Raw genomic sequence first — 72,089 nt, 5'->3', positions numbered from 1 at the left:
CCTGGAAGCTTAAAGATCTGTAGGCGTCCTGGAAGCTTAAAGTCCTGGAAGCTTAAAGGATCTGTAGGCGTCCTGGAAGCTTAAAGGCGTCCTGGAAGCTTAAAGCTTAAAATACAGGCGCTCTGTAAATGCTAAACTTTAAGCTTCCAGGACGCCTACAGATCCCGACAAACCTTGAGATAAGAGAACACGTGCTGAACCTAGGCATTTCTTAACGTGTGTTTTGGCTCAATGACTAGTAGCCATATGCAAGCTGCCAGTCCTTGTGGAGAACTTCCTTTAAGAGTGCTGCAGGGCCTCAATTCTGGTTCAGACTGCAGCGCAGGGGGAGGAGGGGCTCCCATCTTTCCAGATCCATGTTCCTGTCCCAAAATATCATACAGCATTATTTGCCCCATCTGCCAGTTCTTGTAACAAGATGTCACATCTAGCTTGGTCCTAAGTCAGAACTGAAGTGATATATGAGACACATTATCCAGCCCACTAACTTATTATTGAGCATGTGGCACATTTCTTCATCAAAAGAGGTACTAGCTACAATTAAAGGGACACCCATGTGTACAATCAACTCTTTCAGCTTTTATTTGAAAAAAAAATACCCCCACCTTAAAAACTGCCATCTTACATTTCAGAATACAAATCTGAAAAAGCTATAAAAACTTAAGTCTTCAGCCTAGTAGACAGCCCCTTATTGCTGTAGTTTTAACTCAAGTCCACTTCAAATTCTGTATTTTGGTCATTTGGTTTTAAGTATTCAAAATGGCTTGAATGCTATTTACACTAATAAATGGTTCATAACACAGGCATGATTATACAACAGCAACAGCCGTGATCTTTTCACTCAGTCTATATTAATTTATACTCCTTGAGAAATAAACATTTACAAGTACAGTTCAGTTGGAAACTATAACAGCAGCATTAAAGTGCTATCACAAAACTCCACAAAAAGTTAGATGGCATACGTAAAACAAACTAATTATGTATGCGCACAGAAGGGTCCAGCCCAGTATATTCCTTTACAGCATTGTTCCATACATACAGTACTAAGTGGCTGCATGCTTTTGCCAAACGGAACACAAAAGGCTTTCTCTTTATTGTTAAAGCAAATTAAGAGTGATACACACAAACATCCTTTTGGAGAGTCCCAATAGCAACTGAAGCACCTGAGTTAGGTCTTACAAACATGTTTTTGTAAGAAAGATTCAATGAATATATCCACAACTTTGTATGAATCTAAACACTTTCTTACAAACTGTGTTATTAGAAATATACCCAGATGGACATATAACCATACAATAGCAAAAGCCTTAAGCCCCATTAATATTTTTGATTAAAAATAGAAGGCAATTAAGATGTACTCAGTTACAATAAGAAAAGCTTTCACAGTATAATACTGAGACTGTCACAAAGTTAAGAAAATACTGATATCAAAGGTACAAACAATCACGATGTTCTTAGACAAAAATTACTATACAAGAGAATTTTGTAAAACCAAAAGAAAATGCCACTAACACTCAGGATATATTACATCCCCAGTGTGTGTGTGTGTGTGTGTGTTCAGCTGGTTGCCTCAACTTCAAAGTTGCCACTATCATGTCTTCTTTGTTGTGTTGTCTGTAGAAATCCTTAATAGCAGGTAGTTCTTCTTCGGTATCTGGTCTTCAGCTTCCACATGATCCCTGCTTGGGAGATTCTTTATCACTGCACAACTTCAAAATAGTGCAATATTGCCATAATATGCTGAGGCATGAACACATAGCCAGTGTAAAGTGCCATTCCAAGAATAGACACTAACATGGAATCTGAATGAGAGTAAAGGAAAACTATATAACACTACTACACTAAAATTCATCATGCAAGAAGGTTCTAATGTCACTTCTGAACAGAATGATAAAAACACTTCTATTTAGCCAACCTAATCAACCGGTGTGTGCAGGAGGATGATTACTACTGCCTTTCCTTGGCCTGCCTCCATTCACTTGCATTTGGGAGGGGGGGGTTCTTTAGAAAAATTAAAATTAGTGTACATATAGATAATATAATTGGCAGCAATTATCTTCTTCAGAGGCTCTACTATGTTCACTCATCTTTAAAAGCAAGGTAGGGTGCTACCAGAAATAGAATGTTGTTTACTGACACACCTCATTTATGGAACTCTCTTCCTATCTCCTTTTAGCTGGTACCTACTTGGGAGCACCAAATGAAATGTTTTTATTTGTTCAGGTCTTCACTTGCACGCAAACTACTTTTATATTGCATTTTTGCTGGATATTGGATATTGTTTTGTTATTCATTATATTTTATACTGTGTTTTTAATATAGTCATTTGTTTCCCAGTTAGTAGACAGAATAGAAATATTATGGGGAAATAGCTGGATTTACATTCAAACCCATTAATGTTTTTCTCTACCAAAAAAACAACAGATCTTAAGCTTGCTTTCCACTATCAATAGATAGAACAGTTATGGGAAGAAACACTCTTTTTAATATTCTTTACACACAAGGCTTGAACACAGCAACATGGACTAATTCTTGACCTGAATTTGAGCTAGTAACAAGTTACAGCTAGAGAATCAGACCTAATGTAGACGCAATAGCCGCCTAAACCAGGCTGTGCTTGTTTAGATTCTAATAATTGGGGGACCCACAAGGGCTTGAAGGGGATATCTTACTTTACCCAGTATCCCCTCCCCCACTATTTCCTCTTTCCCTTCCCTAATTGCCCCTTTTCCTGTTTCTCTCTTCTTCCCACCCAACAACCAACTTACCTTTATCTGTTCTGTCTTCAGCTTTCCCTCTCCTCACCCCCCCCCCCGCCCCCGCCAGCCTCTCCCCTGGAAAAGTCTTGCTGCGTAACACAGCAGCCACCAGGCCTGTCCCCAGTGAGTCCTCTTCCATCAAGGGCATGAGAGAGTAGCAACTTCCAAAATGCCCTCTCAGTGGCCATTCTTTTCTTAAAACTAAAGACATTGTTCCTATTATTTTGGCAAATTTCAATACCTTGTGTGTGCGGGGGTTAGATTTGCAAACTTTGGATCTCGTATCTGTAGAGAAATCTCTCCTATCTTTCCCTAGTCCATTGTGTAGTTCTATTAATCCACACACTACAACCTGGTTCAGAATTATGTATGACTGAGAAAATGGCAAATACACTTGAGTGGAAAGAAGACTCTCTACTTTCTCTTCCAACATAGTTATTTCAGAAGGGGGGAAAATAAGCCATATCTTCCGACTCCTCCTGCTCTTTTGAATAATCTGGGAGGATCAGAGGTGGGAAGTTTGGGGTTTGATTCTTGAAAAAACAAGGGCCTCTGGAAGCCAAATTTGGCTGGAAAAGCCCGCCAGCTGCTGATCACTAATGCCAAAGAGTGAAGGCTTGAAAATATTATTTTAACTAACCTCATTATTTGCCTGTTATCTAGTTATCATCAAAAATGCTCCCTCTTGACTTCCACAAATACACCACATAGCCATGTGAGTGGTATCTGGGACAATCACCCTTTCTCATAACCACATGGAGTAACCAAAAATTATGTTACATTATATTTATTTTTGCAAGTTAGTATTAAGGCAGTATAGCATGGTGAGTTGGTATCGTTAGTAATTATACCAGATTCATCACCTCTAGTAGGTTATGACATGCACAAGTATGAAATGCTGCTGAACAACAAAGAAATGAAAGACACAGACAGGAGGCAAGAACCTGATAAACTGCAATATGATAATTCACTACTGACACACCATAATGTGGAACAGGCTGCCCCAGTTTCTTGGTCTCACTCATCAGGGCAAAAGGAAACTAAAATTTTTACTCCTAAGAACTGTTCTGCAAAATGGAATCCATATCATGTTTAGCAGGCAACCTTGCCCTATGCGTAATGGTTTTACATGCTACAAACCTTATATACTAAAAGCCAAGTGGCCCTGATCTGAGGATACATAAATCTGGAGACTGGAGCTATGAACAGATAGAACAGATCTTCCTACACACCTGAAAAGTGCCACAGGTTCGCAGAAAAATATGAAATCTAAAAAAAAAAAAAATACATTGGGAGATTTTTAAAAACCCAAGACGATAAAAAGTGTCTGTAGCTTTAACCAAATGCCCTTAGCGACCGTTGGTAGGCAACCTAACAGTACAGGCGATATTCCAGGCTTGATTTCTGTCAGTAAAAGACAGGGGAGGACCCTTTCCATTGCCGTTTTGGCCTTTGAGGGAGGACTCATTGAGGCCAGCCCCAGAAGCAACCACTGGACAACTTGACACCACATGACTTGCATGACTCACCCAAGCCTGGCTCTTGCTGCTGTTCAACAGCAGCCCCACTTCGCAAAAAACAGTGTAGTGCAGTGTAGTGGTTAGAGTTTCAGAGTATGACCTAGGAGACTGAGGTTCAAATTGCCACTCTGCAGTGGAAGCTCACTGGGTGACTTTGATTCAATCATACACTTTCAGCCTAAACTACTTCTCAGGGTTATTGTGAGAATAAGATAAAGGCAAGGAAAATGATATAAGCTGCTTTGGGTCCCCACTGTGGAGAAAGGCAGTATATAAATCAAGTAGATTAAGAAATATAGGTAGAGCAGACAAATGGTAAGTTGTTTCGTGGGTTTGAAGAAGAGAAGGATAGAGTGAACGGAGAGCATATGAAGCCTGCCTGGAGGGAAATAGGAAATAATGTAGGGAATGCATTACAGGGGAAGCGAAGTACCCCCAGCAAGTCCTTGCAGGTTTCCCATCATACAACTGAGCGCAGCTCAGTCAACATCACAGGCTGCTACAAAGGGGAAGTAAAGACTGGGGGGGGCAGACAAAGGTGAGTGGGCAGGAGAGAAGGAAGCCGGAAAAGAGAGGTTGTGGGGGGCAGGGAAGGGGAGGATATGTGGGAAAAGGGGAAATGAGAAGCCCTTGCAGGTCCTCACTTGTACTATTCTAGTATAAACATATCTGCAAGGGCTCAGTTGACTGCTCAGGTCTTTGATAATTTGTCCCTTTGATTACTTGTCTCTACAAGTAACTACAATTTGAGAGGGATTAATTGACCGGCAAACAGCTAGAGGACATGATATTTCACTCACACCAAAGTCAACTGATGATTGCAGGCAGAATTTCTAGATTATGCCTCAGTAATAGCAACAGCAAAGGATTCTTTCTTCTCCACCATCACTGCATGTGCAATCCACCACCTGACAGATGAATGGGATAAATCGGCCCAAGCTGTTTTACGCTAACAGAGAATGAATTTTCATATTCCTGCTGTGATGGGAAATAAGTTACCATAAACCAAGAATTAAATTATGAAATCATTTTACTACAAAACAGCTACAGGCTATGATCACTTAGGGATCATTTGAAGAATTGTCAATAAGAACAACAAACTCTTCTGCTAAGTTCAGTAATGATACCAGAATCAGAAAAGTAATGTAGTTGAAACAAAGACCATTGCTCAATTCCAATATGTGGTTGCTTTCAGTTTATCTGTAATATTTTGATTTGTCTTCTGGTAGGTGGTGAACATAACAGTAGGGAACTGGCAACATGCAAGGAGTTACACATGAAAGGACTAACTGAAAAGACATCCTAGATATTAAGCACAGGCTCCAAAATAATCCAAGTTTAATCATCTAAGGAAACATGTGCTCTTGGCAGGTCTGATAAAACACATGGGATTACTGTAACACAGCAACATAATACTCTTTTTGCTTCATAGAGTTCCCATCTATCAGACTGCACAGCTACATTTGCTTCAGATGTTAACTCTGGAGAGTGCATCACGGTCAACTACTTATGCTGCTGCAATTGGCCTTCATATACAGACTTCTAGACTAACCCAGAAAGTGTTTTCGCATAAGTATCAGCTAAGTAAGCACAAAGGGAATTCTCAATTCTGACAGCAAGTTCCTGAAGGCAAGAGACAATGACTATTCTGTAACGAAAAGCTGATATGGAAAAATAGATTTCAAAGTGAGAATCAAGTGAGAAAGTGCTAAATTAGAATTCATCAGCTAGTTTCTCACTATTCCCCCACCAGGTTTGAATATGAACTTTGGTTTCACTCACTACAGATACTAGTATCTCAGCATGACTCATATGTTAATTAGTTCAGCTGTACCTTTATATTGTCCTTCTACTGTCCTGAATCTGCTTATTACGGCTCAGACTGTGCTTCCCATAATTAAATTGTATGTAAATCTTATTCTCTGCCAGCTATCAACCATTAGGAATACTTGTCACCCACTGGTTCTCTTTTTATAGTGGCTTCTCCTTGCAACATCTCCCCTCCCTCCTCCTCTTCTGTTGCTTGTAGTTAAATATAAAAATAGCTGCTAAGATGAGCATGTATTTGATGAAATGAGCTTCAACAAAAGCTTATGCTGCAATAAATTTTGTTCATGCTTAAGGTGCCACTAGACATCTGTTAATTATTTGCGGTAACATTTCTCAGATTTGTTTTGAAAGGAAGCCTCCACAAGAAAGCATAGCAGCCACTATATCGAACTGACTCACCACAACCTCAAAGATTCATTCTAATTGTTGCATAGTAGCAGCAATACCCTAAACAACTGCTTAACCTTTCCATCTTTCTGACTCAGACTATCTCCAAAACTGACCTTATCTAAAGAACTACAGAAATATATCATATATCCAATGCCAACAATGCCCACAGAATATATGATCAACATATCCAGTCGCTACAGACAGATGGGGAAGGATTTCTCTACAACCTGGAGGAAGCCCTACATTTGCGGAAAAATCTGTAGTCTAAAAAAAAGGGAGGGGATTAAAATTTAAATAGAAACAACGCCTATAGCTTCAAGAGAAGAATGACCACAACATTGCTGAGCCTTCCAAGCCTTGGTTTCTGTAAAGCAAAACGCGGGGGGGGGGGAGACACGGAGGGACGACTGTCCTCTAACGGAGAATCACTGCGACAGGCCTGGCAGCACCCAGAGACTCTCTGGATACGGGCACCGTAAAAGCTAGTAAGAGCTTTCTCAGAACGAGCGGGAGAAAATTGTAATGAATAGCTAAATAAGATTTATTTAAGCTTCACTATGACCTTCCCGCTCCCAAGGCAGGCAGCCAGGCCTGCTCCACACCGGCCGCCAACCCCAATTTTCCCTCCCAAGCCTCCATTCTGTACCTACAGCCGCCGACCGCCCTGACTCATCCTCCAACGCAAACTGCGCACTTCTCGAGGAGCCCGGCGGTCGCCTTCTTCGGCGTCCCCCCGCTCTTTCCTCCCGTCCTTTGCCCAGAAGCACCGCTATTCCTCGCCAGCTGCGCCCTGCGCTACCCTGCCGCGCCCTGTTTCACCAGAGCTTTTTCGCGGGCAACCTCCTCCCCTTCCGACCCCTCAGTGAAGCGAAAGGATACTGAAGACTGTCCTCTCCCACGGCTCCAACATGTAGAGCGCGGTCACCAGCAGATACTGGTAGTAAAACCACGACATTCGCTTCCAGGCCGAGTTCAACGCCATTACTCCCCAACGCGATCCCGTGCGTCACAGCGCACCAGCCCGACAGGCAGTTCACGCAGCCAAGCCCCGGCAGAAAAGGGATGGGGAGGAGGCGGGAGGGAGCGCCGCCACTCAGTTTCCTCGCCGATTGGCTGGGCTGTTTCCTGGCCCGCCCCCTTGCCAGAGTGGGGCTTTCACCTCCGGCAGCCGCCGCGAAGTCTTTTCCTTTCGGTGCTGAGGTGGTTTCTGCGGCCGCACCCCAGGGGTGGAGACGCTGAAGATACCCTGGGCTCTTCCAGCTCTTATGGTGGTTTCTTTTGGGACATGCAGGAAGAACCCAGAATGTTGAGTCTGCGGAAAGAAGATTCAAGTTCAGCCTTGCTCTGTTGTAAAAATAAAAAGGCACCTTCGAAGCCATTTTATTCCAGCTGAAAGGGGCCATGGCCGCCCTGCTTTGTGCGCAGAAGGTCCCAGGCTCAATCATCCTTAGCCTCTCCAGTTAAAAGTAAATCAAGATGGGTAGCAGTGTTAGTCTGTCTGTAGCAGTAGAAAAGAGCAAGAATCCAGTAGCACCTAAAAGACTAACAAAATTTGTGGTAGGGTATGAGTTTTCGTGAGCTACATCTAGCTTCTTCGTGAACTGTGGCTCACGAAAGCTCATACCTCTCGCAAATTTCATTAATCTTACAAGTGCTACTGGTCTCTTGCTCTTTTCTACAGTTAAAAGTAGTACATGATGGGAAAGACCTCCATCTCAGACCCTGAGCAAAGTCAAATCTAGATGATTTTAAACGGATCCTCATGAATTCATATGATTTTTATATTGAAACAAAACAAAAAGACTGACATATTATAGGTTACGTTCTAGTTTACAGACAGCACCAAAACAATCACACATCTACTTCATAGTGCCACCGTGATGCAAAAACATCATATGAAAACACGGATCCTCACAGATACTCTGGATTTTTACATGGGATCACCCAAAGGTCTCCATGCAATCATGTATCATGACCATAGCCACAGAGTGAACCACAAAAATCACAGACTCACTGACTCATGGTGCTGCCACAGTGCAAAAACGTAGTTCAAAAACACAGATCCTCGGATCCTTTGGATTTTTATATGGAGTCACCCAAAATTCATCATACAATTCCACATCATGTCCATAGCCACAGACAGAACCACAAAAACCATACACCTGCCACTTTGTAGTAACGCCATGACACAAAAACCTGATTCTAGGGCACAGATCCTCATAGATTTTTACAGGGTGTTACCCAAAACTCACCGTACAATCCCATATGTCCACAGTCAGAGACTGCTCCACAAAAATCACTCCTCCACTCCTTTGTAGGGATGCCATGGCACAAAAATGTGGTTCCAAAGCACAGATCCTAATGATACCTAGGAATTTTCACATGAGATCTCTCAAAATGCACAATTCAATTACAGATTGTGTCCATAGCCACAGATTAAACCACAAATATCAGACATCCTCTTCTTTATGCTGCTGCCACAGAAGAAAAACATTGATCCAATGCATGAATCCTCATGGATACTCAGGAATGTCATATGCATCTACCCAAAACTCATTATACAATCATGTATCACACCCATAGTCACAGATTGAACCACAGATATCAGGAATGGTGCATGTCGGGGTGTCCCCACAGAACAAATAGATGGATCCAAAGCATGGGTCCTCAAGGATCCTCAGGATTAAGAATGTGCAGCAAAAAAATGTAGTATTTGGATCCAATTATATAGAATTCCATAAATATTCAATATTCTTGATATTCATATCTTAGTCACTATTCAGATCCAGTTTTTTCTGGGAATCCCAAATATAATTGGCTGTTATTCCCTATGAGGCAAACTATTTGAGAGGTTGAAGGAGGCCATTTTTAAGTGAGCCCCACTATAAGAGTAGAGATCCTAATCCTTATTGTCCATTAAAGAGTCCTCAAGTTCCAAGAAGTTTGGACCCAGGGATCCAATTCTATGGACCCCGACAAGCTGCCCCCAGCCACTCTCTGTTGTCTCCTGTAGGGGCGGGGGGAGGGTATTCCAAGGCTTTTCATGGCTAAGATACCATAACCAAACACACTGGGGCAACCCCTGGCCAAAATCCAGTCACAATGCAAGCTAAACCAGAAAAACCCAACAGAACCAACGTCAAACCAGAGATTCTTGCCAGAATCAAACTGAAGCAAGGTACACTTTTGCAAGCCCAATAGAACCAGGAAGAACTCAGGGCCAATGCAGGAACACCAAAGAACAGAATCAAATACCAACATCAACTGTCCAACAGAACTACCAATGTGGCAAAAACACTGGCAAAGGCAAACAAACACACAAAGTAGTATAAGATCCCTCTCACAGGGAAGGCCTCAGAAACTGAGAGGGAGAGGGATAATTTTGGGTAAACCAAGTTCTTTATTCTCTGCAGTCTACACAGCATACACTGTCAATCATTGGCTCAGAGGAGCCTTGAGACAGAGCTGCAGAAGCTGCCCATAACCACCTTCCTGTTCCCTCCAATTCCTGGAAAGAAGAAAATTAACAGTACAAAAGAACAACACAACAACATTCACTAGCTGCTTCTTAGATGTTTCTATGGGTTTGCTTCTGTTTAATTTAACAGAATTAAATTAAACCCCATCCCATCTCTGAATCTTCCTGTTCCAGTGGTAAGAAGACAACATGCTGGGTGCTGCTTTTCTTTCTTTTTTTTTTTAGAAAAGTTTTTTATTGGGTTAGAATATTATTATTTTTACATTACATTCAATTTTCCCCAAATTTTTCATTTCTAACCCCCTCCCTTTCCCCCCCTTTTGTTGACTTCCAACAGCTTTCCCCCCCTCTGTCCCTTTTCCCTTACTTCTATTAAATTCCTCTGTCTAAAACAGATATACATTCTCCATTATATTAAGCAGTACATCTTTAACTCCTTTACTTATTATACACCCAAACTGTACGTCTTTGAATAAACAATTTATCCCATTTTCCAGTTTTGAATATTTCTATATATCATAAACCTATATATCATAAACCATAAAAATTTCCCACATTTAAATCAAACAAATCAAACAATTTGATTTGTTCTCTATATATTACTCATTTCATCTTTTTATGGTAATTCTATATAGCTCATCACATGGTCAATCAATTTAACTCTTCTGTACATTCAGTTTGGTGCATATAAATCTTATCAAAGAAAGAAAATATTGTTAGTTACTCAATCCTCATGTTTAAATCTTATCATTAATTATTCTCTATCAGTGTTCTATCAGTTAACCTATACATATCTATATATATATCAATCTATTAATCTAACTGCTTATAAATTCACATTTCTCTTCTTCCCCCGGTAAAGTCGCCCCTCTCTTTTATACTTTTATTATACTTCAGTAGTTCTCAAACTGCCACAGTTTTCCTCCCACCTCCCATTTCTTCTCCAGATATTGTTTCAGCTTCTCCCAGTCCGTGTTAAACTGCCCTGAGTCCAGATCTCTCAGTTTTCTTGTCATCTTATCCATTTCAGCCATATACAGCAATTTGTAGATCCAATCTTCAATAGTTGGCACTTCTTGTACTTTCCATTTTTGCGCATACAAAAGTCTAGCTGCTGCTGTCATATAAAATATCAACGTCCTGTGATGGGCTGGAATTCCCTCCATTCCCAAGTTTAGTAGCAGGAGTTCTGGGTTCTTATTTATTTGAAACTGTAAAATTTCACTCATTTCTCTTATTATTTCCCCCCAGTACTGCCTAGCTACCTCACACGACCACCACATGTGGTAGAGGGAGCCCTCATGTTTCTTACATTTCCAGCATTTATTAGAAGTATTCGAGTTCCCTAGCGCAATCTTCTTTGGTGTCATGTACCAACGATAAATCATTTTGTAAATGTTCTCTTTAATATTAGTACATGTCGTTATCTTCATTGTAGTTTTCCACAAGTATTCCCATGCCTCCATTGTTATTTCTTTATTGAAATTTATAGCCCATTTCACCATCTGTGTTTTAACTATCTCATCCTCAGTATACCATTTCAACAGTACTTGATATACCTTAGATATTCTTTTCTTGTCTTCTTTAAGAAGGGTCTGCTCTAGTTCCGAGTTCTCTGTTCGTATGCCCCCTTTCGCAGAGTCCGAATTGTATAAGTCTCTAATCTGTCTATACTGGAACCAATCATAATTAGGTGATAGTTCCTCTTGCGTCTTTATTCTAAGTTTAGATACTTCAATTTTAGTTATTTCTTTGTACGTTAAACATTGTTGTTCATTATCAACAGCTCTCGGGTCTATCACCTCATATGGAACCACCCACAAGGGGGTTCCTTCTTGTAGGTAAATTCTATACTTCTTCCAGATTGTATATAAACTTCTCCTTACAAAATGATGCAGGAACATCGAGTTGACCTTCACTTTGTCATGCCATAGGTATGCGTGCCATCCAAAAAAATTTTTATATCCCTCTAGGGCTAATAGTTTCTTATTCTTTAATGTCATCCACTCTTTTAGCCAAACTAGGCAGATTGCATCATGATAAAGTCTCAGGTTGGGCAGTTGCTGCTTTTCTTAATTTTCTGTACAGAATTGTGCCAAGGTCCAAGAAGTTTGTTCACTGGGCTAGTAGTTGTTTTGGCGAGCAGAAGATTCCAAGTTGGAGTGTGCATTTTATAGTGTGCCAAATGGAAAAAGTGTCCCTCCTGCTGGTTTTCTACCTAAGTTTAACTTTGGGAAGAGCACTTTTCCCCACCACAGAATGACAGAGGGTGCAAGCACAAGGTGTGTGCTCCCTTCACGCACTCTGAAAGTTCAGAGGCAGGAAACTGAAGAGTGGCAAGTTCATCTTCAACAAGACCAACGGCTCAACTCTCCAAGGGAGCAGGTAAGGGCAGGAAAGGAGCCTTTGAGCTGTGAAAGAAATGTCTGGCCAGACTGTCAACAAAGTAGCATGGTATGCACAGAAATGTGGGGTGTAGGGGCTTGCGTTCAGCATGTGTGAGGGAGAGAGAGAGAGAAACTTACACTCAGAGTCTCGGTTAAGCTTTAGAAAAGAAATGAGATTTCTTTGATGTAAGAACTACATACATTCCTGGCCATTAAAGATTCCCCAGGTTTCAGGAAGACTGGATACCAGAGGCCAATTCTATGGGACCCTGAACAAGGTGCCCCCAGTCAATTTCCATTGTTTTCTATGGGAAAAACATTTCCAATGCTTTACAGGCAATGGGAAGCCTTTAGCAAAGGCAGCCCCTTGGCCAAAAACTAGTCCCAAATGCTAGTCCTACTCTCAGTGCAAACTGAACCAACAAAGCTGAACAGAACCAAAGGCATCTAATGTCAGCCCAGAGAATCCCAATGTCAAACTAAGGAATCACAATGGAGAATCCCTTGTTACTGAAGCAAGGGGAAGGAGGCTTGCCAGAGCCACAGAGTTTAAAAGGCAGCTTGCAGCAGCTTAAAAGGCTCTTTTGGAGCTCAGATGAGGGAGAGTAGAATGGGATGGGAATCCACTCTGCCTGATGCCTCCTCCCCACCCCGCCAGCCTTATACCACTCTCCTACCACAGTGTGGACCTTGCCTCTACTTTGCACGCTGTCCTCACACTTTCTGCTGCTCTGCTTCTGCTGTGGCTGCCTGCTATTGCAGCTGTCTGTGGCCAAATAAATCCAGCCCCACACAATTCAGCCCCTAGATCCAGTCTGGGATTCTCCAGTTTGATCCATCATGGCCAGATTATGCTGGATCAGTGTACATCTGACTATTTAGCCCTATCACAAATACTGAATCACACACCTCTAATTGCCATGTCAGACGAGACAGGGACAGTGAAGTCCTTAGAGGACCTAAGGACCTCTACCATCTGGGAGATGGTCAGCCAGTCCTCTTGGCTGAACTGGGTCTTCCCCATCCCAGTGTTGCTCTCCAAGAACCACACAATGAGGATGGCCTGCTACTCCACCAAACGCTTGAGGTAGAGTTCAAGTGCTAACATCACTGATCAGGTAATACTCCAGCATGCCTGCCAGGACCTGCTTCTGGAGCAGTTGGTGAGGAGCTTCCACATTGCACAAGCAGTGACCCGTGATGCACAGGCATCTCATGATGAGACACTGGGACTCACAAGTTGAAGCTACCATTCTGGGTTCATCAGAAGTACCCAGACCCAGTGCATTCTTCACCACAAGGTGAAGTTTGTGGGACGCACAGTAAATGCTCTTGAGGTCCACTTGGTCAGTCACTGCCAGGATGTTTTTGCCACCAGTGGTCACCATGAATCCTGTGGCAACATCCCTGCCTACCCACTGCATTAATTGCCTCTCAATAGTGGCAGAAATGTTTTCTGCCATGTGCAACTTTGCATGGAGCAAAGTCTTCCAGTATCCAGCTCAGCAGCCCTTCATCTCACCCTGCCCAATGCTGTTTGTTCCACCCCCATCTAGAAAGTCAGCAGTAGAGGTATGCACCAAAAAAATCCCGAGAATCAAAACCCAGAATTCAGGGATACCAGAAAAAATCTAGGATTCCTCATGTTACCAGAATTGGGTCTCCTTGTGAGTGAAAAAAGGGGGGGGGGATTAGCAGCAAGGAGAAGGCTATACAAGGGGGTAACAAAGCAAGATCCTCCACTAATTTTTACAGGGTCTCTTCCTCAAGGAAACTGACGAGACAGTTTCTTCAAAAACAAAGCATAATTTTTATTTAAAGGGGGAAACTCACATGTACAAGAAGTAATTCACAAGCATACAAGGTTCCTAGGAAAGCAGTAGTGAATTTGGAATAGATTTGTGGGAGAAAATTACGTATTCAGAGAGCAAAGTAGTCCACGGGGTTCTCTACCAGAAGAGGCTCAGAGAAGGAGACTCTGAGGGCACAGTACTCAGATCCAGAGAAGCATGCACAATTCAAGGGGGGCAAAGCCTGGGTTCTTATAGGACAAATCAAGCCCTGAGGCAGGGAGGTGGCTTGGCTATTAGGACAAAGACCTTAAAGGTCACCTCCTGAGACTGACAAAGGTATGAATACCTTTGATTGGTGCTACCAGGGTATGGCAAAGGAATTAGATTGGTTGCTCCTGGTTCTTTACAAAGAAACGGCAGTTAATTAAATGTTCCTGGAGATGGCTAATGAGTTTAAAGTTTTGATTAAATGTTCCCAGGAATAGTTTTTAAACTTATCAAAGCTGATTGACAGCCCTCAATTGCAGGACAGGATTTAATCAATGGTAAGAGGGGAGATTGGAATGTACAGGGTGGTGACTTGCAAGCATCTTTATTGTCAAGATAGCACATTCCATAACATAGAGAGACAGGAGCCAGTCATGCCCAATCACTCAGCTCTGCATACACATTCCATGCATGACTCCATCTGCCCACTACTTAAAATTGTTGCCAATTATCCCACAGTATTTAATCTGCCCTTTGTTGCTACTCTTGCAGATTCATGGCCTTTGTCTATATTCAGGTGGAGGTCATCAACTAAAGCCATCAGAGCCAACTTTGTCCCATAACCCGGCCTAAAGGCAGACTGAAAAAGTCCAGAGCACAGGAGTTATCTAAGAAAACCTGAAGTTGATTAGCTACAGCTCTTTCAGTCACTTTGCCCAGAAAGGGCAGGTGATAATTGGCTACATCATTTTTGTCTATGGATTTTTTTTAAATGGAGAGTTCATTTAATTTATTTAAAGTATTTCCTCATCCTTGTAGTAATTAAAATAATTGTTGTGGTGGCTTGCATTAATTAAGATAATAAAACCAATAATAACTTTAAATCAAATTAGAATACAGAAGCAAAAATACTAAAAGCCCTTTAAAACAGTAAGGATCAGTCAGCAATCCAAAGACTGGTACCTGAAATCAACTGGGTACAGCCAACCATCCATAGACTTTGCTCAGTGGGACTTTCCTGCTTCCCCTCATGCTGCAGCCAGCTGAACCACCTGTAATTTTATTCCCAGGGGGTCAACACTCTCAGGGACAGCATAGGGTAGAATATGAGGGTCTGCAGGGGAAGGGGAAATCTGCAGAAATTGCAACCCCTCCTCCCTTCTGAAAATGGAAATGCCATTCTGTCAGAGAAACTGTGTGCTAGTTTGGTGTAGTGGTTAAGAGTGTGGGACTCTACTCTGAAGAACCAGGTTTGATACTCCACTTGTTCACTTGAAGCCAGCTGGGTGACCTTGGGTCAGTCACAGCTTCTAGCTCTCTCAGCCCCACCCACCTCACAGGGTGTTTTGTTGTGGGGATAATACTGACATACTTTGTAAACCTCTCTGAGTGGGCATTAAGTTGTCCTGAAGGGCAGTATTTAAATCAAATGTTGTTGTTGTTGTTAACTGCACCATTGGCTGCACCCCAGCATGTCCCTGGAACGTATATGCGATGCCAGACAAATAAAGTTTCCACTATTTCTGAAGAACTGGAGCGATTTCTATTGATAAACCTCTCCTGAGACATTGTTGCACAGCTTGAGGGCGACATGCAGCTATTCTGACTGCCCTTACCAGTGGAACACAGAAAAGGATCTTGATAGATAATTCAAAGAGCAGCTGGATGTATGTGTGTGGGAGCTCATATGCAGACAGATGTTCTCTGAGGTATGCAGGTCCCTGGACATGAAGGGCTTTAGAGCTAACTAGCTCTTTTTTTTTTTGCTTGAATTTTTTAATAAACTTGTTAATTGTAAATTATTATAACATAACTTTCATAACAGTGAACATTCATAACAGTAACAAGAGTAAACACTCAAATAACATATTTTCAAGTTTTGATCAGAGATAAAGGTAAATAGTAATATATATAGATAACAACATTTCACTAAAACAATTTTAGATTTCTATTTTAGAGATATTTCTTGAATTTGTTAAGTGTTAGACTGTGCAAAGTCTTCTGAATTGTCAATTTGTCCAGTACTGGATGCCATTTCTCCTACAAATTAGATTGGTCTTGTTTATTTTTCTGAACGTGGTAAATCGTCAGATATCTTATCAAGAATTAAATAGTTCCATATTCTGTTGAACCATTGTGTTAAAGTATGGGGCCTGGGATTTTTCCAGTTGGTTGTTAGTAGGCTTTTGGCAGCTGTTAGCAAGATTGCAATCTGTGCTCTTTTTATAACTGGTATATCAATATCATGCCAATAATTTAATAATATTAGTTCTGACTGGGCTGGTATATTACAGCCAGTAAAATTTTTAATTTGTTGTATTATTTTGCTCCAGAAACCTTTTATCATTTTGCAGGACCACCAGTAGTGGAGGAAAGTTTTCAATTCCCCACATAGTCTCCAACATAGAGGTGCAATAAATGGGTATACGTTATGGAGTTGATTTGGCGTCATGTAACACCTCATAAGTAATTTGTATGATATTAGTTGTATGTTGGTGGATTTTGAAGTGAAGATATTGGATTGCCATATCTTGTCCCATTGTGATTCATTCAGTGTTATAGAGCAATCTCTGTGTCATAGTTTTTGATAGTTTAGAAGAGTATTGCTATCTATTTGTATTAATATCTTACATAATTTGGATAGTAGTCCTTTATATGAAATAGAGTTTGAAGTGGAAGGATTTTTAAAAGGTGAAGGTGGTCTTTAACAGGTTTTTGTGGATCTCTGGCCTTTTGAGTAAGTAATTAATCTGAAAGTATTCATACCAGTATAGTCTGATGTTTGTTTTCCAAGTAATGTTTTCCTAAGATATAACCATTTTTGGAAATGTTGATGAATCAAATGAGACCAGCTCGTCTCCAATATTTAAAGGTGTTTGTATGATAACCTGAATTAAACCAGCTCTGACCCACAAAGCTGGTCAGAGGTGAGTAACCTTGTGCTAAGACTTTTTTTTCTGTCCCAGATTATAATTGTATTATTGAGGAGGGGGCTCAAATTGATTATAGTAGGGCATTCTGCTGGAGAGTTCCAAATAGTTTCTCTAAATGATTTGGGATAGAGATATTTTTCTTCTAATTCTTTCCAATCAGGTATATATTTATAATTATATTGTCTTATTAATTTAGATAGAAATGCTGCTTCACTGTATAGTTTTAAATCAGGGAGTGTTAAACCATACAGATTGGTTGGTCTGCGCAGCGTGTTAAAATTTACTCATGGCTTCTTATAACACCAGATAAACTCGTTTAAAGTTTTTTGTCATTTTCTAATCCGTGAGTCTGGAATAGAAACTGGGACTAGAGATGGGCACGATCTCAAAAAAATTAACGATCCAGCTGATCGTGGATCGGCACCGGTGACAATCCCGAATTAACAATCCACACCGATCATCTCCCATTCCCAATCCGTGGATCGTGGATGCCAAAGCGGGGCACGCTTTGTGGAAAGGTGGGTTGTGGAAAGGTGGGTTGTGGCGGCGGCCGACTCTCTCAGTCTCTCTCTCTCTCTCCAAAGGCTATGTGGAAAGGTGGGTTGTGGCGGCGGCCGACTCTCTCAGTCTCTCTCTCTCTCTCTCTCCAAAGGCTAGCAAGTAGCAAGCAAGAGCTCTGTCCCACTCCACTGCTTGCAGAAAGTGAAACCCAGCCTGGGAGCCCATGGCATGGGTCCCATTCAGCAACACAGGAGGTCTGTGTTTGGCCGTCAGAGCTGCCTATCAGGGTTTGCAGGGATGAGATTGGAGTGCCCATGGCTACAGAACACCCCCTTCCCCCTCCCTCCCCTGGGTGTCTTCTCCCAACTTGTGACTGCTTTGCTGCTCCGTGGTTGGAAGGAAGCCCTGCTGATCAAGGAAAGCTGGGCTTCCATTCGGGTTTCCAGGGCGACAGAAGGAGGGCAAACAGAGCTCAGACATTCCCCTGGCTCCATTGCCAAGGGAATAGATTGCTGGCGCCTGAGTGTCTGGATCCCCGATTCGAGCCCGATCGCCCTGATACAGGCCCCTCCTGATTGCTGGATCATTGGCCGTGGACAATCACGATCCGCCGGTTCACGATCACGCGATCGCCATTATCGTGGGGTTTTTTCGATCGTAATGCGGATCATGTCCATCTCTAACTGGGACAGTGGTAAAAAAAAGTGTAGGAATTTTGGGAATATAAAAGTTCTAATTATTTGAATACATTCAAGCTAGGAAAGTGTTTCATCATTCTATTGTCTCAATGTGGTTTTGATTGAATTATTTAGTTCCTTGTGATTTAATTTTGGTATATCAGATTCCTTTTGTGGAATGTTAATTCCAAGGTATTTATCTATCTGCCCATCTGTAGGAAAATGTTCCTTTGATATAGTTTATTTGAGATTTTGATAATGTTTTGGATAAAGTGTGGTTTTAGAGCGGTTTACCTGTAGGACAGAGACAAAGCTAAATTGTGTGTTTCTTCTAAAGCCTTTAATGTATGTTCTGAAACTGTAATAAATAAAAGCTATATCATCAGCAAATAGGCTAATTTTTATGTGAGTATTCTTAAGAGGGATACCTTTAATTTGTAAGCAAGATCTGATGATAAGTGCTAAAGGTTCAATTGCCAGGGCAAACATTAGGGGAGAGAGTGGGAAGCCTTGCCTTGCACCTCTTGATATATTAAAATCAGTGGAGTTTATGTCATTAATTGTTACCGGTGCTTTGGGATTTGCATAGAGAGTCAGAATAGTTCTTTGAAATTTTTAACCAAATCCCACTTGTGAAATAAGCATTCTCAAATATGGGATTTCCACCCAGTTGAAGGTTTTTTCAATGTCCAAGGATAGTATACAAGCTGAGTTAATTTTGAAGTTCTTACAGTATTATATAACATAAATAGTTTTGTAGATGTTATCCCTGCAAGGAATAAGACCTGATTGATCAGTGTATATATAATGAGGGATAATTTTGCTGAGCCTAGACGCTAAAATAGAAGTGAAAAATTCGTAATCCTGATTAAGGAGAGAATCTAGGAATTTTTTTTTTTAAGTAGCAGGCAGATGACTGGCTCTTTTAGTGGCCAGGGGAACATGCCCTGAATAAAGTGACTGATTTATAACAGACATCAAGGCCTCATTTATGTGGTCCTTACAAGATTTTACCAGCCAGGATAGGCAAGGATCTAGTGCACAAATGGTGGCCTTCACAGATGCCAGAATCTTGTCAATATCCATTATTGTAACTGGGTCAAAATGGTTCAGAAGCAGATCAGATGGTGTGTTAAGCATTTCTTCTGTCTTACCTATATTACAGCTGGTATCCAGACAAGGGTGCATTCATGCAATTTTATCAGCAAATTTTTTTGCTAAGTTGTCAAAGATAACTGTCTGCTCTTGACCCTGTTAACAGTTCAGATTTAATCACTCCATGTTCTGTATGTTTGCCAATTTATTCCAAGAAATGCAGAGATTTCATTAGTTACTACATATTATTAAATGCAGTGGAGATGAAATGTTAACCAGTCAGCTGATTGTTTAAAGGGATGACTGTAGGCATTGGTAGTTAAAGAAAGAAACTATGAGCATGTCAGAGGCAGACTTCTGCTAATTTGTTTTACTCAGAACAAGGGAGTGTCTGAGCAGATAGCATTACTGATAGCTTGGCATTTGAACACACATATGAACATGTGAAGCTGCCTTAGATGGAATCAGACCATTAGACCATCGAAATTAGTACTCTCTACTCAGGCTGGCAGCAGCTCTCCGGGATTTCAGGTAGAGATCTTTCATTTCACCTGCTACCTGAGCTTTAACTGGGGATGCTAGAGACTGGAACTGGGACCTGCTGCATGCCAAGCAGATGCTCTGCCACTGAGCGACAGCCCCACAAACCTCACAGAAAAAATGTCGTTCTCCAATTTGTTTTACAGTTAAAGATCATGACAACAACAGTCATATCATGGGTCACAGACTCCACCATCCAAGGCCAGCATCAGCATCCCCTGAGATAGGGCAGGTGCTGGGGTCCACCACTGCTGAACTCACACCCATGGGTGCCCATGTGGCTTTCTCCTGCCTAGTCACTTATGAGCACTGTGCCACCAGCATTTCTGGTTACATGTGCTACCCAAGGCCATTGGGGAAAGGATGTGTGGGTGGCTATGAGCCCAGGGAGTGGGAAGGCTTGCAAGAGGCAGAAGGAAGGATCCGTAGGCAGGTGGGGGTAACTGGGCAGGATGGGAGGTGTGCGTGGAGGAGCTGGTGGTGAACCAAAGAGGAAGTAGGGCCTGTGATCATTCTCTGCTCTGGGCTGTGCAAAACCTGGAGCCTAAGTTATGGTTTTGTCCTCTCCTGGTTGTAAAAAAATGAAAATCAGACTGAGCTAGAATAGAATATTCTCATTTGCTCCCCCTGGACTAGCATTAGCATACCCTGAGGTGGAGCAGCTGCCAGGGCCCAGGGCTTCTCTTGGAGCCCACTGTCATGCACCTACCCTACCACCTTCATGCACTTCCTCATTTTGTTTTCTTGAAGTATTCCCTCACTTGTGCTACCAGCATCACTGGGGAAAGGCATACGGGCAGTAAATGGTGATGGTGCTCCTGGTGGCCATGGCAACCACACTCCCAGCTGCATGCACCAGCCAGTATAGTGAAGGAAAGGGTGAGTAAGCGGTGCAGGCAACTGAGCACAGGCTGTGGGAAGGTTGCAAGCAGCAGAGGGATGCACACAGGCAGATGGGGAGAACGCGGGTGGGGGTGAAAAGGGAAGCATGAGGGGGGCTAGTGGTGGGCAAATGGAGGCCCCTGAGCACTGGCTGCCCAGAGCCCCCAAACCTGGAACTAGCCCTGTTCTCCCACCATCTTTTCTCCTCTGTCTCACTGCCTACTGTGCTGTGGGTTCAGGGTGCTGTTATTTCTGGGGACAGACAGAAGTGGCCAGCCCTACCTTCCTGGGAGCTTCATATGCAGCCCCACAAACCTCACAGAAAAAAAATGTCATTCTCCAGTTTGTTTTACAGTTAAAGATCACAACAACAACAGTCATATCATGGGCCACAGACTCCACCATCCAAGGCCAGCATCAGCATCCCCTGAGACAGGGCACTAAGTATACTGAGAGGAATGCAGGCTCAGGAAATTTGCCTTGGCAGGCATTTTGAGGACTTCATTTCCTCAGGGAATGGTGCCTCAGATGTGCCAAAAAAATGAAGAACCTGAGGCGGAGAGCTTCTTTGGTCTGCTAGACTACCAGATCCCTTCCAGCCTGACTGCGTTGCTGTAAGCAGCAGCCCTATAGCACAGTACAATACAGTTAAAACAGGCAAGTAAGCTTCTAAGGAGGTGGGTTATACCTAGAAGCACCCTTACCACACCTCTCTTTATAGGAAACAGGAATAATCTAAAAGCTATCTTTAATGCTCTCTTCCATAACAGTGTAAAATATTTCCTTTTTCGCCTTTTGGTTCACAAAAGTGCTTCCCAAGTTCAGACATGATTTCAGAATATTTCTGATCCAGTCCTAAGTCTACCACCAAGTCCACTCTCACACAAACCCACCCCACCATTTTTTTTTCTAAAGGACCTGTAGAGATGCAGCCTTTTGTGTACAGAACTGATGCCAGAGAGTGGCTACAGTTATATTCAACTATCTTGGCTGAGCAAGTCCGTGGGGCTTGGAGGGTGGGAGAGTATACCCATAGGTTACCCCATAGAGCTCAGATTGAGTTGCCAGCTCTGAGTTCGGAAATTTTTGGAGGTTTTGGGGTTGGATCCTGGGGAGGGCAGTGTTTGGGGAGGAGAGGGGCCTCAGCAGAGTATGATGCCATAAAGTCCACATTTCCCTTAGTGTGAAACTAACGGAGCTTCCATCACCTTGTTTCTAATAAGAGGCATATGTTCCAATACTCTTTGGCTTACAGGGCAGAATGCTCAGATAGACTAGACTTGTTTTCTGTAGATTAGTATTAACCGTATATCTATTATACCGTTTTCTATTATACGGCTTATCGCTTTAAGAATCTAAATGGAGCAGTTGTGACGAATCGCCTATTTAGCTAGTTGGCAACCAGTTGTTAGCTACCAAGGAGGTCTTTTTGGAAGAAATACACTTCAGAATTATCTGTGACTATGGACTCAATAATATATGTGAGTTTTTGTATAATTAATCCTTTATTTAATTTATTATGGATTGGGTAAATAAGAGTACAAAGTTGTTTGCTGCTGGTTGTTGCAGTTTATGGAGAGTGGGCTATAAACACCGCACATTAAGATCCCTGGAAACAAGGTTTTGCAAGCCAGCCCCTCGTCGAGCGGGGCCATGAGGGCATCTTCTCCCCTGTAAAAGGAAAAAAGAGGAGTTAACAGCACTGAAAGATTATAGCACATAGATATTTTATTGGACTTACCTGAGATTTACACACCCTATCATTTTGTGAACTCTTATCTTGATTGATGTGCATTCAGTTCATGACTCAGATTCTCTATTTGTACATTCATTTATTCTTACACTTTGTCACTTTATTAGATGTATTGGTGGTCCAGATAACTGATAATTGACACTAAAAATGTTTGCTATTTCTCTACAAATGTTTGTTAATGTTGGTTGTAACGTGCATATTATGACTTTTCCCCCTAGCATCTTTCTTTGTACATTAGAATACTGTCTATTTGTGTTATTATGCATATCATTTCATTTTGAATTCTTAGTAGTTAGGAAGTTACAGTGGGATTTCTCATTGTCAGTGTGGCTGTTTATCGTAACTCTCTAGTGTGTTTGGTCAGGTGAATAGTGGCAGGGGGCAGAGGCTGTGAGTGGAGGATCTCTTGCCCCCATTGGGGGACTAGCAGCCCTACTTCAGGCACTACCAGGAGGCTGGCAATCCTACACATATTTAGCTTATAGTTTTCCCAACCCTACCCTCCGACCAGTCTGGTTGTGCTGGTAGTTTCTGAAAATCAGGAGCATGAGCTTCTCAGCCTTGGAGGCAGATGCAAACATCTCCAAGACTTGTCTGCTTCTCTGATACCAGCCATTTGGGAACGTAGCTGTGCTGAAGCTCCTCCACTGAGGATTTATAGGCTTAAAAGTTGTGAAATGTGCCCTAGAAGTACCATGAAGAAAGCAGAGGTAAAAGCTGACTTAGGAGCCCTGTGAAGCAGAGTTACTTAATTATTCCTGCAGTCCTTGCTAAGACCGAAGAACTGCCTCCCGCTGGTGATCCCAGGAAGTAGTGCTCTGTCCCGCTTCCTCTCCCAATGGCCAGAATCAGCCATCTGTCAAGGCTGCCCTCCTCCTATGAGTGAGGAGTTGTAGACTTCTCAGCAAATGAAGTCAGTGAAAGAATGGCTGGGTGCTACAACTCAAAAATTTACACAGCAGCAGCACAAATTCCACATCTGAACCACCCATGAAAAATGGCCCTCTCAAGTATGCCTTCTGCATGGCCTTAAAATGTCATGACAATTTCAGTGTCGTCCCGATTCACTTTCTCCTCCTCAAAAAGGCAGCAGCAAGAATGTGTGATCATGTAAGAGACAGAATGTCTACAAAAGGAAGTACTTAACAAGTGATTAAAAGGTGGAATTTTCTGCCAGAGGATGTGGCCATGGCTACAGGGATAGATGGCTTTAAAAGTGGATTAGACAGAGTTGTAGATGATAGTTCTATCAGTGGCTTTTAGTCATGGTAACTAAAAGAAACTTCTGAATACCAGTGCCAGGATGGCTTTGGCATCTGTGTCCAATCACTGGCCCTCCAAAGTAACTGGTTGGCCACTGTGAGAGACATGATGCTGGACTAAATGGACCACTGGTCTGATCCAGCAACGCTCATCTTTACATAGATCATTAGCACACACCAAAATATTTCCCAGAAAGTATCCTCGATTAGATAAAAACTCACACAGTCAGGGAAGAATTCTTTCTTGTAAGTTAGGCTAAAAATGACTGCTCCCGAAACCTTAAATTTCGTTACTGAAAACAGAGCAATATTTAGGCTCAGAAAGTAGGTGGCTCCAACTTGGAAATTCAATGAATGCCTTTGAGACAGCTTTCTCTTGGGGAAGAAGATGTAACCTAGACATATGAGGGATCCCTTGAAACAGCAACCAAAACCAAGTACCCTAGTGTTTCAAAATATTTGGGTTAAATGAACAAAATAAAATTGAAAAAGCTTTGAACTGAGTTTAATGATGGCAATTTGTACAAAGCAGACAGTATTTCCTCCAACATAGCTAGTCACAACCAAGTCCCATCAGCTAAACACTACCTAGCAAGCCTGGCCTGCTCTTCCATTAGCTAAAGATGTTTTTATTCTGATGAGCAGGATTAAAAGAAAAATATATACATAAGCAACTATTCTATTAATGTGTACATAAATTAGTTCACTCGTATTACCTCTACAGACAGTATAACAAAGAAATAATATCCATATCAGATAAAGTGGATCTTTTTATAGATGATACCAAAGAAAACAAACAAAGAGCCTCTGCCTTTGAAATGTAATATGATTTTAAACAACATACATGACTGATGCATTTTAGCAGTGACTTGCTAGAACGTTGAAAAAGTGAAAAACTTCATCCTTATCCAAGACAGCCACTTCTGTTGAACATTCAGTACATTTTACTGGGTGATATATCTCCTCCTCCTCTTCCTGTTTTTCCAGGCCAGCAACAGATTCAATACTCTGTTTAATTTTCTTGTGCACTCTCTTTGTCTTCTTGTTCAATGGGCCTTTGTATTTCAAAATCTCCTCTTTGATAACAGTGCAGTTCATCACAAACATTGCTCTGTACTGAGTTCTGTATGTTTCATGTCTAAAAATAAAGGGAGAAATGCAATCATATTTAACTGGTAGAATACTACAAAACCAGTAACTATTAAGTCTTGAAACCAGGAGATTCGCAGGTGAGGAAAAAGGAGAAAAAAAAAGTCCTGTACATATGCCAGAAAAACAGTACATTGGCACATTAGAAACTGGTTCATTTAAAAAGGTCATTGTAATCCCCAGCATGCCTCTAATGTGTAGTGGCTAGATTGCTGGACTATTACCTGGGAGACAGAGTGTGCTGGGTGACCTTGGGCTAGTTGCACACTCGCAGCCTAACCCACCTCATACAGATGCTGTGAGGATAAAATGGTGGAAAGCAGAACAACTTAAGCTGCTTTGGGGCCTCAATGAAGAAAATGGTGGGGTATAAATGAAAGAAACCTGTAGTAGACTTACCAGTGAAAGCTCACGCCCCCAAAACTGCTTGGTTTATGAAGGAATTACAACACTCTCTCCCTATAAAGTGTTAATTTTTTTTCAAGAGCAGCCATGAACCTCCATTCTGTCATTACCTGGCAGTGGCAGCAAGAAAAAAAGAGTGCTCTTCCATTGGGCCTTAACAAGCTACAGTTCCCATGATATCTGGCATCCTGGACTGATAGAACACTGTCTCATGGGAAGAGGGGCATTTTTGTCCAATTCCCCCTCCTTATTGCAGCCCTGTGTCTTGTCCGCATTTTGTCATGAGGCTCCCATCACCCTAGCACTGACATTTGGGGAGTCTTTGGAAATGGGAAGGGAAACATTTGGAAATGGGAAGGGAAACATTTACCTTCAGAAGCACTTTACGTGTTATAGGATCTAGACCAATCTACTTAGAAACAGTTTTATTGCACCTCATGATAGAAAACAGGGTTATTTTTTTGTTCAGTTACTTCACTGTTGGCAAGCATAACTTTACACATATTTTTTCTCACCATGATCATGAAGGGCTGTTTCAGCAAATATTCGAAGCAGCAGTTTTTAACAAGCATACCTCTACTATCAGGTAAACATAGTTAATGATATGGTTACCTCCCTTATTGTGTAAACAGTAACTCAGTTCTTACAAGGCCAGTCCATGAAAGCTGAACAGAGATAGCTGAAATTACAATGTGGCTGTATAAACAAATCTTTGCTTACATAATCAACAGAAACTAAAAATACATGGTACACATGACTTATGGTTCAGTAATTACCTCTGACAGTCGAGGCATAATGTAGTCATGCAGGCAGGACAGTTCAAAACAGCATCACTGCTGGGAATGACTGGAAGTTTGGCTTGCTTCCCTTCAGTCTGAGCACTTCTTATATTATGGTATCTGCAACAATACAGTATACAGGCATGGAAATAATTTTGACTGGTTAGGCATCTTTACTGAACATACCAAACCCTGCACCTTAAGCACAGACCATTGTTTATTCATTTTATCATCTGCCTTTCTCACTGAGACTCAAGGTGGATTACAGAATAAAACTGTTAAATCAGATAGCATAAGACTACGAGCATTTCATGTTCGCAAATCTGCATGAAAAATTCAAATTGCTCCCCCCAAGCAGTTATGTTTTTCTCTCCATTTTAGTACTCATCTTTCAACTTCATATACACACACAGTAAAACAGTCACAGGGGGTCAATTTACTATGTAGGGGCTACTTCCTCATAGTATAACCTTATCTTGCTCTTGGAATGCCCAAATACCACCCATTATAAACATCCCTGCTTAGGTTTGGGGCTTCATAGGCAGTTAAGGGCAGTCACTACACCCCACCTGTCTAGTTCCTAATTATCAGGCAGAGAGCCCTGACCAAAATCTACACAGGGTTCTCTCTCTCCTTTTGCTAAGGACTTTACCAGACAGGCAGCCAGCTCTCTATATTCACTACTCTTCACCCAGTAAAGCTCAGGGCTACTGGAGATTCAGTATATACTTCCTCTATATGCTGCCACTATTTACTTAATCAGGCCCACTGGTGGGCAGTACATCTCACCACTTCATGCATGCAACTTGGAGCTTTACCACATTCCTTCATGCCCGCAGCCTCTTCCAAACTTCAGAAAAGATTATTCCCAAGGTTGCAGAAGCCACAAGGAAGAAGAGTGTCACAATTTGGAGGGAGGGAAGAACAGTGTGAAATCTTTCCTTCTCCTTCTATAGGTATAGCTCCACAGAGAAAAGGGGTTGACTTCATCCCCTTGTTCGCTCTCACTCCAGTCTCCCAACACACACAGCTGTTCCCTCGCATGGATCCTGCAAATTCAGGAATTATCTTTTGGGAGTTGGAAGGAGCTGAAGGAATGGAGAGGAATGTAGGAAACCTTATATGAAGATACACACCATCTGAATTATTAAAATAAAACCATGGTGCAAAATAAGTTAAACATAGCCATCTATACTATAATTTATTCTAAAGGCAACAAAAACATTTAGGTTGGGTTTAAAACCATATGCAAGGGGCTACGTTACTGCCTTAACTCTAGTGCTGTAGCATGAAGTAGTAAAAAGAATAAGAGGCTCTAAGATGTAGTCCCCAAAATCCTATTAGATGCCCTGTTTATATCCACAAATAGATTCCTGATACTATATGAAAACGAGCATCCTGCACTGTAATATCCCATCAAACGAGAAAGTCTTTCACTTTCTACCCATCACTGTCAATTATGTCCAATGTTAATCTAACCCTCCCTCCTCTGGATGCTGAGAACTTACTTTCTGAAACTGTCACTTCTCTATCCAGTACTTAGCTCAGAGTGAATGAACTTAGAGCCCCTTCCATATCTGAACACTGTCTACCTTATCTAAATGCTATTTAGCACCTGAAGTTCACTTTCAGTGCAATCTTACACACAGTTACTTCAATCTGATCCCATTAAAATAATTGTGCTTCAGTTGAAGTAACTCTGCAGAGCATGGGACTGTTTGTTTCTTAATGTTTCAGAAAAGGGGTATGCTGTGATATGGAGCACTGTAAGTTTAAACAAATGATCAGTTTTCTAGCTGTTTGCTGTCCTCAATGAAAGGTGCAGGTTGGCCTCAAAACATTTAGTGCATTCTCAAAGACTAAGACAAATGTTCTACTCAGCCACACTTATTCGGGTTCTCTTTGTTTGCTACAAAACTTATATTCCACTTCTCGGAATAAGAAACAACCATAGTTGCCATATTAAATAAATAATATATACACACTGGAGTCACAATGTGAAATTTTAGTAATCTTGTATAATAAAATATGTCAATTTTGAGCATCCTCATGGTTCAAAACAAATACTCCACTTTACCTTCTTCTTTGCCTGTCTACCCATTCCTGATCTCTTTTATCTTCTTCTGGGTCGTAGAGCAACTCATCATTAGTTGGAATTCGACGCTGTTTATGCTTTCTTTTTTTCTTGACTTCTTGCGAAACTGTCAAGTTTACATAAACATCAAAAAATAGACAAAGAACTGCAAATCTTTCATTATGTTAGCATTCCCATCCAACTTCCTGCAATTAAGCCATCAAAAAGTGAGAATAAAGCTTCTGATCATCCTATAAGTGACTTCCTTAGAAGAATTAATGCAGTCCAACCTATAGAAGATACAGCCTCTGTAATTTTGATAGAGCATGGCCCTACAGTCTTGGATTCCCTACTGGATACATTAGGCTCAGCTCTAAAGAAATAAGAAAGGAATTTGCGGAATTTTACCAAACATTATATAAAGAGGAAAAGAAAAGCATTAGTAGAGTAAGTTTGGAAACCAAGGTTGAGGAAGATGATAGACTAGGGTTAAATGAAGAAATCTCTTTGGAGGAAATTGAAGAGGCGGTAAGAACATTTAAGAGAAAGAAGTCCCCGGGATTAGATGGGTTTACTATGGATTTTTATAAAGAAAATTGATATTATGGGCCCAGAAATGAAAAAAAGTATTTAATAATATTTTAGAAGGGGGAAAGGCTCCAGAGATGTGGAAATTAGCAGAGACAGTAGTGATAGGAAAACCACAGAAGGACCCTACAGAGGTGGGTTCATATAGACCAATCAACTTATTGGATTCAGACTATAAAATATTTACAAAGATTTTGGCAAAACGCTTGGAAAAGGTTCTGCCGAAAATAATCAAAGAAGACCAATATGGATTCATAAGTGGAAGATATATAGGGCGCCCTATACGAAATGTGTTAAACGTATTAACAAGTAGGACAAAAGGGAAATTGGCTTTACTGAAATTAGATGTATATAAGGCCTTTGATACTATAAGGCATACGTTTTTATGGAATATTATGACGAAGGCAGGAATAGGAGAAAACTTTGTGAGGGCGGTTCAAGAATTATATAAAGAGGGGAAGGCAGTGGTAAGGGTGAATGAGGGAGTCTCTGAACAATTCAATATACAAAGAGGCGTTAAACAAGGTTGCCCACTCTCACCACTACTTTTTGTGATGGGAATGGAGTACCTGGCGGATAGGATAAGAAATTCAGTAAGGATACAAGGATATAAAAAGGGTAAGGAGGAAATTAAAATAAATATGTATGCAGACGATATTTTACTAATACTGGTAAACCCACTGGAGGGAGTAAGAGAACTTTTGATTATCTTGAAGGATTTTAAAGAGGAGTCTGGATTGGGAGTGAATATGGACAAGTCTGAAATTTTATTTTGGGATGTAAACGGAGAGGAAAGGAAGGAAATAGTAAAAATGACAAGGATGGACTCTAGGAGAAAAAAAATTAAATACTTGGGAGTGAATATTATTAAAAATGTTGACAGGATTCCAGATGTGAATTATACAGAAGTATGGAGGAAGGTTAAGAAAGATATGAGAGCTTGGAAAAATAAGAATTTGTCTATCTTAAATAAGGTTAGGGCAGTTAAGATGTTTCTGGTGCCAAAACTATTATATTTATTTCAAGTAATTGCGCTTCCGATAAGAACAAATTGGTTTAAAACCTGGAATAAGGTGCTTAAGAACTGGATTTTTGGAAGCAAAAGGGCTAGAACTCCAGATATAGTAAATTATGCATCACAGGAGGAGATGGGATGGGGGATACCAAATTTGGAGTTGTATTATGAGGCGTTTCAATTGAAATATTTAATAGAGATTGGATATAAGGATAGATTTAAATGGGTTAGGATGGAGAATGAGGTAAATAATAGAATAAGAAGAGAGGGGATCTTTAATAGGAATGTTCAGATGGCTTATAAGAAGGCGATTGGTCCAAGGAAAACGGCGTTAAGTATTTGGAAAAGATGGTATAGGAAATGGATGCTGGGTCTTTCAAAGTGGACTCCATTAAAATATGTAAATAAGGATTATACAGACACCGGTGGGTGGAAGAAATTAGAAGAATTTGGATTTAATAGATTAAAAGATATGTTTGTTGAAGGTGGGACTTTAGTGGCAAAAAATAACGTGCTGGAGAAAATAGGAAAACAATACTGGTTGGAGGTGCATGGATTATACGAGTTAATTAAAACTGAAAAAGTGGAGGAGATAACTGGGGTAAAAACAGAAATGGATGATATACTAAGTAAAAGACAAATAAAAGAGAAAGGGCTAGCAGGGGCATTATATAAATTAATCATAAGAGAAAAGGAAAGGATGATAAGAATACTACAGAATAAATGGGAGCGAGAAGGCTTATTTTTTTTTTAAAGCTTTTTATTAATATTAACAACAAGTCATAACAATATCAACTGTAGGAGAACATACCAGATAACAATATACAAAACTATTTCCATAGTATAACTGGGACATAAGAAACTATTTCCAGTATATATATTCTATCTAACATACATTACACAAACTGCGAAAGTACAGGAAAGGGTATTAGTTGAATTACATCTCATGAGCAAGCTGACGTGACTACTCTTGTATCACAATGGCCCCCTGACCTCACACTTCTGGTTGTATGATTTCCTGAAAGGGCAGCTGCGATGCTAACAGCTCATTTCTGGCTAGATGATCTAAGAAAGGGAACCACTTGGCGAGAAGGCTTATTTCATCAGGAAACGATTCAAGAAATAATGAAAGGTATAAATAAAATTAAAAGGGATAAAGATAAAGAATTGGCTAGGAAATTTATATGGAAATGGTATAGAACACCGGCTAAGATATCATATATAGTTAAAGGAATGAGCCCTAAATGCTGGCACTGTGGCCAAGAAGTAGGCATATATGCTCATATGTGGTGGGAGTGTAATGTTGTCAAGGAATACTGGCAAAAGATTATAAGGGTAATTTCTGATTTATTTCAAGTGAATATAGAGGTTAATAGGGATTTGCTTGTCTCCGGAATATTGGGAAATAAAAGAGTAGATAGAAATAAGCAAGATTTACATAAAATCATGATTTTAGCCGGAATGGCTGTAATAGCATTGGGATGGAAGGATAAGAACAAATGGACAATGGAAAAATGGAACAATTATGTCTTTGAAGGTGTACAAGCGGATATATTTGTACAGATAACTGCTGATGAGACATGGGAGGATAAATGTCAAAAGATTATAAGTAAATGGTCCTGTTATAGGCACTGGGTGGAAAGGGGGGAAGCCAACCCAAGCATTCAAACCCGAATGAAGAATGTGTGCACATGGTTAAAGATATGAAGACATAATGGGTGGGGGTGGGGGGGAAGGGGTAAAAATAGCTGTATACGGTTCAATGTATGACTATGTATATATGTTATAACAATAAAAGCAAAAAAAACCAAAAAACCATCCTGTATGCCAAGGATGGTTTCATCCTTGCTAATCCTGTCTCCCAGTTAACACAGGGTGCTTCTGAGATTATGACATTTATGTAGCATAAAAAGGATATTGTTGTTAGAGGCACTTACAAAAACCTCTCCATGCACTTGTAACTTCTACTGATGACTAGATCACATCATGAATATGTATGTGATTCCATTCACCTTTACATTACATTTATTATTTTTACTTACGTAACTGATGCCTAGTGTCTAATGGAAATTAGGAGTGCCATTTTTCAAGCGGAGGAAAGAAGTGGGGGAGAGGATGCAAGCAGTTAGTGTATAGGTTAAAGATGAAAATCACTCTGAGCAATGCATACTTGACACAAAGATGATTACTTCCATCCTAAATAGTGTCTATGATGCAAGCCACTACAACTTCCATTGAATTAAGTTAGCTTGACATAGATGGGAGAGTTTCCTCATTTATGTGTACAGCTCTGTGTGAGAAAGAGGCTCAATATGAGTGGTATCACACTGGTCAACTCATTCTTGTTTTATTAGAAGTTTAAATAAAAGTAAGTTCATGATTCAACTCAGTCATTGTTAAACCCTTGTAAAAGGCAACATGCCATCATTTCTGTAGATACGAATGCTTATATAGGAGGATAGGGGACATTGTAAAGTTATCGATTATTTACCTACTTTGTCTTCTTCCTCTGAATCAGAATCAAAATAAATGTCATCATAGTACTTTGAAGTGGTGACAGTTCCAGATTGCCCAGCAGTAGAAGCTGCACCTAATCACAAAGTTGAACACAAAATATGTAGTCACCATGGAATCACTACAATGGAGCAGACATTTAAATATTTTCTTAGGGAGGCATCAGTTTGACATTTATTGTAAAACAGTTTATAAAGTTATTTCTATATTTTGATTCTATGTTTTTTGAAAGATGGCTGTTAGAAAACTATTTAATGTATACCAGACTTTCTCCAATGATTCACTGAAGCCTTCCAAAAACTAAAAGATTTCTAAAGATAAAATTACCAACAATGAACAGCTACCACTTGACAATACAATATTACAAGAACTGTAATGAATGTTTTTCGGGTTTTATACATAGAGTGAGAGAGTACATGAACATTTTATCTATTGGTAAAAAGGGATGTGGGGGATAAAACTATACACACTATAATCAAAGTTTTTAAAAAGTTGTGAGTTCACCTGATTGGCTGCACAGGTCAAATCAAAACTAAAGTTAACATTCTTATTTACGTGTCTCATGTGGTAACCGTCCTGAGCCTGTCTGATGTCTAGAAGTGTAATAAAATAAATAATAAATAAATAAAAGGGGTATTCTGCCCCAGAAGACTGTTCTGTTCCAGACAGCATTCGGTGGCAGGTAAACCATCTTAGCTGTGTTAATTCTGTGTACTAGCTTTTAACTTTGTATTTTAATTCTGTATTGGTTTTCACTTGTTGGAGACTTGTGATGTCTGTGTCCTGTAGCATTTGCTGGTCATCTCGAGGTTGCAGAGGTAAAGTGGGCATAATTATTTTAAAGCACCAGACTAAAATGGAACCAATAAATAATGCAAATGATGAAATGTTTCAGTGCTGCCACCCCTGATGGATAAGAATTAAATTCTGTTGAAAAATAATGGACAACAAAGTCCATGGCATAGTTCTCTGGGTGATCTAAAATGAGTGCATTAACAATTTTCAGAGTCTTTGGGTTTTTTTTCCTTAAATTTTTTTAAAAATAAGGGAAATACATGTGAAGTTCTACCTAAAGCTTTTGAGTTTGCATGAATTTAACATTTAAACCACACATGGTTCCCTCCCTTGAATATGTCAGTTATTTCCTTAAATATTTTAGTTGAAGTATTTGTTACGATCAGGACATAAAATTTATGTGAGGTACTTTCAAAGTCTGTTTACTCAATATAAGTAAAAATAAGTCATTAATTTTTTTTCTGGAAAATCCACAACATGGGTTGCTAAAACATCATTTTGTATGAAAAGAATAGATAATAAATGTGTATAAATCCACTAGACATTCTCTAAAGCTAGTGTAGGAAAACTTCTCTGTCAAGAAATAAAGTAAAAAGAAATTACAAGTAATTAAGATAGCCAGGTTAAATTAGTTTGGGTTTATGTTCCTTTTTCCCTCTATAAAATCACATCAATTGGAAAGAATGGCCACATGGACCTATGCAATGCTTTAAGGTGCTGGTCAACCATGAATGTGACAGAAGGCAGATTTGGATTAAGGAGAGGAAAAACGGGTGAGGGCCCCAACCTCCACATCCCAGGCAGCCTATCAGCAAGACTTTACACCGTAGGAGCCTCTCTCTCTCTGCTTCCCTCTTCCAACTGTATATTAAGCAAGGGAATGGGGGAAGAGGAGGAAAGGTATCACACCACTTAATATGCTGGATTTGATTTAGAGGTTTACAGTTGCCAATTACTCCTATAATGTTTTCCAAAAGAAATAATTAGTGAACACCAGAACTAGCATAAAATCAGTATAATCTAACATAACAAATATAGACACACTACTCATAATTTCATGAAGATATTTACCTGTAAGCTGCAACTTCCATTTGCCTTCAATATTTTTCATGGTGCAGTCCAGTTCAGCTTCCATTTCTTTTTGGAACTCATCTTCACTAGAGGATTCACTTTCTCCAGTCAGACATTCTCTTATCAGTTTGCGCTTCTGCTCTGGGGTGCCGTGTAAAAGCACATCCACTTCGTCTTCAGAGCTAAAAAATTATGGTGATAATAATAATGATAGTAGTTGTGCTTATATACCAAGGTTCTAGACACATTTGTGCCCCACTCAAAGCAGTAAACAGTCAGTGTTGTTATTATCTCCACAGTACAGTTGAGGAGCTGGGGCCGAGAGGAGTGGCTTCCCAAGGCCACCTGCTGAGATCATAGCAGTAGCGGGGTTTGAACTAGGAGATTGCTGATTTGCAGTCCAACCACATAATCACTATGCTATAACACCATATATATTCAGGACCACTATATCAAGACAAATGTGCCAGTTGTGTCACTAGTTTAGTAAAACTATTTGAAAGTGTTCCATGCCTTAAAAGCTTTAATTATAAGAGAGTAGTATTAATTCTAGAACAGCAGCTGCAAAATCATGTGGTTCTTTACAAGAACTCTGGTCCCTAGAGATGAATGTCTCAAGGCATACACAGGCAAACACTCACCTAAAGAACTGAAGCCAGTTCTACCTGGAGGTCTATGTGTGCAATGACTAGGAGACTTAACACGCATACAACCTTGTAACAAAAATGTACAGAAAAATGAGGACAAATGTACAGAAAAATGAGGACAATCACTTAGAGCCTCGTGTGATGGTGCTATAAAGTGCCCCTTTTTGTACATAAGGTGATACTTACTAAACCAAACAGTAAGCAGTCACAACGTACAGTAAATGTACATGTCTGCCAATCGTAAGGAAAACAGAATGAATATGAATACTCAAGTAATTGAGTTCATGCATGAATCAGATATGGGAACAGCACAGACGATGTCTGATCGAGAAAATCTCGAGGACAGCAAATACATCGTCATACGAATCAGGGCAAGAACACTTTGCTGGTTTCTCCGTCACCAAAATCAATAAACAGCGCGGGATGCCTGAAAGCGAAGTATCGTCGTCGTCGTTTTAAAGCCATCGATGGTGACAAAGAAATGTTTGGAGCTTTAGAAGCCCAAAAAAGCCAAAACCGACCTACCCCCCAATAAAGTACTATTCATTTTCTCACACGGCTTTAGTCCTATCCTCGCAATTCACCCCTGAAGAGCATTCCTCCCTGGAGTTCTCGCCACTCCCCCACCCACCCACGAGGGCCGGCCTCGCGTCGCCCCCCACCCCGACCTGCTCTGTGCCGGCTCCTCGTCGCTGGGCTCTTCGATTACATAGGGATCCTCCTCCTCCCGCAAGCGACTCATGACGACCCCTTCTTCCTAAACAAACGCCTCCGAGCTCCAGGCAACCCGGAAATACTTCTCTTCTTCCAGTTCCGTGTAGTCGGAAGGTTGTGCTTCCTGCTACCAAGCTGGCCGTCACAGCGCGCGAGGGAGAGCAGCCGTATTAGCATGTAGTTGGTGGTGTGGCGTTTCCAGTTTTTCGAGTAACTGAAACGGTGGTGTTACTTTGAAATAAGCCCCCAATGTACTTGGGCCAAAATAAGTGCCGCCTCCTAGTTCTTCTCACCCTTAACCGAATCCCTTTCTCCCCTGTGATTGGTGCAAAAGAACAGGACTCCTATAAAATGTATATATAGAAGAGGTTATTTGAGGGGCAGCCTCTTCCTTTCATCTTCTACTGTATTTGAGCTCCCGGCCATATGCCTCCCCCCCTTTATTACAGAAGAAAACATTCAGCTTGAGTAATAACATTTTATTATTAGGACTTAAATTCATTAATTCAAACAGAGTAGGTAGAATAGAAAGCAGTCTGTTCCAAATACAGGATCTCCGGAAACAGCAAGGCAGAGGGCAAATGCAGAAGAGAATAAGGAAGGGAATTGAGAAGTCAAAAATTACATATAGATCCTTATCCAAAAGGAAAATGTTAGAAAACTACAACAGTAGAGGATTTTCTGTTTCATCTTACTAGCCCAAATCTTGCTGTAAATTTAAGAAAGCACTGTCCATTTGTTTGCTTTTTCAGTGCAGTGCTAGTGTTAACTTACAGCCTACACCTTGCACCTAGAGAAGTCTGTGCAGTCTGAATAGAGACATTTATTTAAAAGTAAGCCCCTCTAAATTCAGCAGGGCTTACAAGCCATACACATAGAACTGGAACCTGTGTGTCTAACTTCAACAGTGGGTTGCTTTCAGCCTGTTTCTCCCCAAAAGTAAACATTGAGCAGCTGGTAGCTACATCTGTGAAGTGGTGGCATCTGTAATTGTTTTTCCTTTCTCTAAAATAATATAGATGGATCAGGACAGGATTTAACAACTTCAGAATATTAAAACAAAGAACACTGGATTAATCAGTATTAGCTCAAGTTTGTAAGAGAGGTGTTGCTGACACAAATGCACTTAGCATGTATTGTACACGTTTTATATTTCAATGTGAAGACAGTACTTGGGGCCCTTAGAAGCAGAGTTTCTGATCTGAAATCCATCATAGCTACATATAGCATAATCTGAAAACTTCAGCTGATACAGATTTTGCCATAGGTACAGTGCAGAGAGGAGCACTTGGGAATTTTTGCACGTATGCAGTTTCCCCAAGAAGAAAAAGGTACAGTCACAAGGTCTAGGTCTGATATTTGCATTGCCATCTCATTATGGAGGACCTCAGTTTCAGCTCAGCTATCAATATTCCTTCATTTGTGCTTACAGAACTGCTATTCCCATAGAGAAGGCTGGTGAAGCTTATAGTGGAGCGCTGTGAGTGTGTGTGCCTGCACATTACTGTAGATAAGGGCATTTTATTAAAAGAATCAGCAACATTCACTGTTAAGTGGGAATTCCGTAGACTTGAAAATAATATAATACAATGACTGCAGGATTTTTGAAAAAGATCACTTTTCACAGTTTATTTTACAATAATTGGGATTAGTCTACAAGTTAAGGCAAACGTACTAATGCATTTGCTTTTCTTTTGAAGTTCCTATTATAAAGATTACATAAAGTTTGCTCCAAAATTTCTAGGAAATGTTACTTGAAAAAAAGTTAAGATGCTTGATAACATTATGTGGAATAACCAAGACAATGCTTTGTAACAACAATATTCAAACACCTAGTGGCAATATTTAATCAATTTGGAACAATTTGTTTCAAATGATCAACTTCAGAAGTTACAAAAAGGTAGTAAAACAAAAGTGGCAGCAATATTCAATACTAGCCTTAACAAGAACATAATTATATTGGCTACTTTCACAAAAAAAAAGATCAAGAATGTTTGGTTTTCTGAACATTAAGAGCATACAATGCTTAAATTAACAAGTGTGAATATGCATGTATAACAAGTATGACATTGCTTCATATAGTCTGGAATTACTCATGTGGGCTTATGCTTTTTCAGAAAAAAAGGAGCTTGTTCATGTGTCCTTTGTCAACCAATTTCCCCATCAAGTTTTAAATGCCAATTTAAAGTCATGAAAATAAACTCCAGCAGAAGGCAGCCCTTTTAATGGGAGGATGGATCCTGGTTTATGTATCTCCATTTAACACTGCCAGACAGCTCTGCAACAGCTGTAAATTACCCTGTAGAAACAAGTAGAAACAAACACGTTACTGCCTTTGTTTAGTCTTGCACAGTGTAAAATACAGGCTACTAGCTGAAGATGAAAACCACCTACAATCTTCTGAGCTGTAAAACATACAGATAATTCCTGGAGAACTCTCAGAAGCCATGAACAGCACAGGACTTCCAGAAGACCCTGGAGAGTGGCCTGTCCCAGAGGGCTTCACCCTATGGTAACCTGGTGCAGTACAGCCAATGAGGACTATGGGCCTGGTGGTGCCTGGCTTCAACATGTGCTGACCTAGGCATAGTGTGACCAGCAAGGAGCACCTTACTGTCCATACTCCTCCTTGCCTGCTGTGTTATACCTGGGCCAGCAGGGTGAAACAGACTACTACTGTGCTCCTTCTCACCTGTTGCACCACACCTGGGTAAAGCCAAATGCCACAGTGCTCCTTACTGCTGGCCACATTGCATCTGGGCCAGCGAGGAAGAGAATGCCTATCTTAGTTCTGTGCCCATTGAGTCACAGTGCAATCTGCAGGGAGGAAAACATGCACGGCACACCTCCCCTCCCTCCATCTTTCTCTTTGGCCTTTCACTGGGTAAGGGAAAAGATGAGAACCTTTTCCAGGGCTGTTTTGGCTTCTCAATCTGTTCCAGTACATAGCATTCAAGAGAGCTGCTATATCATAGTGGTTCAGTGGCTGGGTTCTGGGGCCAGCACTGTTCTGGTCCAACTGCTACTGCCATGAACTCTGCAGGTGGCATTGAGTAAGCCACTCCTCTCAGCCTCAGCTCTCCCGCTGTATTGTGGGGATAATATCAATGCTGACCTTGTTCACCACTCTGACTATGGCACTAATCTGTCCAGAAGGGCAGTACATAAACACAGTTATTAATGATGATGATAACAGCAATAATAATACAATTGGCTTGTATGTTTATGATTTTAGCCCCTCACCCCCTCTGTACAAACACTCATGTACTCTGACAATGCCTAGTGATAATCACCTGAAAAATATTAATAACACTTTTAAAAGTTACCAAGTTCCTATATTGCACTGGCAAATGACATACATTCATTGTTAACAAGTCTAGGCACTGGGAAAGTTTCTCTCAGTCTTGTATTTTCAATTTTTAATTTTTCCTATATCTCAGATTAAAAATGTGTCAATGTAGCATATAATGCAGCAGTCTCTCTCTTGTATTGGGTATATTCAGAATTTTGCTTGCACAAGCCAATGTGGTGTAATGATTACAGTGCTGAACTAGGATCTGGGGGATCCAGATTTGAATCTCCACTCTGTCAAGGAAGCTTGTTGGGCAACCTTGGGCCACTCAGGCACTCTCAGCATAACCTACCTCACAGGATTGTTGTGAGAATGAAATGGAGGAGAGGAGAATGATGTAAGCTGCTTTAGGTCCCCAAAGGGAAGAATGACAGGGTATAAATAAATGAACATACTTCTAGATTACATAGCTACACCAAATACAAAATTTATATGCAACATTTGTATGTAAAGTTATGCATTTTCTACTGTAAGGCAATATAATATGTTTAGTTTTGATGTGTTTTGCATATATTTCAGACATTCCCAAAAGCTTAAACCAACCCCTCCCCCCCACCATAGATTTTAAGATTTCCAGAAATTTATTGAAACTTTTGAGTGCTCATTTTCAGGTATAAGTGATGAAAACACAGGAGAGTTAGTTACCTTAGCATGCTTCAGTTCCAATTCTGCTAGTTCTACTAGATTCTTCCGGAATGCTGCAACTCTTCTAGTTTTAAAATCTATAAGTTCTTCAGGAAATAAAAATTGGAAGTGTATTCTAAGTTTAAACTTTTACATTTCATAAACAATCCTATCTAGGGGAAAAATATAGTCCCATACATGGGACATGAGCCTAGAAGCACTTTTGAATTTAGGGATGTAATTCCCATGTAAATTATCACCAATATATTTAATTCTCATCATGGCCAAATATGTAGATGCTTAAATCCAGTAACTGGAACCATGAACAGACAGGACAGATCTTTTTACCCACCTTAAAAATAGCCCACGTTTGCAGAAAAATCTGAGATCTTAAAAACAAAATACTTTGGAGAGTCAAAATTGCCCCAAATAATAAAAACAGAACCTGTCGTTTTAAGAAACAAACACCTTCAGTGGCTATTGCTAGGCAACCGCAACAGTACTGCCAGCCTTCAACCCTTAGTTCTTTTAGTAAAAAGCAGAGGGAGGGGGGCATGGTTTTTCCCAGGGGTATTTTGGCCTTTGAAGGAGGACCAGGCTGACTGGTTGGTGAGTAAGGAAAGGAGAGTAGAGAAAAATAAGGATATGGGATAAAGAGGGAGTAACGTAAGGGGGGGATACAGGGGAAAGTTAGGCACTCTCTGCAAGTCCTTGTGGGTTTCCCACCATGGGCCCAGCCTTGGAGCTGGCGCTGCACAACTGGACCATAGTTTAACTGGATAGAGGCTGCCAGAGGGAGGGAAAGCTGAAGGGCGGGGGGGGGACGGACAGATAAAGTTAGGTTGGCTGGTAGGAAGGAGAAAAGGAAGCTGGAAAAGGGGAGAGGCTATGGAGTTCTCAGGAAAAGTAAAGAGAAAATAATCCTAGAGGAGGAAATGAAATGTCCCCTGCATGTCTAACATGATATATTCAAAACAGCACTAAATCTTGAAGTCATATAATTTGACTAGTTACTGATCACCTGTTTCCAAAGAGAACACATTTTTCTAGTTCTCATATACATGCAGGCTTGGTCTGGCTACATTCAGGATACGTTAGCCAGAACCATTGATTTTAATTTAATTAGCTCAGTTATCCAATTATGGACCCTTAAAAACCAAGCACATCAACTAAACTCATGGTAATTTCAACAGGAAGAGCTGAAGAGCCACTTGCATTTCAAACTACTTCAGTGGTACTTCAGGATCTTGCTACCTACTGATTCTACTCACATGACTTCAGACCAAAGAGAACTAGCTGGCAGCTTCACACATTCACAAATGTGTACAGAGGCATTTTCATGTAGAAATTAGCTTAAAATGCACTATACACTGTTCTTCTGTGGTTGTACAATATATAGTTTCTTTAAACAAAAAAACTGCTTATCAATTGTTTGAAAGGCTACAATAAAGCAATACACAGAACTTTAAAGCTCTATGAAGTCTAAGACATTTCAAATACCTTGTTTTGCTGATTCAGATATTTTTTCAAACTTCTGACAACAAATTTGCTGAGAAGTTTCAGCTTGCAGAACATCTTTGTTTTTTGCTCTTGCTTTGTCAAGTGCCTTGTTAGCATTTTCATAATCCACTAATGATCTAGATCTTCTATACAGAAGGTCCTACAAAACATGTACACCATTCAAAGTCAATAAGATAGGTTCATTTTTAGAAAATTTATCTTCACTCAAGATGAGGTAATGTATGATGACTTTATTGTATATGGCCGTAGGCCTTCACAAGTTAAAAACGTATTTACAGCTCTAAAATTTTAAAATTTCTAAAATTACATCTCTCTAAAAATTCACATCCAGACACAGAAATTCAACAGACTGCTTTTTAAAGAACCACATGAGGTAATGTTACTCAGCTGGATTTTTGATTTCATAAGATTACAATTTTATTAAATAAGCTAGTCAAGTTTCCTGTATGCAATCTCTTTCCAGGAGACAAGTTCATTGCTTAGGAAAAACTGAATAGAAATAAACTACTGTTATACTGTAACGAATTCTATTGTTCCTTTTTTAAATAGAATGTTGGCTTGGACCCAAAGCAGCACAAAGTTAATTCTTCTTGCACGAAGAGGTTTTGCCAATCTTTTCCAGCAGCAACCCAGGCACACATTCAAAAAACAACTCCCACAGTGACTTGAGAAGGGGGAGGGGATGGGACGGTAGTATTTGGAGAGGAGAAATTGCATCCCCCTTTTTGTTTGCCCACTGAAATGGGGAGGGAATGACAAGATCTAAGCCTGGGTTGGATTTTTTTTTACAAGCAGAACATTTTAGTCTTATGAGGAAGTATATTTAATAACAAACAATCACAAGAGGCAAAAAGATTATGCATGCTCTTTTCCATTACTGGCTGAAATAATTACACATGAATCAGATAGCAAAATTTATATCATCATGAACTTTTATGAGTCAGAGCTCAATTCCTCAGAGGTGGGATGGGCTGTATGCAGCAAGTCCCAGGTTCAATCCCCAGTGTCTCCAGTTAAAGGAATCAGGTAATAGGATATGTAAAAGACTTCTACCTAAGATCCTGGAGATTTGCTGCCAGTCTGAGTAAACAATACTGATCCTGAGGGATCAAAAGGTCTGATTCATTATAAGGCAGCTTCATGTGATGCAATGCATAAAGTGTACATCCATAGGTTTGGTTAAACACACAGTGAGCGCTTGACTCGTAACAGCCCATCTTGAAATACATATTGTTAAGTCTAATGTGCTGCTCAACTCATGCATAATTTTGCTAGAAGAGACTAAACACGGCTACATCTCTGGAATTACTATTACTGATATATATGGCATAACTATCAGTTTTCATAATCAAAAGCCATTAATGGGTTATTGTATGTATTTTGCAGTATGGTTTCTGCCTGGTAATTAACTGATAAAAACCTGAAGTTGTGACTTTTCTAAATAAGTAACTCCAAGTTACCCTCTCAATAAAACATAACTCTAAAATTAAAAATACCAAGCATTCACCTTTGCAGCTTGAGATTCTCTTAGGTAATATTTTAGAAGATCCGAAAGTTTAAGGTCTTCATCAGCAGACACTCGTGCTTCTATTTTCTAGACCCAAAGAAACTGATTTCAGAAGCAGTCAAGTAGTACCAGACTCATAAGAGCTTACTGTAAAGTACTTCATTAATCCCCACATGCACCCATTACAATTTCAATGACATTTTTATAGAAGTGAACTTTAAATGTATAAAATACACATATACATTATCATGTGGGAATGGAAGAATAAAGAATGAAAGACTTCTGAACAACTACTTTTGAAAATATAAGTAATCTCAAAAATACCAATAAATAACTAAATTGAGGCTGAAAGAGTGTGCATGTTGCATCGTTTGTAGTGAGGTTCCTGTGGCTTTCAAGACTTTGTAGAAATATACAAGCTTATCTAAATAAAGAAAAAAATGTGGAGTGTTGATTAGCCGGCCTTTACATCACTCACAAAACCACCTTCCCTTTTTTGGAGTACTTTTTAAAGTGTAGAAGTGCTTTATTTAAATATTTTGTGATTTATTTGTAAGCAGATCTTGACAACAAACAGCAGAAAGCTTGCCTGAAGCACAGTCAGGGGAGAGTACAAAGAGGACATTATTTGATCCACCTGAATCCAGTGAGAAGCAGAGGCAGCATGAAGCAGTAATTACCACACAATAGAAAGACCTGTACCCATTCCTGATGGCAATTATGTTTGCAGTACACATTAAGGCTGCATACTACATACCACAGATCCATTCTACTGTTTAGGAATGTGTAAAAAGGGTCCAGTATTTCCCCTACATATATGATAAACCCATCATACCAATCCGAGGTTCAGATTATGCAACTAAGTATCACCACACATTCCTTATATAAGTGACATATTTGTTGGACTACATATCAGTAGGAATTCTACGTAGAAAACATCTACAACAGCAAAGTTGCAGTGTGAGAGTCATTGGCAGCAGCGCTGTGGCAAAATTGGGAGACTCACTACCACAGCAGCAAAGTGGTGGGGAGCTGGCTAGGAGAGTCACTGTTGTCACTGCAGCAGTGAAACAGCCAGGAGACACACTGCTACTGCTGCAGCAGCAAATGGCTAAGCAGCCTCCTGCTCAGGAGAGCCACTGCCACTGCTGAGACTGGAATCCAGGTCTGGTGCTACTAACAGTGAGGGAGGGGCAGGGAACCTGGCATGGCTTCCTGGAATCCCCCCGCATGATTCTTGCAGATCCCTGCTGTCTTTTCAATTATTAAAAATTACATCTTAAACACATCAGTTTTTGCCTCCCCTGTATAAGAGGACTGTATAAGAGGACAGAGGGCAATACACTGATCAAGGGGAAGCATCTCTATAGGGTTCCACATGTCCAAGCCTCTTCCAGTTTACCTGTTTGTCTGGCCTTAGAACTGCAGGTCCCATGAAATTCCATTTAATAAATAATAGATTTAAATAATTGAACATGAAGACCTGACATGTTGATTGTGGAATAGTTTGCATAGCTTAAACTGAAGAATATGTCTATCATTCCATTTACAAATGACAAGATACTCAGACCTGTATATGATACCAACCCATGTACTTCCTGTGTAGCAAGTTAGACTAGACTAAAAACTCTACAGAAGCCTTGGAAGAACTCTAAATCAGCAAAGCTTCATCATGCAGGCTTTTTAAGGTACATAATGAAGAAATGGTGTGGGAGAGTTTTAACATGGAGCCAGACAAGCAGGGATGAACTATGAGCAGAAAAGGAGGGGTTTAATTTGTTTACATGCATTTTGCACACACCTCCACGGAGACCTCAGTAGCAGTAATGAACATTTGGTAACAGTCACTGTGCAGATTTGATACAGACATAAAGTCTTTCATAATACATACCCTTGTTTTATCAAACAACTCTGACACTTTCAGAAAAAATCTGAAAAGGAAAAGGAGATACGGAGAATGTTTTTTTTCTCTTTCCAGTTCTGCAATAGCAGATTTACTTCTGCCTTTATGGGTTCCAGCATTAAAAAAAACCTATGCACAGACTGTTCTATGCATGTGGTTCTGTCTGATGAACAACAAAGCTAATTAGCATAAATGACACTCTCGACACTGAGCCCAAGACAAGTCTACCAAAAACACCAAGAGATTAACTTATTTGAAATGGTATTTATTGCTCATTAAATAAAGCTTGAGCTTTGCTTCAGAAAATAAAACAAATTATGTGAGCAGCATTACAAGGATTTGTTCCTCTTGCAGGCGTTTAAGTTGATCCTGTACATGGAAAAATAAACAAGCACTCAGAATTTTGGACTTGATGGAGGTCAAAGACCGCAAAGGCCTCTTTAGATACAATGTAACTAACAAAAGTTAGTTACATTGCACAGCTCAGCTATTTCGTTTATATCATGTGGCGCTGCTGATAGAGGCTATTTATTTGCACTTGAATATGTTGGGGAAAGAGCATTTTGTTTGTCCTCTGCTGAACAGTAGCAGTGCACTTCCCAAAGACTAGTCAGAAAGCATGTATGAACTCGCCTATAGTGCTAGCAGCCAAATGTCGTACTTTCAGCTTCAGCAACCTAATTCTGCTTTGGAAGAGGCAGAGACCTGACCCATGGCTTAAAGTAGCCAGGTTTAACAGGCCTACTATTTTCCTTTCGGGAGAATGTCTAATCTCTGTACCGGCCTGAGCAAAGTACAAAAGGAAATGTGACCAAAATAGTCACTCTTGTCACACAGGAGAATGCAGTTCTCAGGAGTTACACTATGGTACAACTAGGAACAACTGTTGTGTACATTACAACAATCAAACTGAAAATCTAGGAGATGCCACTCCGCGTAACACTAGAAACCATGTCAGCAGAGGTTCAAGGGAGCCAGCTAGGAGAATTTGGAGAGATCCAGAGAGCTAATAATATGAAATACAGGGAAAGACTTAGTACTCTCATTATTCTGGGGGAGGGGGCCTTCAGTTGCCTTAGCAGAAAATGAAACAATGTTTATTCCAAAGCACTAAGAGAGGCTACTTATTGGGAAAGAAAAACTGAAAGACATGGCATATAGTTATTCTTTCATTATCACTGTTAATGAGAACATAAATGAGAACACTGCAACACTGTTCATCAAGACTACTGGCTTCCAGCTAACATTTCCATGCTCAGAAGTGTGGGGGAACACCAGAACAGCTGGGGGAGATTTGAGGGCCTTTTTAGATGGGGGGGGGGAATCAGCAAAATCCTCCTAAGCAGATCTTTGTGACAGAATCTAATCCTGTAAGAACAGTGCGGATAGTTCTGTCAAGAACCTGGATCTGCTTACGTTGTTTCAATGTATGGGAACACTGAGGTACAGGCAGTACAGAGAAATCAGACTTTGACAATATTGCATGCATTCAGAAATGCCCATGCATTTGTCTCCATGTCCCTTGAAAGACAAGTTACTTTGATATTTGAATAACCCTCTACTTTAAAGTTTCAGTAACTATTTTGTCTGAGAGCCAAAACACACGTTAAGAAAAACCTAGGTTCAGCACGTGTTCTCTTACCTCAAGGTTTGCCGGGATCTGTAGGAGTCCTGGAAGCTTAAAGAAGGCGTCCTGGAAGCTTAAAGATCTGTAGGGGTCCTGGAAGCTTAAAAGTCCTGGAAGCTTAAAGGATCTGTAAGTGTCCTGGAAGCTTAAAGGCGTCCTGGAAGCTTAAAGCTTAAAATACAGGCGCCTGTATTTCCCTTTCCCTTTTTGCTGCTCTGTAAATGCTAAACTTTAAGCTTCCAGGACGCCTACAGATCCCAGCAAACCTTGAGGTAAGAGAACACGTGCTGAACTTAGGTTTTTCTTAACGTGTGTTTTGGCTCTGAGGAAAGCAAACACTATACCCTGCAGATATATCTCATTAAATAATGTCTTCACTTTCCATATTTATCACACCAAGAGAATGCACCAGGCATGCAGATCTTTACCAAAAACATGTATTTCAATTTGAAAGAGAAAGTCATCTGTACAGGAGCACACTGAGAGGCACACATCCAGAATGATATTCAAGTTCTGTCTTAAAAAAAAAAATCTTACTTGCATATATCTGTAGAGTCCTGTGTTCCCAAAGTGTATAGTGATGAACCAATTCTATTGCAATCATCTGCAACATCTGGAAAATGAGACACCTGGGATTCAACCTGTTCCATTATGCTACAAGATTGTTCCAAATAAGCTAAATTCAGTCACTGTATGAAGTCACTATATTCCAGATTATTGGATATAACTCAGAGGTACAAAACAGAGATTTTGTTTAGGTTCTCCATAGCAGTAATTACAAGCTTGAAACCAATGAGGAATTAGGGAGCAATGCAATTCAGAAATCCATCCCATGCCAAATTCTTCCCCTTCAGGAGTCTCTAACCATTAAGAGGCAGATTTCTCCTCCCCTTTTTCATAGCTGCTCTTAATACACCATTCCTTCTGGAACTTTCACTCCTCAAACCATTTCAATGTTTTTCATTAGAGTTCTGATTAGGCAGCAACATCTACCTGGACTGTGTGGGTGGCTTCATTTTGCCACTTTTTTCATCGGTTATTAACTACTAGGTAGTTTCCAGATGGTTAAATATACCATATTTTTTATTTATGCTTTGTTTCAGCAATATTTTATCTATGTATTCAGATTTATGCTTGTTTTCAAATTTCTGCAACTCATACTCTATTGTATTGTCCACATCCTAGCTGCTGATCGTATTGACCTACACTGCGTAATTTGCCTTGAGTCTCAGTGAAAAAGGTGAACTATAAATTAAAAAATATATAAGCCCTATTCACAACTTACAATGAATGCACATACAACCCATGTACAGTGTACACTTGATTTTTCATCACACGTGCCTTTATTCTCAGATTCAAAGCATGTACAGCTGAGCATGTAATTCAAGCCCCATATTTATCCAGGTGCTGGTCTCCATTTTCATTTCTGAAATGAGTGCACATTCACTCTCTCTTACAAACAGGTGTACACATATGCATGCAGGTTGTATGTGCATTCACTATAAATGTGAAAAGGGCTACAGTAATAATTTATATCCTAATAGAATTTGGATGAAAGCCCACCACTTAGTTTCCCTGCAATCCACCCCACCTTTTTTAAAATCCATGTTTCTATAGCTTCCAAGGTTTAAAAAAAATGTCCTGTTAAAGGACAGGACCCAGCCCCTCCACCCCCTCTCCCCCACACCCAGGTAGAGGAGAGAAGAAAGATGTGACCTCTGTGAATTACTGCTTGACCCACAATCTTATTCTTGGATCTACTGCAGTGTTTCCATGGACATGGAACACAACTTCCTTGCCTCTATCTTCCTGCAGCAACCTCAAATTGGAAGGGAGGCACTTTGAGCTGTATCTGGAAATAGGAGATGAGAAGGTTGTGCTCTGCAGGTAGAAATTTTTCCATCTTCAGAAACACGCTGGTGGATCAAAGCACATTTATTTACCTCCTCTACAAACTGGAATTATTTTGTCCCGTACTTCCCCTATCCTTGGCAAAAATATTGCAAATTTGTCAAATATCAGAGCAGTCAGTCCACAAATTAAGCAAATTTTGTGCAAAAACAGCTGGATAATTTCCCATTGTTTACACTGAGGACAGAATTTGGGTTTATGTTTTTTATATACACACCTTATTTTGTATTCTCATTCAGAAAGCCAACTTACTTTTGTGGGATCTTGTCATTTTATCAGATTTGATAGAGGAATCTTTGACACGGTTGTGGTACTCAACAAGGAATGTTCTTTCATGCTCAAAGAAGTCATCTACATCCTATATGACAAAACAGAGTCTAGAAAATAATCTTTTTTCAGGGATACAGTTGGCCACCAGCTGAGCTGCTCATTCAGCCAAATAACTATTTCTTAAAATGAACAAGTGGAAGAGGCCCCAAACTGAAAAAGTAACAGTGGTCTTACTGCAACTATGTGCACTGGTTTCAAGGCCATGAAGACCAAGCAGGCAACACATTCTACAGTGGTACCATTGTGACAAAGCTAGTGGCCAATTTTAATGCCAGCTTCCATGTCAACAGATGAAAGAAGTTCTGTGAAATAAGTGTCTCAATGTACCATTTAGTATACAGAAATTATTCAGATCTGAGACTTTTTACTTAAAACTCAAAAGATACACATTAAGCATAAGAAATTATCACCCACCTACCAAAATACCCTGACAGTTACCAGAATAAAAACCTTAAATTATTAAATTGTTTTTATATTGTAACTTGCCTTGAGTCCTGAGATGCTCAGGAAAAAAGCAGGCATATAAATGTTCCAAATAAAGGACCAAAGATATTTTTTAAAGAACTGGGATCCAAACTGCCTCAAAAGCAAGCTTTAGTGGGGGCATGAAGGGCTGGCCAAAGAGGAAGGCCTCAAAACAGAAAAACCCTGGGTGATATTCTATACATCACCATTTGGAACCCAGTCAATATGAATTGTAAAGCCTTAATATTTGATTCAAATAAATAACATTCAGTATTACAGCAGTTTTGGCATGTTTTGATTTGTAAGCACGTGCAATTTTAATAGCATGTGTAAAGCAAAAAAACTGACTCTACTGGGATGATTTCCTTGGTATGTATTTAAAGTCTGGGTCACTAGATGCGAAGTAGAGACAAACGATTTGTCCCATCCAAAGAGATGTAGGGCAAGAAGACAGAGGCTTAGTTTAAACCATGGTTTTGAGAGATACCTGATCTGACTATTGCTTATGTGCTTGTCTGAATGCAAGACACTCCACTAACTATGATTAATTAGGATCCATCAAACAAGGATGTGCAGTTGATTTAACCACAGTCTTAATTTTGTTACATTCAATGTCTGAATGCAGACATACTGGCTTAATCCTGTTTCAATTCTGGCTTGTTCTCTGGTGAACCCTTCCCAGGCATCAGAGAACTGAAATCAGTATCAGTCAAGACAAACCAGGATTTCAATGATTACCTATAAGCTGGTTCCTGGTTTCACAAGCTAACCATAGTTAAAATAAACCTGGTCCCATGTGATGTCTTAACTGGGCCATAGTCAACTATAAATGGCAGGTTAAGACTACATTTGCTCCAGAGAGTTTCAGGATATTCGTATGCAGTGGTATTCCCCATGCCAATTTGTATGTTTGAATGTTGCAAGCTGTATTAGGCAGTATGACTGAGGCTACCATCAGGAATAGATTAGGATATTCAAGTAGCCCTTGAACAAACTGCTAGGGGAAAACTCAGTTTCCCTCATACAAACCAAAAGGCCTCTTCAGCACTATCAGACACTATAGAACTTGTTCCTGGCTAGCAATGGCCCTTCAGTGCACCAACCCAATGGGAACCTTCCCAGTAAGTTAAAGGGTCAGTCTGTCCTTGTCTAAGGAGGGTTGTTTTTTTTTAAGATATTCAAGGTGGGATTGTTGTTGTTTGTGGAACTGAATCTACTGACACTGATTTACTGGTACCTTATTCTCACAATCACGCTCCTGTAGCAAGTCACAGATGTGATATAGCTTAAAAGACAGTACTAAATACAGCTTAAGAATCACCTTTACTCCTGAAACAATGACACCATCAGCAGATTTAACCATGTTTTTAAAGAAGTCTTCTAGTTTTTCTTTCTTGTTTTTCCCACGAACACTCAACTGAAATGCAGAAAAGCACCACATTAGATTTTCTTATTTTAGAGTCAGGAACATTGCTTTCATTTTCTCAGAACAGAAGACAGAATCACTTCAATACTAGTTTCATTTCTGCCTATCCACTCATTTATTGTACTAGGAGACATTATTCATTTCAATCACATTCAAAATCTCACAGCTACTAGTAGTTGGTAGCTTAATCCTTCCTTACAAGAGCTTTTCAGACTTCCCTTTTTCCCCTGTTAATTACTAATGTCACTTTCCAACTGTTTGTGTTCTTCAATGTATTCTGATTTTGTGATACACTAGATCTATTTTACTGCTACATCTATTTTATTGTTACAAAGTCAGTGAATTGTTTAAAAAGTGTTTGTATACTGCACTTTTAGAAGTCAATTTTCTGTTAACAGCAATGCAACCATTTATATAATCAAATCAAAGGGATCAATATAACAAATCTGACAAGCAAACAGAAAACAGATGTTAGATATGAACATTCCCAGATATTGAAACAAATTTGAATTTTGCCTCAACATCCTCCCTCAATTTTCTGCCTCTATTACCCCCTCAACAACCAAGAGTAGCATTCACTCCCTGGATCATATTCAGAAATCTCATTAAAAGAGCCACATGTCTACTGTATGCCCTGCACACCACCCCAAGCATGTACAATAATATATAACATAACCTATATATCTATATCTATATGTATGTATGTATGTATGTGTATGTGTATATGTATACATACACACATATAGAGAGCCCCTGCAAAATTCACAGGGAGGATTCCAGGGAGCTGTGAGCCACAGCGGTGGTGATGGGGAGACTGAGGACTTGCAGAGAGGGGGGCTCCCACTCCTCTAGTTTTGTTCCCCCCAAAACAATCCTTCCATTAATATTCCACCACTCCCAAGAAAACCTTTTCCTATTCATTTCCCTGACTCCAGTTACTGGTTCCCAGGGAGGCCCAGGGCAGCTTGCAACCATGTTGGATCTGGCTCGCAGCCAAAACCTTTTGGGCTGGGGAGAGTCCAGGCCCACTCACAGCCCCAGAAGTTGGTCATCCACCAGCTTTCAGTGGGCAGGATGGTCCTGCTGCTCTGGCAGCGCAGCAAAGACAGGCAAGTCATTTGGAGCACCCAGCTACTACACGGTTCCTGTGGGGCCCATCCTGTTGATCTTTGGAGGTCTGCATGTGTACAGAAATAAGTATTTTTCAGGGTTCTCAGATTTTTCTACAAATTTAGGAAATTTTTTATCTATGAAATTTTTATATATATATATATATTCATATATATATATTCAGTTATATTCATATATATATATATATATGAATATAACTAGAGTACCTCTGAACATTTAAAGTTATCTTTCCCTACTACTAGTAGTTTTGTTTTACTGGCTAACATTCAACAGTGGTATGCCCCATTTCTCCACCTTATTCAGCTTCATATGTTGAATCAGCCTCATACACAGAACCGCTACACTTAATTGAAAGATAAAAGTGCTTGGCATGAGGGTAAATATTAGGGATGATTTAGGATTTCTCAACCCCCCACTGGTTCAATCTCGCAAACCTCCATGTAGCTCCATGTTAATTAATATATCAGTCTCAGAATTGCTTATGCTGTTCCAGCATTTCTTCAACTCTGTATTGGATTTTTGCTGGCTTTAAATCTTTGCAAATTTGCATTTATTTGACCGTTACATTGTTTATTGATATATCCTTGAAACTGACCATACTAACTCATACTGTGTAATCCGCCTTGAGTCTAGTGAGAAAGGTTAACATATGTAAGTAAGCATGTAAACATAAACAACATAAATAAGCCTTGATATAATTGTCACGGTCAAGTTTATGTTTTAAAAAATAAAATAATTTTATCTTGGACCCATAGTAAGGATGAAATTATTCCGATTTCTATAGAAATTGCCCATTTTACTGGAATATGGGGCAAGCGCCACAGGGAACAGTGCTCAGAAGAGTCACATGTGGCTCCCAAGCCACTGAGTATCACTGGTCTTGAAAGAGCAGAGTACAGTCAAGTTGTTCTTGCATTACAGTAACTCCTCAGAAAACCTGAATCAAAATTAGAAAGGTACAAATTACCTTGTACAGTTATATGGAAACATTTTGCACCTTTGGAGGGCTGCTGATACACAGTTTGGTACTCACATCCTGGTTATATTCCAAGAAGACGTGGAAATTTAAGTCCTTTCTCAAAATTGGATGTGCAGCTACACGACACAAGAAAACTTCATGCATGGCCACTGTCTTCTTGAATATTGCCAAATACTCACTATGGAGGAAATTAAAAAGCATAGTTATATAAATAGTGCATTTCTATCAGAAAAGCAATGCATTTAAATTAGAAGACTGCAGACGAAGGACTGACGGGTTAGTTCAAATCAGGACCCAGCCTCAACCCTAGTGATTTTTGGCAGAATCTCCTTAGAATTGCCAGGTCTCTACTGTAACTACAGCCCTGTAACCATACAGTCAAAGCTCTAGACGCAGCTATCCCATGTCCCTAGTGCATGCAGTAGAGATCCCATGTCCCAGCCCCCACAATCTCTACTGCTTATTTATTTACTTACTTAGGATTTTTATTCTGCCCTCCCCATAAGGACTCAGGGTGGATTACAACGATTTAAAACACATTAAAGATAATTCATACAATATAAAACCATAAAAAGTTTTAAAACTTAATGGTATACAACAATATAATAACCAGATGGCAGCAGTCAGTAAATGCTACTTAACAAAGCAAGGTGGTGGACAATCCTAGTAGGGAGGGTTGATGTTATGTTCTTCCTCTTGCCTGTCAATAGTGTGAATCCCTTCCCACAAGCTTCCCTCTTCAAAAGTGAGGCTTACACAATTCCAATATGGCACTCTAATATAGTATTTTCAAAATCACAGGAAAAAGCATGATTGGGAGAAGAATCTATAGCACCAGAAATACACACTTCAAAAATGGAGTAAAGGGAAAAACAAAGCAAAGTACATGGACCACAAGGGAATAACATAAAGACTGACATTTCAGGCTGATTCACAAACTGAAAGAAGTGTTTAAAACAACCTTATGAGCGGAATTCTACAAACTCTAGTTTTGCTTGCTATAACAATGTATATCCTCTAAAAGAGATCAGTTGAATACCAAATTTCCAGTTGCACAGAAGAGATGCAGCTAGCTATACGGAGATGCTATAATCACAGAAAGAGGAGTTCTGTTGCCCCTTGTAATAGTTAATGTGTATTTCAACAGAGCCTATGACAGGGAAGTAGATGAGGCCCATTCACAACAAGAAAGTTTCAGAATCCAACATGTGCTGGCTTCATTTACAAACTAACTACAATATGTAGTCACCATCCACTCTTTGTTCTTCTCCAAGCCCTCTGGAATGCACATGGGAAAAAGGTATGGAACTGTTCTTATTTGCACTGGGGGAAAAGAAGGCAAGGAAACAGCAGGATACCCTCGCACTTCTGAGAGAAGATGATCTTTACACTTTCTCCAAACCCCAAATGCAAACGAGCTCTGAAGGCCACATGCACCTGACAGCCAGGGGCATTTGCTAGCACGTGGATTTTTAAGGACATGAGCTTAATAGATGTAGTAAGGCAAGAACAATCACATTAGCAACAGGTGATTGGAGGCTAAATACACAAGTGAAAATTCACATATACCAAGGGCTTACAACTCATTTTGGAAAATGGTACAGGAATTGTTGTATATGAATAAGTAAAATTTAAGTTCAAAGCCCTCATCACCTAGGAAGCTCACTGAATGGCTTTGGGAAATTTAGAATCTGTCACTCTAACCTATTTCACAGGTTATTAGGCTAAAACATTTCTTTTCTGGAGAAGAGTGGGATAAAAATGTAATATATTCAAAACACTCCTGCTTCCACCGTCCACCCCCTGCACTTCCTACCATTGTGGTAATTAGTGCATATTTTTTCCTTATTCTTCAGTGAATACTCCAATCTGTCTCTTAGTGGAAATGAGTAAAATAGAAAGCACGGAAAAGCAAAGAGCACAAAAGAAAGGGAAATCCATAGAGAAATCCATACATACGCTTCCAGCTCTTGCTTCATCTTTGTGAATTCTTCCTTAGTCATCGACCCTTCTCCTTCACCAAGCTTCTGCAATTTCTCTCTTGAGGCATCAAAATCAGGCCTGGGTGGAGCTGGTGGGATCTGCCAAATGAGTCAACCAGAAAGTGCTCTTGAATCTTTGCGTTAGTTAAACAAGCAGCATATGAAACAGCATAACAATATTTTCCCAAAAGCTCTGCCCTCTTACAAACTGCGGGGGTTGGGGGCGATTGTCTTAAGAAAGATTTAGCTGGGGATTCTACTTACATGTTGCATATTGAATATTATGATTTTTTTACAAAATAATAAAGCATGTGGGTGGGATCTGTCTTGAGGAATGCCACAGGTTTCTATTCTCTCTCCCATGCTCTTTAATTTATATATTTATACACACACACACCTATACATATAACACATATATATAGATACAGAGCTGCTGAATGAGATTGTCCAGAGCTTTGGAATTGGGTGTCATCAATATGCAGATGACATGTAGCCCTGTATTTCATTATCCAAGACACCAAATGCAACTATTTGGTTCTGAAGCACTACTTTGTCAGGTAGCTAAGGCAGAAAACGCTGAAGCTGAATTCAGACAAGACAAAGGTAATGCTGATATGCTGGAGGGAATGAATTCAATTATCCTAGATGGAGCAAAGCTGGCTTTCTCAGAGCAGGTTAAGAGCTTGGGAATGCTCATGGACTCTGCCTTGCTCTTTGTAAAGTAGGCTGGCATGATGGCTCAGAGCCTTTTATCAGCTGCATTTGGTGTGTTAACAATCTCACTACCTAGATTCAGCTGATCTGGCCATGCTGGTGTATGCTTCTGTAATCTCACTGTTGGATTTACGTGTGGTTGCCCCTGAAGACCACCCGGAAACTATAACTGGTCCAGAATGTGGCAGCTCAACTACTGCCAGGGGCTTGCTGCTGGGAACACGTTATTCATTTTGAAGTAACTACATTGCTTGCCAGTCTGTTTCCAAGCTCAATTTAAGGTGCTGGTTATGACCTTTAAAACCCTTCATGAGCTGGGACCCACATATTTGAAGGACCACCTACTTCCATATGCCCTGATGTGTCAATTACAGGCCACAGGGAGCCAGTTGTTGGCTGCCCCACCACTTAGAGTGGCCTATCTGGCATCAACCAGAGTCCAGGCCTATTCCACCATGAATCCAATAGAACAGGCTAGGCAAAACTAAATTATTCAGGAGGGCTTTCTACTTAGTCACTTAGGCTGTGTCATAAGAAATAGCTCAAAGAGATATCTTGGTAAGAAACAAGGAGTACAGACTACGCTATTGGATACTGTCTGCTGATGTAGATATGCTCCTTCTGGGTAGTTCCACATTGCTAAAAATGTCATGTTAATTAATTATGCTTTAATTTCAGAAAGGTTTCATCTGTTTGGCTTTATGCAAATTTTTAAATTTTCTGCAGATAGTGCAGATGTGGAACAAACTCCCCACTTGATCCCCAAAAGATGCCCCAAGCACATCTGAGCTTTGTTTTGGCTTTAAAAAAATGTGCGGAACTAAAAAGTCAGCATTCCTATTTTAATTACCTTATTTGTAATCTCTCTACCAACCACCTTTTTCATTATCTAACTACTGTAAATAATTAGTCCCACAAAGTTATATATTGGTTTTCTTTCATACTAGATAATTTGCTTTTTCCTTACAGACATGGTGTTTTATGTCTCTATCTTCTAAAACGATTAATACTGCCAGTTAAAAAGCAATTCCCAACAGGCACATGAATCTGCCTTACAACATTATATTTAATAATATGGCGATAAAAATGTTCAGGCCCTATAAATCCACTTGAACACATGAAGCTACCTTATCCTCAACTGGCTACTGATCTGCCAAAGTCACTATGGTCTACCCCGACTGGCAGTCGCTCTACAAGGTCTCAGACTAAAGTCTTTCATATCACTGGCTACCTGGTGATTTTAACTGGAAACACCAGTAATTGAGCCTAAAACCTCCATGCAAAGAAAATGTTCTATCACTGAACCACAGCTGCTTGCCTTATTTAAGTGAAGCAATTTAAATATTATCTATTGAAAGTAAATCTATATTACCTATTATTATCTATATTATCTATTGAAAGTAAAAACCCCAAATTCACCAGCATGATTGGTGTTATAGTTACCAAGTTTAAACCAGAAATGAAATGTTAAATCACACAAAATTTCAGGCAAGAAGATAATGCAATAACTGGAAGGTTACAAGAATGTACTAGAATAGTCTCAAGCATTTCATTTCTTAAAATCAAAAATAAAGTACCAGCTTTCAAGAGGCAACATGACCAGATCCCCTGCTTAATAGTTCTTCACAAAAACACTTACAATGTAGCCTGCATAATCTTCATTCTCAACAAAGGAATCATGAAGCCAGATAAACTCTTCATGTTGTCGGACAACTGAAAATTCGTTTTGTTTAAAATTAGGTAAAGAACTCTGCAAAACAGATGGGGAAGGAAAGCATAAGTTAAGTTAAGGTTTGTCATTTAGCCTTGCTGCATTTTTAAAAATATGAAATATATACTATACTTCAAATATCAACTACCAAGAAAAGCAGCAGCATATTCTAAAACAATGAAAGTATTGAAAAGAACTTTGATGATTTAGACTTCAGGCCTAAACAGCATTCTGAAATATGGATACATTCAAAGAAGAATTTAATAAAAATCAGATTAGCAAGATATTGGTTGAAAGATTACAAAAAAACAAACAGTAGCATCCCACATCAAACCTTTCCATGTACTTTGCTTGCATTTTTGACTGGTAACTGGAGGATAGATGCACTGTTACTAAACATATTTACACATAATTAAGTCTCATTGCAATCCATGGAATTTCCAAGTAGTATGTTTACAAGAGCAACTTTGGATGGCAAGCTATCAAATTTCTCTTGACATATAGTAAAAGCAAAAAATTGAGCAGATATCAGATATAAAAACTACACACCAAGCTGGTTTTACCTTTGTATGGACTGTAAATTTGACTTTGTCTCTTTCACTAAGAGCATCTGAAATGTCCACTTGCAAGGCAGAATCAGTTTGAAGATCTACGTTGACTGGTCTAAGCTGAACAAAAGAAAGAACTCAACTTTAGTAAGATCCAGAAATAAGAGCAACAAGCACAGTGTAGAATTTTGCATATATCCTTTAGCTTTTAAAAATACTGCAGCAAGTACCATAACAACAACAACATTCGATTTATATACCGCCCTTCAGGACAACTTAATGCCCACTCAGAGAGATTCACAAAGTATGCCATTATTATCCCCACAACAAAACACCCTGTAAGGTGGGTGGGGCTGAGAGACCTCCAGAGAACTGTGACTAGCCCAAGGTCACCCAGCTGGCTTCAAGTGGAGGAGTGGGGAATCAAACCCGGCTCTCCAGATTAGAGTCCTGTGTTCTTAACCACTACACCAAATTTATAGAGACCAAAGGGAATTACTCCAATATGACAATGTAATGAAAATTCACTTCAGCTAATTTTTTTGCCTTTGTAAAGTTAACATAACTCTGATCTGGATAGTCCAGGCAAGCCTGAGCTCTTCAGATCTCAGAAGTGAAGCACAGTCAATCTTGGTTAGTAATTGGATGGAAGACCAACAAAGACCAAGGTTGCTATGCAGAGGCAAGCGATGGTAAACCACCTATGTTAGTCTCTTGCCTTGAAAAACCCTGCAAGGATTGCCATAAGTCAAGGGCACTTTCCACCAAAGTTAATATGAAACACAATCATGTTAAGAATGCTTTAAACAGCTTAGTTCCACACAGCTCAGTGTTGTTTCAAGGGCTCCAATAGATCAAGCCCCTATATGTACAGTGTTTTGATTGCCAGAACTAAACAGCTCAGAAGGCAACTGTGCTGGCATGCCAGTACCTTACATGGGCCTCATTTAAAAGGAAGTAAGCATGTTGTCAAAGATGCCCAAGGAAGCAAATACAGAAGCTAAGATAAGATGGTCAGTAAGAAGAGTCTGCGCTTCTCTGTGGTGATGCTTTTCCTCTGAACTCCCTGTTGAAAGAAAACTATTTGATCAACTTACTATAGAGCTTTAGGAAGATGGCAATACATTTTTTGCTTTGAAAAACAAATTAGATAGAAATTGAATCTTTTTAATTAAACTGGCTGTATATAAGGACAGAAGAGCACTGCTGAATCAGACCACTGGTACATCTAGTCCAGCATTCTGTTTTACACCGCTTGCCCTAGAAGGCAAACAAACAAGGCATAAACGCCAAGGCCATCCCCTGATGTTGCCTCCTACCATTGGGTTTCAGAGGTTTACAGTCTCTAAACTCACTATGGCTTGTAAACTGTAACAACTGATAGACCTCTCCTACATGGACCGGTCAAACCCCTTTTAAAGACATCTATGCTCATGGCTACAATAACATCCACTGGCAGTGAGTGCCACAAATTACTTGTTGACTAAAGAAATATTTCCTTTTTTGTCTATCCTAGACCTAATGCCCATCAACTACACTGGGTGCCCTCAAGTTCTAGTAATATCAGAAAGGAAAAAAATCTCTGTTCACTTTCTCCAACCCATGCAAAATATTATAAACTTATGCTTACATATTATGTTAAGTGTGTTTTTACATTTTAAGACTACATTGGTAGCCACAATGATACTCATTCCTGGTTGGTGCATGGTGCACCTTTGAATAATGAAGAAAAAACCCCAAAGCAATTTAAAATCTGACGTCTTAAGAGGTACTATACCATCAATGTTTTTCTTCTCTTAATGTGCAACAGCCTCTTCTTCTACTAAAAATAATAATCCACTGGGAAAAAACGAAATTCCAATACAAATATTCAGCTGCTTCGTTTACTACTTCCTTGAACACATGTACTGTACATGTAGTTGTATCTTACTATATGAATATTTTCTTACTACAGTGAATATTTTTAAAAATCTTTTCAACTTTAATTTTACATAAATACATCTTGCCTTGTACTTCCTGTACATCTCAGCCCTTTGACCGGGATGTTTATTTTTTCCTATATGAATGCCTAACTAATGGGAACCTGCCACACTACATCTGGAGGACTCTAGTATTACAAAGGCCATGCTCCTACTGAAATGTCACACATACCTAATGAAGTTTGTAAAAGGAAGAAAAGTCTTCACCTTCCTTGCAGCTCACTGAATATTTATTTATTTGCTGAATATAACTTTTAAGCCCTAATGGCTCACAAGTGTTTTACAATTAAAATTGCAAAGTCAATCAGACGTGGTAAATGGAGACACCTTTTCCATATATGTGTCCTTCCCCAAACCCAGTGTTCTGGCTACTGAAATTCCCTTTCCTCCTTTAAAGAGCCAGTGGAAAGGCCAACGAAAATAGTGTATTTACCTACAACAACATTAATATTTCAAAGAGGATTGAGCTTTCCCTTGCCTTGTCAGAGAGGGCAACAAGGTCCAGATTCCGTTTGACAGTTGCAGAGGCCCTGAGGTTGAAGTGATGTTCAGTTTTTCACTCCAGCCCTCAAGATGCTCTAGCCACTGACATCTCCCTCTTCACAAAAAGGATGGCAAAGTCTGGAATAATACAGCCCTATCACATCAGAAGCTGATCTTCCCAGCGATCTCCTACACATGCTCATAGATTTTTGGGGGGATTTGTTTCAAGCTGGAATAAGAATATACACATACACCACACTAAAGTTTCATGCAGGTAGCACTATATAACACACATCCAGCAATTAGTTTTAAAAAAAGAAAGATGAATACAAAGTCAAAAGTAAGTTCCCTCCAAATTTGGTGAAGTTTGATTGAAAAATGACTCCTCCAGCCCACCAGATAGCTCTCAGAGTGATTTTCGCATAGAAAACAACGGTCAATTTTTTTTTGGAAACACCTGAATCAAATTAAAGAATCAATTTGGAATTCTGAATTTTTTCTCAGATTTTGGGGGGGGGGGCGGGAATCAGACATCGATTTTTTTTGGTGCACACCTCTATCCTCTGTACCATCTCTCAATTCTCCCTCCCCCTTCAGTCTCCTTTTTGGTTCTGTTGCTATCTCCCTCCACTCTTACCCTCTTCACTGAGCTTCACAGCCAACAACACATAAGGCTTTTATTCTCTGTTTGTTATTCAACCTTTATATGAGCACCTTGCCCAGTTGATGCATAGTTTTGGACTGGGTTATCACCAATATGCGGATGACACCAAGTTGTATCTGTTGATGGGCAGCTGGCCGGACTCTGCCCCAGATGTCCTAGTGAGAGCTTTGGAGGCTGTAGCTGGGCGGGTAAAGCAGAGCTGGCTGAAGTTGAACCTGGCAAAGACGGAGGTCCTGTACTTGGGCCAGGGTCTGCCAGATTTGGGAATCCATCTCCCGGCCTTTGATGAGGCACTATTAGTGCCTGTCTCATCAGTCCAGAGTCTTGGGAGTGATACTGGACTCTTCTTTATCGACTAAACGGACTGGGACCAGCATACATGAGGGACCGCCTCTCCCCGTATGTACCCCAGAGAGCACTAAGATCAGCAAATAAGAACTTACTGGTGGTCCCTAGCCCCAGGGAGGCTCAGGCCTTTTCAGTTCTGGCCCCAACCTGGTGGCACTCTGTCAGAGAACACCCAAGCCCGCCAAGATCTTATATCTTTTCAGCAGGCCTGTAAGACAGAGAGATTCCACCAGGCATACGGTTGAGGCCAGTCTTTGGCTGTCTTGGGAACCTCTCTATGGTCTCCCACCAGGGGGGCTATGAAATCATCTGCCCCCCCTATAAGTGCAGTCACTGGAATTTTATTAACTGCAGTCCCCATCCTACCCTCTTTTGTTTACATTATGATTGGGGAAATTGGAGAGGGCTGTCATCTGAGATGCTGACCGCACATGCTTTGAAGTTTTTGGATTTTTAAATGTATTTAAATGTTTTAATGTGTATTAAGCATTTTATTGTATCCCTCCCTGAGCCTGTTTGCAGGGAGGGCAGGCTAAAAATCGAATTAATAAATAAACAAATAAAACTATTCAAAATAAAAACTATTCAAAAGCAAGATGGGACTCATATTTTGAGAGATGGACTACTTATAGTATGGTTTCAATACAGAAATAGATTAAGCCCGCCAACTTCACCACTGATATCACCAATAGACTCCTATTATGATGCTATTACAAGAAATAAAACTGAGCACGTAAACTATGAATTTTTGGTGGATAAACAAGGAAATATAAGGGCAGGGCAAGAAAGTCAAGCTCATGGGAAAAATGTTTCATGGTTAATGTGCTATCAAATGATGTCCAAATTTAAAGAACAAATATCCAAGAAGGTAGCAGATTAAGAGAGAAAACAGTTTGAACAACTAATCAGTGGAGATTTAAAGCATTTATTAGGAAAAGCATACAAAATTTTATTGAAATATGCCACAGAAACAGAACAAGTTAAAAACTGTATGATAAAATGGATGAAATTTTTTGGAGAAAGTGTCTCTATGAGTCAATGGGAAAAATTTTGGACCAAAGAAATCAAATTTTCAGACTATCAATTGTTAAGAGAGAACTGGTACAGAATATTCTTCAGATGGTATATTTCTCCTAAAGACACTGCAAGAACCAATAAGGGCTATAGTGGACAGTGTTGGAAAGGTCAATGCACGGATGCAACGTTTTATCATATGTGGTGGACATGCACAAAAGCAAGAAGATACTGTATAAATATACATGAAGAGATCCAAAAAATATTCAAGCTTTGCTTTGAGCTGAATCCTAAAAATATATTATTAAATATTTTACTGAGGAATATTAGAAAAGAACATGACAAATTTTTAAAGGATATGGTGACAGCCGCGAGAGTTATAGATGCAGCAAAATGGAAGACAGAATTTTGTCCAGATGTGAATGGATGAATAAACTGCATGAATATGCATCTATGAGTAAACTAACTTCTTATATGCATAACTGACCAATGCTGGAGTTTAAGGGAAAATGGAGAGGTTTGATTATGTAGTTGGAAATTAAGAAAAATCAAGAATAGTTAATATATGAAATAGTTAATAGTTAAGAATAGTTAATTATGAAATTAAGATCTCAAATGCAGAATGTAAAATGTGAAGTATAAGACAGAATATAGAATATTAAGTATAAAATTTTGGCTATAAGTAATTAAGGAAAGGAATAGTATTCTGTAATTTAGTTGTGCTGTTATGTATCTCATATATGCTTTTTTGTTGCAGCCTAAATCTACTACTTTGTGTATATTTACTATCAAAGCTTTTTATGCACTTTCTATTGTCTTTTTCTTTGTAAATAAAATCAGGGCTCATTTAGAGGGGGAACACACAGGAACGCAGTTCCGGCAGTTCCCCAAAGAGGTCACATGTCACCTGATTCTCGGCCATTTTGGGCCCGTTTTGGCCTGGATTGGGACCAACACGGCCTGGATCAGGCCTCTGACAGGAGGTGGATCACTCTCCCACTCATCAGCAGCCCAATCCTGACCGTTTTGGGCCCCCTTTCAGCCATTTTCAGCCCCTTTTGCCATTTTGGGCCCAATTTCAGCCCTGAATGGCCAGGATTGAGTCCAAAACAGCCAGGATATGTGATGTCAGGGGGTGTGGCATATGCAAATCAGTTATACTAATGACGCACTTCCGGTGATGGCAAGAGGTGTGGCATATGCTAATAAGTTATGCTAATGAGTTCCTCCAGCTTTTTCTACGACATGACCCCTGAATAAAATACTTAAAAAGCAAAAAACAAAAAATAACCTTCAAGTTCAAGCCATTATGCAGTAACTAAATGTCCTAAATACTGGCTTAAGACCTATGTAGCCAGGGTATAGGAAACGAAAACACTTTCCAAAGAAAAGTGACTCAGCAGATGGTTTTGAGAGACAGATGGGACAAACCAAAGCACTACACAAAGATTTGCAGAGAGATTACAAAGCAAAGTGACAGCCTGAAAGAAAGCTTCACTGAGAAGTAAGATGGGAGAAGGAAAAAAAGAATGCAGTGATGAAAAGCTATCCATAATGTCCCTGACATGTTTTAAGAATGATCAAACTATTGTGTTATTTTTGTAGACTTTGAATCAGTACACTTACCTTTTAAAGTAATCATCAAGAATGGTGATTTGCAGAATACCAGTTTTCTGCATGAACCCTCTTATGGAATCACTAAAACGAGTACTGACATGATGGTCTGGGGGTGGGTGGGTGCGGAATGAGATAGAGTAGCCATATCAAAGACAGCAGTCAAAAGCAGCACTAGGCTAACTGTTAATATGGTTGATTATTAAAACACTTTTACCTGCCTTTTCTCATGTTTCAAGCTTTAGGATTAGACATTAAGTCATGGTTAAAAAGGTAACATTGTGATGGTGTTGGTCTGTAGTTGGCCAATAGAATATACCACTCAGCTTCCGAGTTAACTCAACTGGCCAAGTTAAAGCCTCCATCTTTGTACAAAATAAGATTTCATACCCTGTCGCAGTATACTCCACTATAGTTGGCAATCAGAAACTGTAATTTTTGCTGAGACTGGGCAATTCCATGTGGAACATCTAACTGCAAATGAACACTTTAAAAGCACTCCTTAATATCCAGAGAAAAGTTTTGCTCATAGGGGCAGAGTGTCCAAATGGATTTTTACAACAAAAGACCCCTCCCTCCAGACAACCACAACAGTGCTTATCCCTGCATCTTATGGGGCGAAGAAAAGCATGGATTGTTGGGTTTTTAAATCTCTCCCCCTCCCCCAGTGATTGTTCCAATGGCTTTAGGAGAATCTGTAGAATCAGCAGAAGCAACTCAGAAACTGAAGCATCGAATATCTTTCATCAACTATGCTGAATGAATCAAGACAAGTAACTACTGAGATAGTAACAAGTCTGTAGGTCCTTGATGCATCAGGTACCACCTTTACAGGTAACCAGGTTGCACAGGACCAGGTCCCACAGATGAGGGGGAACCCTAAAAGTGTCTGCATACACAGTCATGTTTTACAGTGATGCCCTTCCTCATCTGAAGTCTCCAGAGGAATTGCTAAGAAACCTTGAAACCTCTAAGAGACACACACCTGCAACTCGGACAAAAAGATCAGTCTTGTGATAAATAAGCATCCATCTGGCATATTGTTTTGCAAAACTAGAACATGTTACAGGAAAGGGAATGTCTTCTGGTGCCACATTAAACAATAAATGAGGGGGGAAATATAAGTCTACACTTCATTCTCCATCTCCAAGGGATGGTGATCACCCTGGAAACACCCCAATCAAGGGAAAGGTATAAAGACCCTGGATGAGAGCAGACTTCTGTCAACTTGGGGTCCACTTGCTTTGTGGACACTGTCCTGCTCTCTCCTAATGCCTTCAGAGACATACTCCTGGCACTTTATGGATTTCATCCTTTTTTCAACGAGAACTTTTTCCCTTTTAATTTTTGGATTTTCCCTTGTTCTGTGGTTTTTTCATTCCCATTTCATTTTACTACCTCTCCTCTCAGTTCTTAGGAATCTGAGGACTAAGGGGTCCACAGGCCTACAAAGGTCTTACATCTTCAATCTCCCTGGACCTCTGTAGCTATGAAACTGCCAAGGAACTGAGCTGTAACTAGAAGTGACGAAGGCTGGTAGGGAGGCCATTTGTATTTTTTAATGTTTAGAGTGGCTAACATGCATTAAGCTTACTCTCACATCTGTAGCTTTTTGTTTCAAGTGTTTTTGCAATGCATAGTGGTTTATAGTTTCTCTCTCCACTATCAAGTGTCTCCTCTTCTAGATACTGCTTTAAAGCCATACTGTACATTCATACTTTATCTGTTTATGCAGTCGTCTTCTGTATCCCATCTTATATACATTATTCCAGTGTTTCTCTGTCCACACCTTTTATTATTTATGTGTTGAGCAGGTTGCTTTTATAATATTGCCTTCCAATAAACCATAAACTGTTTAGTTTGTATTAGTAACCCATTGGAATCTATGACTTCCTAGTAACAGTTGTGTATCCACTGGGATGATAGGAACCTGTCACTGGGATGATAGCAGAAGCCTCCTGCTTAAAGGGACCAAATCAACACTAACTGGGTTAATATATGAGAAGAGCATTTCTCTAGACTTTAACGGCACATCAAAAAACCCACATAAACAGGTCCAACCACTGCCTCTATCCACAGTCTCACCAAATATGAAAAGCCACCATCAAAGTGAAGAAAGTGTGGCACAAGGTGGGACAGACAAAAAATACTAGGGGTGAGAAAAATAGTTGCAACTACCTTCACGCTGTTTGGAACAAGGTATGTCTTCCACTATATTGAGAAGGGGAAAGACTGCTGTGACATCCAGCCCATGACGTAGGTGAAGAACAGTGTGTCAGGTGGTTAGAGCAATAAACCAGGACTGAAGACCCTTGTGTTCAAATCCTCAACCAGCCATGTGAGTTTCTGGGTAAACGTAAACCTGCCACACTCACTTAGCCTGATCTACCCCATAATGGTGAGAATAAGAACCACCAAGCATACATACTTTGGAGGAAAGGCAAAATAAAAATGTAATACAGGTACAGGTCTCCTTTGTTTATGAAGAGGGTAGAAAGATCTTCCTGTAAAAGGGAACAAAGGCAAAGAGAAAAATAGGATCATCCCAAATGAAAAGGTGGAAGGAAGGGCATGGAATAGCCCAGCTGAGGAAGTTAAGAAAGCTCCCACTCTCCTGGCTTTCCATAAATGATGCAAAATTGAATTATTCAGGAGGTATTTCTACTCAGATTACAGGGCTGTGTCATAAGAAACAGCTCAAAGAGATATCTTGGTAAGAAGCAGGGAATACAGACTAGGCTGTTGATGCAGATGCAGGCTCCTACTGAGTACGTTCCACGCTGCTAAAGATATGTTAATTAATTATGCTTTAATTCAGAAAGGTTTAATTTCTGTTTGGTTTTATGCTAATTTTCAATTTTTCTGCAATCATACCCTATTGTATCTCTTTTCACTGAATGTCCTAACTGTTAATCATATTGTATTTTATTCAGTGAATGTCCTACTATTGATTATATTGTATTGACTTGCAGTGTGCAATCTGCCTTGGATCTCAGTGAGAAAGGCAGACTAAATATTAATAATAAATAATAAGGATGGCACAAAAAAGCGCTAGAAAAATGAGAGCCAACATTACTTCCTAGATGGAAGGAGGAAATGAAAATGCAGTCAAGCTATCCCTCATTGCAATGAAAAGCATTTAAAGAAAGATGGAAAGATAAGAAGTAAACCTGAGGATGGCAAGAGGAGACAGCAAATGGAAGGGCAAAAAGAAAGTTCAAAAAGAAAGTTCAAAAAATAAAAGTCAGAAGCTGTTTTCAGACTACAATAAGGGAAATGAGGAGATGAGGGGGATTAAACAAAAAAGAAAAAAGGAAAATGAGGGAACAAGAGAGGAGTAAAAATGGGGAAGGAAAGGTGAATGAAAATCTTACATCTTAGGAAATTGCACCCTCCCTTGTATGAAAAAGGGGAAGAAAAGGAAGAGAGGAAAGATAAACTGAAGCCACCCATATGATGACCTGGTGTGAGAGATTTCTGGTTGTTCTCATACCACATTTTCGCCCAACTGAAAAAAAAAGGGTTCATGGGAACTCACAAGCATCTCTCTCTCTCTCACTCAAATCTCTTCTATTTTTCTTTCTCATCAATGCTCTTACAGAGATTCTTTCTCTTTTCACTAAGAGCTCTTCCTGCTTATTCCCACTTTACTTCACCATTCTCTGATCAGTATGGGGGAGTCAGCCCCCTCGAAGGGCAAACCTATCAAGTCAATCAACTGGTAAATAGACCTGCAACCTCTCCCTCTGCCCTCAGCTTTTGGAGCTACCCTGGCTTCACCCTAGAGACTTCCCTGTATCAACAGCACTTGCACATGCAGATGCTTCCCAGTCATCTGGGTGATAAATGTACTTATAAAATGAAAGTTGACAAGAGGATTTGTGAAAAGAAAAAATGTAAGAACAAAAAAAGGAAAATTGTACAGCTTGCCATTTATAAGGGTTCAAAGATACATCTTAGATGTTTTTAACCAATAATTACATATATATCGCTGCACCGTAAGGTATGCAGGCACTTCTTCATTTGTGCCAGCAAGAAAAATAGCAATTAAAGTTAAAAACACCTGAACACAGAAAGCCTCCATGCTATCCACTGAGCCTTATTCAGAAACTATACAAAATACCTGCTGCCTAAAGACAGCAGTGGGATTTGTGTCCAAACAATCATTCTTCCATTCTTCCAACAATAAACAACAATGAATTGAGTGCTATTGCCAATACATTATCAGGCAAGCTTGGCAGGTTTCAACATTGTAAAATGTTTTTTCAGACAATTATTCTTAGGAATTGAGAATATATTACTGTTTTATTGGTTTTTAAATGGGGATGGGAGATAAAACCATAGGTATATAGAATAATTAAAATAAAAAACTGTTATGAATTCACCTGCTAGGAGGCAACCTCAAGGGAAGGCTTTGGCCTCTGTATCCTGTTTGTTGGTCCTCCAAAGTATTAGTTGGCCACTGTGTGAAACAAGATGCTGGACTAAATGGACCAGTGGTCTGATCTAGCAAATTTCTTCTTATGTTCTCATTGGCTGTGCAAATCAAACCAAAACCAAGGACAAAATTCTTATTCATGTGTTTCCCCTCACATGGTGGATGCTGTAATCACCATCACACACATAAATATGGTGCTTTGAGCGAGATTAGTTAACAATGCTTGAAAGTACTACACTGGTTACACTTCTTAAAATATACTCAAGTATGAAAGAAAATAGCTAAGTACACTTGACTAGTTGTAGAAGTACTTTTTATCCCAAGAACAAACATCCTTTCAGATATGCCAAAACAATTTATAGAGAAACAGAAGTTTCTCAGACTTTTTAAATGTCCCATTAGACATGAGAACTGTTGACTTCTACCTAAATAATTTTAAATTATAAATTCATTCCTAAATACTTATTGCATGTAAGAAATCCCACTGATCGTGACTGTTAAGAAATGCAAATCTTTTGATTGGATACTAAACAATATCAACACTAAACTTAAATCTTCATTCAAATGGAACTAGCCACCTCACAGAGCTAGTTAAACTACCATGTTAGGCCACTACTGCAACTATGATTCTCTGGTCACCAGGAATTACTCTGAATAATCTAAAACAGGCCTTCAAAATCAAAATCTACTACAAACCCTACTTTTATGACTTCTACGATCATAATGTCAAACTCTGTAACAATATACTTCGGATTCTTTGAATCTCTGAGTTGATTACTTGTTCTGCCAATTTCAATCTACCAATCCCACTAACTCAATCTAGGCACAAGAGAAGGAGACACTAAAATGACTCTCAGGACCTAAGCAAGTAATTATCGATGTATTGTCGAAGGCTTTCACGGCCGGAGAACGATGGTTGTTGTGGGTTTTCCGGGCTGTATTGCCGTGGTCTTGGCATTGTAGTTCCTGACGTTTCGCCAGCAGCTGTGGCTGGCATCTTCAGAGGTGTAGCACCAAAAGACAGAGATCTCTCAGTGTCCAAACTGAGAGATCTCTGTCTTTTGGTGCTACACCTCTGAAGATGCCAGCCACAGCTGCTGGCGAAACGTCAGGAACTACAATGCCAAGACCACGGCAATACAGCCCGGAAAACCCACAACAACCAAGTAATTATCGTAAGAAAAGATTTACTGTGAATCTTACAACTTCACCACAACCACACTTAACTGTCTATAGGATCACCTTATTAAATTGCTCATACTTATAAAATGGATTGCCTTTTGTTAAGTAGGTGTAGGATATCCTTGCTTTAATTACATTCACTTGGAAACAAAAGAGATGGGGAGCATCCTATAGAACCATTTCAGATTTCACAGTGATAAATTTAAACAAAGACAAAACATTCCATACAGCACCAGACAAGAACTGGAATCTACCACATTAAATAAACTAGTGATTACTCTGGGACTAAGCAATTTAAATTGGCTTAAATTGTCCTGCTACATTCATTACTATAACCAATTCCTGCGGTTACACAGATCAATACAAAGTTTGCCTTCTGTCCCATGGACAGTTTCTTCTAATCACTTCCTGCCCTTAGCTCTCTAAAGCATTATATTCTACTACCAATTATTTATGATGTTCAATACACAGGAAACATTTTCTTGCCCAATGAGCGCCAGGCACTGCATTCCAAGTGCTCCAAAGATTTCTCATACTACAAAAGCTGTCGATGCTCCTCTAAACGGAAGAAACCATACATAGTCCACCAACCCAAACTGAAACAACTTAACCTACCTAACCCAATAAACTGAAATACATTCGACGCAGTTTAAAGTACACCACTACAAAAACATTGCTAAAATCGATACAACCGTGACAGAGGTACAGAAATACTGAAGGGCTTACAGGTACACATCCCCTTCATCAACGAAGGGAACTGCAATTCATTAACTGCTCACAATAGGTTTAGTTAAACATTAAATGCATTTTTTTAAAAAATTGCCCCCGAGGGAGAAGGGCATTTTAACAACCCCGAGAGAAGAAACTGAATAGCCCAGGGCGATCCTACATCCCAAACAGCATCGCTTGCAGCCAGGAGTTCCCAAAGAGCCAAAGCAGCTCAATTTGCCATGAACGTGACCCAGCGCTGGCTCAGGGAGCCTCGGCCGAGACGCCGCCGTCGCGCCCCCTCGGCAGGCAGGCAGGCAGGCAGGCAGGCAGGCAAGCGAGCAGCCCTTCCCCACCCACAGGAGGAAGGAAGAGATAAACGACCCCCACATATTTGCCCCTCCGCTTGCTCACGCCACCCACCCTTGGCCGAAACCGACCTCCCCCTGAGAGGAAAATCAAAACCAAAGCCCTCCACAGGCAGGGGGGCGAGCGCACTTACGCCTCGGTCCTCTTCGGAAAGGAAATCTGGGCCGTCGTCCGAGCCTTCCTGCTCCGAGAAAGGGCGGAGGCGGGAGAGAGCGAGTCAGACAGGGAGCCAGGGGTAGCCGTTGGGGCGGGGACGGAGGGGGGGGGGGGAAAGGGAGAAAGCACAACGGTTAGTGAGCCGGTCGCCGACACCTCCGCCCTCTTCCCCCCAGCCGGACACCTCGCGGCCGCAGCTCCCCAGGAACCTACCATCATGGCTGCTCTCAGCCCTCGCTCCGCTCCTTCAGCAAACACAGGCCCAGCCCGCCAGGCAGCCCAGACCAGAGGGGCGGGATTAAGGCGGGACGGGGTGGTGGTGGCTGCAGCGGGGACAAGCCGCCGCCGCCACCGGCCCAAGGGTTGCTGCTGAGTTTGCGCTAGTCCGCGGCTTCCTCTGGGGGCGAGTGCTGGGCGGTGAGGCTACTTTATAGGCAATGAGAGGAAAGGTGTGATGGAGGGGAGGGGGCGAGCGCTGCGGCATCGGTGTCGCAGGTCTGGGCGAGAGGAGCGTTTCAAGGGTTAACCTCTGGCGGAGTGCGAGAGGTAACGTATGGAGAAGGTGTTTAAGGGCAAAAGTCTCTGCCTCGTGAATTTCAGTTGGGGGAATGATCCGGATTGCCTCTGCTGCGGGCTGGTTGGATGTCTGAACCAGGGTCCAAGGCCCACCTGTGTGATTCACAGTGCAGACTCACAGCCTTCTTAACCCTTTGTAACTCTGCCTAGGATTTAGGGTTGCCAACCCCCAGGCAGGGCCTGGAGATCTGTAATTACAACTTTTCTCCAGATGACGGGAATCAGTTCCCCTGGAGAAAATGGCTGCTCTGGAGGGTGGACTCTATGGCATTATGTCGTGCTGAGTTCTAACCCCTACTGAAATCCTAACTTTCCCAGGCTCCGCACCCCAAATCTCCAGGTGTTTCCCAACCCAGAGCTGGCCTTACTAGGACTGCACTGACGTTGAGCTAAAATGTTTATCTTTGGGCCACCACATGGAATCACCTGGAAGTTCCTATTAACACACTATAGAATCACCCCACTGTGTTTCCATGTCAACACCACACAATCCTGACAGGTGATTGGGACTGCTGTGCAATCCATTTCCCTGCACATGTAAAATTATGCTCTCCACATAGTAAAACAGTGACCTAAGTCATGTGTTGTATGAGTTCTTGGATGACACATCTGCCTTTGACCCATTTCAGACTGATTTCCAGCCTAGGTTTGGTACCAAGATGGCTTTAGTTGCACTGATGTGTGATCTTCTCTTGTGGTTAGATGGGACAGCCTTCCCTATTGATAGTGTTAGATCTTTCTGTGGCCTTAGACACTGTTGACCACTCCATTCTTGTTTACCAACTGGAAAATGGAGTTGGTGTTAAGGGTGGTTTGGTGGCTTTAGTTGTTTTTCTCAGACTGGACACAGAGTTTCCAGAAGAGAAGCAGACTCATCTGAGTGGGATTTGTCCTGTGGAGGGCCATAGGGTTCTATTCTCTCATCAATGTTCCTTTATATATATGAGATTGCCTAAAGATTTGGGGCTGGGTGTTATCAACATGTAGATGACATCCCGCTTAACATTTTGTTATCCAAGTCTCCAGATGTACTTTTTGGGTTCTGAACTCTTTTTTTTTTTTTGGTTCT

General features: G+C 40.3%; 3 protein-coding genes across 4 annotated transcripts; all 3 read right to left on the bottom strand.

Moving 5' to 3' along the window:
• Positions 1-559: 559 nt before the first annotated feature.
• On the bottom strand, positions 560-7,540 carry SPTSSA (serine palmitoyltransferase small subunit A). The gene is made up of 2 exons (XM_054971610.1): positions 7,379-7,540; positions 560-1,802 (listed from the first exon to the last, which is right to left on the bottom strand). The coding sequence occupies exons 1-2, from the start codon at positions 7,479-7,481 to the stop codon at positions 1,699-1,701; spliced, it is 207 nt and encodes a 68-aa protein (XP_054827585.1). The 5' UTR covers positions 7,482-7,540; the 3' UTR covers positions 560-1,698.
• A 14,958-nt stretch (positions 7,541-22,498) lies between these two features.
• EAPP (E2F associated phosphoprotein) lies at positions 22,499-35,828 on the bottom strand. 2 transcript variants are annotated; one of them, XM_054970015.1, is made up of 7 exons: positions 35,713-35,828; positions 34,398-34,579; positions 32,509-32,607; positions 28,418-28,541; positions 26,338-26,460; positions 24,852-25,145; positions 22,499-22,663 (listed from the first exon to the last, which is right to left on the bottom strand). In XM_054970015.1, exons 1-6 carry the CDS (start codon positions 35,784-35,786, stop codon positions 24,866-24,868), a joined length of 882 nt encoding a protein of 293 aa, XP_054825990.1. In that variant the 5' UTR covers positions 35,787-35,828; the 3' UTR covers positions 22,499-22,663; positions 24,852-24,865. The 2 variants fall into 2 exon arrangements, with proteins under 2 accessions (XP_054825990.1, XP_054825989.1); XM_054970014.1 differs by lacking the exon at positions 22,499-22,663 and having other exon boundaries at positions 24,491-25,145.
• Positions 35,829-37,359: 1,531 nt separating this feature from the next.
• Positions 37,360-70,747, bottom strand: SNX6 (sorting nexin 6). Its single transcript, XM_054971025.1, has 14 exons — positions 70,658-70,747; positions 70,422-70,469; positions 57,505-57,609; positions 56,870-56,980; positions 54,494-54,615; positions 52,589-52,712; positions 50,320-50,415; positions 48,456-48,561; positions 46,830-46,905; positions 44,654-44,693; positions 42,763-42,849; positions 41,235-41,394; positions 39,756-39,841; positions 37,360-38,057 (listed from the first exon to the last, which is right to left on the bottom strand). The coding sequence occupies exons 1-14, from the start codon at positions 70,661-70,663 to the stop codon at positions 38,004-38,006; spliced, it is 1,221 nt and encodes a 406-aa protein (XP_054827000.1). The 5' UTR covers positions 70,664-70,747; the 3' UTR covers positions 37,360-38,003.
• Between the last annotated feature and the right edge of the window lie 1,342 nt (positions 70,748-72,089).

The sequence above is a fragment of the Eublepharis macularius genome, chromosome 2 (assembly GCF_028583425.1).
Source record: "Eublepharis macularius isolate TG4126 chromosome 2, MPM_Emac_v1.0, whole genome shotgun sequence".
NCBI lineage: Eukaryota > Metazoa > Chordata > Lepidosauria > Squamata > Eublepharidae > Eublepharis > Eublepharis macularius.
This window is presented reverse-complemented; position numbering and strand designations above follow the sequence as displayed.

Excerpts from the sequence above, each read along its gene's own strand:
- SPTSSA (XM_054971610.1), bottom strand. The coding sequence starts at position 7,481 with ATGGCGTTGAACTCGGCCTGGAAGCGAATGTCGTGGTTTTACTACCAG. Across the intron at positions 1,803-7,378 it reads GTGGGAGAGGACAGTCTTCA|ATTCCATGTTAGTGTCTATT; the intron begins GTATCCTTTCGC and ends ACTCTCATTCAG.
- EAPP (XM_054970015.1), bottom strand. The coding sequence starts at position 35,786 with ATGAGTCGCTTGCGGGAGGAGGAGGATCCCTATGTAATCGAAGAGCCC. Across the intron at positions 28,542-32,508 it reads AGAGGAAGAAGACAAAGTAG|TTTCGCAAGAAGTCAAGAAA; the intron begins GTAAATAATCGA and ends TAAACTTGACAG. Across the intron at positions 25,146-26,337 it reads TTATGCCTCGACTGTCAGAG|ACATGAAACATACAGAACTC; the intron begins GTAATTACTGAA and ends CTTTATTTTTAG.
- SNX6 (XM_054971025.1), bottom strand. Across the intron at positions 52,713-54,493 it reads ATGAAGCAAGAGCTGGAAGC|TGAGTATTTGGCAATATTCA; the intron begins GTATGTATGGAT and ends TTTCCTCCATAG. Across the intron at positions 46,906-48,455 it reads AATGACAAGATCCCACAAAA|ATGTTGCAGATGATTGCAAT; the intron begins GTAAGTTGGCTT and ends CTCATTTTCCAG.